The sequence below is a fragment of the Lactuca serriola genome, chromosome 8 (assembly GCF_051521515.1).
Source record: "Lactuca serriola cultivar US96UC23 chromosome 8, Lser_US96UC23_V15, whole genome shotgun sequence".
Taxonomy (NCBI): Eukaryota; Viridiplantae; Streptophyta; class Magnoliopsida; order Asterales; family Asteraceae; genus Lactuca; species Lactuca serriola.
In genome coordinates, this window is record NC_136415.1 from 126,713,425 (window position 1) to 126,785,513 (window position 72,089).

The 72,089-nt window shown below is 38.2% G+C and overlaps 1 protein-coding gene across 1 annotated transcript; it reads right to left on the reverse strand.

Moving 5' to 3' along the window:
• Positions 1-25,907: 25,907 nt before the first annotated feature.
• LOC145065652 (delta-1-pyrroline-5-carboxylate synthase-like) lies at positions 25,908-31,585 on the reverse strand. The gene is made up of 20 exons (XM_079012685.1): positions 31,314-31,585; positions 30,244-30,315; positions 29,890-29,993; positions 29,702-29,804; positions 29,477-29,638; positions 29,114-29,391; positions 28,863-29,013; positions 28,536-28,700; positions 28,357-28,434; positions 28,174-28,263; positions 27,995-28,081; positions 27,813-27,899; positions 27,614-27,710; positions 27,436-27,539; positions 27,260-27,332; positions 27,046-27,196; positions 26,865-26,933; positions 26,525-26,591; positions 26,257-26,327; positions 25,908-26,169 (listed from the first exon to the last, which is right to left on the reverse strand). The coding sequence occupies exons 1-20, from the start codon at positions 31,362-31,364 to the stop codon at positions 26,076-26,078; spliced, it is 2,154 nt and encodes a 717-aa protein (XP_078868811.1). The 5' UTR covers positions 31,365-31,585; the 3' UTR covers positions 25,908-26,075.
• Positions 31,586-72,089: the final 40,504 nt, after the last annotated feature.

The window sequence follows — 72,089 nt, forward strand, 5'->3', positions numbered from 1 at the left end:
TATTTTCTAATTTTGAAGTACTTGTTTTTCTTAAGATATATTAATCTTTCATTAATTTTAATATTTTATTAATAATCTATGGTCTCCGATTTATCCCCGGCAAGACCGACTAATTCATTAACTCAAGTCGACCGTCAATATATATATATATATATATATATATATATATATATATATATATATATATATATATATATATATTCAAATGAGAACATTTCTTATATCAAGAACAATTTTTAGACATTCTTTCTATCTCTCTCCATATATATATATATATATATATATATATATATATATATATATATATATATATATATATATATATATCTTGTTTCTCTATCTACATATCTCTCGAGGCACAATCACCATCAATGAACCTCCACTGGAACCGCCGTAATGATGTCGGAACCACCCTAATGTTGTCGAAATCACCGTAATAACACTGGAACCACCCTAACGTCGTCGAAATCACCGGAAAGTTGACTCTTCACTCTCTGTAGATGTCTTTAGTGTCTCGATCTCGAATCAGAGTCTCCGACTGTCGCCTCCGGAACCACTGCACCACCTCCTCTTCCCTCCCTCTATCTAGTGTCACCAGATCTGAAAAAGAAGAAAAAGGTAGTATGATGATGGCAGTCCGATAAATGTGGTGGATCGTTAAAGATGACGATGTGCAGTTCAAAAAAAATGATTTTTCCACTGTGAGATCTCAACGATTGAAAAAGTAATACATCAAAAGCTTATAGTGGCTAGAGATTTGAAAGGACATTTCTAAATTTCTAATGATAAAAAGTTCTATATGACATGTCAAGTACTACTGGTAAATGTATATTAATATTTTATACCTTAAATTATGCTAATTGTTTATAAAATTGGGATATGCTTACTAGTTTACCATTTCTTTATAATGGGAAAGACAAACAAAGACATAAAAAATTTTGAGTTGTTAGTAATGTTGGTTAATTAAAAGGATGGTTTTTAGAGAAATAAGATTAACTTCAGTTTCATTTTATCTTCATAGATGAACTCTATGACAAATTGTATCTAAACTAATAATATTAGTATTTTTATTGGAATAATAATATTTGTACTTTTAATGGATAAGATGTGATTAATCGTTGTTTACTTTTTTTATAAAGGGAATAACATATTAATTGTTGTTTGCCTTTTTTTATAAAGGGAATAACATATTAACAGGTTTTAATCATATATGATCAAATACATATAATCATATCTGACTGAATACATGAGACTAACTATTAAATCAAAAAAATGAAATTATATATATATATATATATATATATATATATATATATATATATATATAAGCACATTTGATTAAATACACCAGAACTATCGTATTGATAACGCCAAAACACATCGTCTCCAAATAAATCATCGTATGTGATTAAATATGCATAATCACGTGTGATTAAGTACACGACAACAACTATTGAATTGAGAACACAAAAACAAATCGTGTATGCATTCTGGTTGAATATTTTTTCTCATGTATATAATCACATGTGATTATAAGTATTTAATCACTTAAGATTTATGTGCACAAAATTCATTTGCGGGTTCTTGATTCAATAGTTGTTCTTTGTCCATAATAATCATACATGATTAAATACATTTAATGTATTTAATCACATATGGTTATATGTACAAAGTTACGTATAATTTTATTTGGAAAAAATTGAATCTTGTCTATATAAATCATATCTGATTAGATACATATAATCACATATGATTATATATACAGGAGAGCAACTATTGAATCATGGAGGTGAAAATAAATCTTGTCCACATAAATCATATGTGATTAAATATATATAATCATATGTGCATAAATACATAAGATCAATTATTGAATTGAAACCGTGAAAATAACTATTGTCCACAAAAATCATATCTAATTAAATACCTATAATCACATATGATTATATGTATCAATCACATATGATTTATGTGGACAAGATTCATTATCATGTTATCGATTTAATATGAATTTTGTCCACATAAATCATATATGATTATATATGCATCTAATCACATATGATTTATGTGGACAATTTTCATTTTCATGGTCTGGATTCAATAGTTGTTGTATTTAATCACATGTGATTATATGTATCTAACCACATATGATTTATGTGGATAAGTTTCATTTTCTCTTTTTGGATTCAATAGTTGGTGTATTTAATCACATGTGATTATATGTATAATGTATCTACTAATAGAGAAGAATTATTGAATGGAAAACATGAAATTTAATCATGTCTATATAAATCATATGTGATTATATATATATATATATATATATATATATATATATATATATAATCATATGTAATTTATGTATTTAATCACATGTAATCTATGTAACTAAATACATATAATCAAACATGATTTATATGATTATATGCATTCTATCACATTTGGTTGCAGATAGTAGGTGGTGGTGATATGGTGGATATAGGTGGTGGTGAAGGTCGGGGAGGGTGGTGAAGGTGGTCGTGAGGGGTAGTGGTGGTAGGTGGTGGTGGTTGTGGTAGTGGATGGTGGGTGGGGGTGGTGGGGGTGACAAGTAGTGGGAGGGTAGATGGTGGTGGTGATGTAGGATGGTGGTTGCATATGGTAATGTTGGTCGTAGTTGATGGTGGTGGTGGTAGGTGGTGAGTGGTAGTGGTGGTAGGTGGTGATGATGTTTGTGGGTGGTAGTGGGGATGGTGGTGAAGGGTGGTTAGTTGTGGTAGTGTGTGGTGGAGTTGGGTGGTGTTGTTGTTGGGTGGTGGCGGGTGGTAGTTGGTAGTAGTAGCGGGTGGTGGTGGTGATAGGGTGTAGTGATGATGGGGGGTGGTGGTGGGTAGGCGATGGTGTTGGTGGTGGTGATGGGTGGCAGGGGGTGTTAAAGATAGGTGGTAGTGGCGAGTGGTGGTGGTGATGGTGATGGGTGGTGATGCTTGGTGATGGTGGTGAGGGTGGTGGGGTGGTGGTGGTTGGTGGTGGTGGCGGGTGGTGGTGGTGATGGTGTGGTTGGTGGTGATGGGTGTGTGGTGGTGGTGGTGGTGGGCGGTGGTGATAGCAGATGATGGTGGTGGTGATGGGTGGTGGAAGTGGGTGGTGGCGGTGTTGGGTGTTGGTAGTCGATTGTAGGTTGTAGTGATGGGTGGTTAGTAGTGGTGGCGGGTAAAGGTGATGATGGTCGGTTGGGATGGTGGTGGTGGTCGATGGGGATGGGTGGTGGTGCGCGGTGGTGGTTGGGGTTGGTGGTAGCTGGTGGTGATGGTGGTGGTTTTCGTGGGTGGTGGATGGGGGTGGTAGTGATTGGTGGCGGTGAGGGGTGGTGGTGGATGGTGTTGTTTGGGTGGTGAATGGTGTTGGTTAGTAGGTTTTTTAATTTTTTAATTTATTTTTTATTTATATGAGTATTATTTTATGATTTTATTTTAGAAAAATTGTGTGGTACAAGTATATTATCAAATGTTCTCGCAATAAAAAAATGTTCTCGATTGAACTCTCTCATATATATATATATATATATATATATATATATATATATATATATATATATATATATATATACACACACACACACACACACACGTAATATTACTACACCTATTAGTTTTACCGACTATCTACTAACTATTACGATTTAAGGTAGTGTACTTTCTCGCAAATAATATAGCACTAATAGTCGGGTATCGAACACAATGAACGGATTTAATTAACTAATTTAACTACTAAAAATTAACCTAAAACAAGCAAAAGTTTGATTGGTTTTTATCTGATTTTACAAGTTCAGACAAACTTAAACACTTAACTAACGATTTCAATCAATTAATAAAAACACTTCCGTTTAGTTCGAATCCACTTCTCCTCTATGGTTAGCTACTAATTATGGATTATTAAAGATGGTTATCAAATATTTTGTAATTAGCAATTCAAGTCCAAATTTACTAATATTTTCACTAATTCATGTAAAACTATGTATGGTCATACACTAGCAAGCACAGAATCAATTATAGGATATAGATAATCTATGTAAGATTAATCTAAATAAGCACAACTATGGTCATAGTTTATGTTCTCCAGTGCAGCTAAATTAGTTACTTTTATCACTTATTTAAGATTTGGTCGATCCTAGCTCTAGTAATTTAATAGTCACTAAACTACTTGGTAACAAGTTCATATAATTTAATGGCCACTACGCTACAAAGAACCTGAATTCAATCAATCAAAGTATCAAATATTAACATGCTAGGTAGTGATAATCAAACACAAGCTCAAAACCAACTATTAAAATCCACAATTTGATAAACGAAACCATAGAGTTAAAGCTTCATCTAGCTAAACGAAAGCAACTAAATTCAGCTACTCATGGCTGAAAACACAAACACAAATCCAATTAAAATCGACATGATAAAAGTTTACCAAACCAATGTAATGAATATGTTCTTCAATCTATCGATCTGCAAGCAATTCTCCTTCAAACAGATGTTTTTCGCACTTTTCTGACCTTCAAACTTAATTATCTCTCTAGAATACGTCTCCGCCAACCTATAAAAATCGTAAAAGTGAAGGAGTATCTATACTTTTGGAAATACGTTGCTCACATCGTGAGCTTCGATGTCTCACGTCGTGATTTGGGTAGTTATCCGTATTTAACACGGATTCTGACTTCATGTATGTTAATATTCTAAAACTTGATACTCACGTCATGAGCTTGGCTTTTCAGCAAGAATTTCCTTCTTTAATCTTCAATCCTCCAAAGTTTGAATTCTCGTCAATTATGGTCCTTTATCTTCAAAAGTGTTCCTTTTTGCTGCAAAAATCAATTTAATCTCATAAGTATCATATATATCTTTGCATTTAACCAAAATATTAATAAAAATGTATTAAAATATTTCCTAAAATGTGTATAAATATGGCAATAACAAATACCCCACACTTATCATATGCTTGCCCTCAAGCAAAACTAACTTATTTTTAGGTCAATCTTTCATCGCCAACATCACATAAGACAACCCATTTTGAACTAATCCATTAGACCAAGACCTCAATGCATATCTCTGTGTCTAAAATCCTAACAACTTCCTAATCCTAAATACACACAATCCTTATGAACCTTGACCCCTTAGTTTATATGACATTCATTTCTACAACCCTCTGAATCCATCCTCAAAAATATTTCTTAACCTCAAGGTATTTTTGGTGAAGCTACCTAAGCATACATAATCCAGAAAAATTACAACTTTTGATACCACAATGGAGCTTTTGGAATCCTTCACTTCTTTGAATACTTAATCTTTGATTTCTTTGAATTCACCAGCTTTTTGTTTGATTTTTGGTATCTTCAAATTTTTGATTCTTTAGAATTTTGATTTTTTGATCTTCATACTTTGAAAGCTCCAAAATTCTTACAACTATTTGGTAATTTCTCTCTTTTTTTATATATCTCACTTTTTTCGCTCAAATCCTACATGCTTGCATGGGAGCTTAACTTCAACCTTTATTAGTTAAAGGTATTAGTCTAAGTGCAATGACTACATAAGCTCTCCTAGATAGATTTCAGGTACAGACTACAAAACTTTTTATGCCATATAAACTACCAAATTACCTTTTATATCTCATGGTTTTTCACTAAGACTTGGGAATCCGCAAATATACTATAACATATGTTTGCTCAATTAAACATTTGAGCTCGCATTGAATCATCCCACATAACCCCAGCAACTTAAGTTTTAACTATTACTAGATTCAGTTTTTGGATTATTATTTCAAAATATAATAATTAAAAATTTCAAATTCCTAGAAATTTACTTTTTTGACCCCTTACCCCACACTTCTTACAAACAATGCCCTCATTGTATGCATAAAATAATTTAAAATTAATAAAAGGGAGAAAAGCAACAGACTCCCTTGGGGTAGTAGTGGCGAGATCAATTATGAATGCGTGTGGAAAACTTGAACATCTTGATTATATGATTGGAACTTGGATCTTCAAAGATGTGTAATTGGGCCGGCAAAATGTGAATCAGAAACATGCATCTTCAACAAGTGTGGTGCATAGGATCTTCAAATTATAGCATCTCAATGTGGTAAAGCATACACCACATTGCAAAGTTGGAAAAGGAAAATAAAAATGCCATTTTTTTTTGCTAACCATGATGTGGTAAGAGGAATCACATCATGGTGTTGTAGTAAATCGTATTCTGAAACTTGATGGCATCGAGCTCACGACGTGAGGAGTGAAGGCTCACGTCGTAAGAACTGGATCTTCACAGAATGCATTTGTGCAATAATCTTCTATCCAAGTGAAACACAATTGAACGTGTAAATGCATTAAGACCCTTTTAAGACCTTATTTTTTTACTCTTTCCTCTTCTCTAGTCTCTTTTCATTCACGAAATTAACCCCACACGTATTTAAAAATTATGGGCTTCGACTCATAACGCTAAATGTCACGGCTTTACTCGTACGCTCTTATCTCTATTCTCTTAAGTTTCTCTCACGATAGCCTACCAAATCTACAATAAAGCAAACAAATTGTAGAAAGAAGAAAATCATGCATCACGTAGTTTGGTTACAGTTTTAAACAAACTAGATAAAACTTAAAAACTAAAACAAAACACACTACAAATAACAAAGAAAATAAAAATGATTTGAAAATAAAAGGATAGATAGTCATTCTTCATCATCTTCCTCTCGTACTCCAATTGTCCTGGCTCCGTCTCCTTGTCGCGACCAATACTCGCTCCATGATGGGCAAATCGGGTATTGATTTCCCAAAGTAGGTGGTTGATTAATGTTGAAGTGTTGAAACATGTTTTCCATTGTTCTTGTAACATCCTGAAAACATGACCCAAAATTTTCATTTTTGATTCAAGTTAAAACAACATTCCAAAACATTGTTCATACAACCCAATAAAATAAGTATGTCAAACATCATAAAAATCAGAGTGTGTCCCGTAAATAGAATCCATATGGTGTGTGCGATGCAATCAACTCAAGCTATTCCCCTTGGAACCGGAAGTACCTAAACATAAACTAAAAACCGTAAGCACAAAGCTTAGTGAGTTCCCCAAAATATGGCATACCCAACATACATAGCATATAACGGGCCCCACCCAATGAGTATAGCGGGCCCCGCCCTAACTCACATAACGGGCCCCGACCAATAAGTATAACGGGCCCCGCTTTAACTCGCATAACAGGCCCCGCCCAATGAGTATAACAAGACCCACCCTAACTCGCAATACGGGCCCCGCCCACATACAAATTATATAACAACTATTAGTATACAAGATAACAATCAGGTCCCGCCTAGAAATCATACAAATACATACATATACTAGAGTCACACAGACAATGAGTATTCTAACAAGTCATATCATGAGTCGAAATTGGTGTCTTCAACCCGCTCTACATGGTGAGGAAAACTCACCTCGAATGTTGAATCTCAGTGAAGATCCATGGTTGCTATCCTAACGACTCCCTGAGCTATCAGTACAAAATAACACCCAATTAACACTTGGGTTCCAATCTATTTGGGTGGCATAGGGTAGCTCGATGTTATCATAGATCAATGGAGCGTGTGTGGTTAACCGGCACATTAATTAGGTGATAAATGACATCGAGAGTACCAAGCTAATTTGCATGGTTATTCACACCTTGTTTGTGATCAGCGGCATCCCAGTCACAAACTTGAAAGGCACAATCGAGATTTAAACATGTCATTGAAAAGTTCAATGAATCTCAAAGGATCTAGGAATTTCAATTCATTTAAAACTTAATAATCAATTTCGTTTTTCATGGTGGAAATTGGTAAATCGTCATTTACATACCTTCAAATAATTTGGAATTGGATTACGGCATCCCTCTTCCGAATTGTAAATTATTATGTTGGGGTCTAGCCTTAGTATTTCATTTGTGTGTTATATTAAGGACTTAAATCAGCTAACTTGAATTTCTCCCTTATAGATGTCCAGTTCTAACAACTATGGTCTTCCTCATCCTTTTGGAAAAAGTTTTCTTTATAAAGATGATATTCCACAAGACGATCGAGGTGAAAGATTAATCCCTTCTTTGTGCTGTAGTGGAACTTCACTTCTTCCACCTCCTCCAACAATTCTCCTTGACCCATGAGTTCAAAGACTTGAAAAGTTCAAGGTCACTCACGCCTTATTGGCTAGCGAACACCAAGATGGAAGGTCTGTGTGTGCACATGTCTTGGAGATGAAGTCACACATTGACAGGTTGGGAATTTTAGGAGTCGATGTCTCAAGGAAGTTGGTTGTTGACTTGGTGCTTCAGTCACTCCCTGAGTCGTATAGTGAGTTCATTAAGGACTACTATATGACAGATCACGACATGACCCTTATCAATCTTGCCTATGTGCTTGTTGCTGCTGAATCAGCAATGATTTGGTGCACTGGTAATGCAAATTTGATTGGAAGATCTACTCCCCAAACTTCCATGGACATTGACAATGGAAATATTCGAAATCCAGAAAAGATTTCTCTTTCAAAGGGAAAGGGAAAGGCTTAGTATGTGATTGTCTCGTGTACCGTTCCCAAAGAGTCCATATGTTTCTATTACCAAGAGAAGGGAAACTAGTTGTGAAGCTGCCATATTTACCTGAAAGATCGCAAAGATGGTAAAGTCAAAAGTTTGACTATACTTCAGGTAAAATCCACTAACTCTATTAAGTTCCCAATTAGAGATTCTTAATACATGATGTAATGTAATTACATTTTGATGTTTTGTAGAATCAAAGAAAAGAAAGGAAGCTTAAAGGAAGAGTAAGCTGATTTTGATCGTGAAGAGATGGATTTCGATCGCATGGTTCGATGATCAAAATTTTGAGCTGGTGCTTAAGAGTTATCATAGATTGCTTAGGAAAAGATAACAACATAGTTTTCATATGTATTTGCATTGTAAGGATAAGGTTTCCGCAATTTTTTTAAATAAAGAAATTTTTTTGAAATTTATCTTATTTTAAGTTTCCATACAATGGCATTTGTGAAAATTGTTGCTTATATGTTTCCATTGATATAAATATTGGAAAATGGATTTGATTCTTTCGTTTGTGGTAGTGTCATAATTTACCAAATAAAGAAAGATTCTCATCACCCAAGTTTCAGTTGGATAGAAACTTAGAATCATGCAAATTATATTGTGTGATGAATGAGAACTTCATCTTTAGGAAATTAAGACTAATTCCTTGTTCACATGTATATGTGAGTCAAGTGAAGGACTGGGGGATCGGGTACATTTGGTTGTGCGCTGGTCAGGTCTACCACAAAGAACATAAGACTATTCGTTATGATTTACTAACGTTTAGTAAATATGGTTATACTTACAAGATTAAGTGTAATTCTACACCATTGGAAAAGTTTCAATGTATAGCAGATCAAATACGAAGAATCAAATTAGGCAGAAAGATAAAAGTTTCTCCAAATCTGAAAAGAAGGGAGAGTACTTGAGTATCATGTTTTATGATTAGCTTAATGATTATGAAACCATATCACAATTGATTCTCTAAGGACATCTTAGTGCATTTGTATGTGTCACACCCCAAACCGGAACGATGGAAACGCTCGGGGGTGGATGACGTCATGTTTAGCATCACAACCATTGTACAATAGCAATCATAGTAACACAACCATTACAATGAATATATATATATATATATACACACACACACATATATATATATATATATATATATATATATATATATATATATATATATGAAAAGTGTTTACATCAGTTTGGAACTTGTTTTAAATACACCAAAAGTATGTGTAATATAAAAAAAAAACATGACTCTTAATCCTCCGGCCCCTCTAACTCCAAGAAGTATCTGTCTACTGATTTACTGAGAATGCAAGCAATTTGAAAGAGTATCAGCATAAAGCTGATGAGTTCATAAGCATTTAGTTTTTGTGGAAAATGTTTCTTTGATCCTTCTAAAAAGTGTTCCTCAAGAAAATCCTATATTTTCTTATGAAAAGTGCGTTTGAAAATCCATTCTTTCCATGACTTCCAGATTCATACAAGGTATGCACAATCTAAGGCGTCATGGAATGAATATGAACATCTGTTAGTTACTTGTTAAACAATTCGTTTATGAAAGGCCGAGTTATTTCAGGAAAATCCTATACTTTCCATAAAAGTAGGTTGTTGGTTATCCATTCTAGAATGAAGTGTACAAGTATCTACCATACTTATATCGTTAAACGTAGTTTCCTTGAAAAAAAAAACCATGGTTACTCCCAGTGAAGTTTATTAGCCTTATTACATAAATAATATTAATAAATACGTGGTGAACTAAATCCTGAAGGAATTATTAATACCCTCTAGTAACCAAATCGGTTATTACTTTGAGGTTAGTTCACTTGATTCATTATTACAAAAGTAAATCTCTGCTATCTGGGTTGTGAGTTTTATAACCATACATTAACTTGATATGGCACGTATTGGGGCTAGTATCCTTTATGACTTTGTCACCCGTAGACCTGTCGGCCCCACTGTAGCTAGCAGTGAGGTTCGGGATAGTCAGTCTCGTATAGATCTATACATAATAGTCACGCTCTCCCTACAAGAGATTATGGTTACAAGTGCTAGTCCTACACTCTGATTTTGTAGGAGTGTTACCAAGGACGTGTATCCAACTTAGACTAACAAATTTACAAGTAATAATACTGAAAATCTTGTTTATGATTTGCATGAATCCTTTATAAAATAATACATTTTACTACATGATTCTCAAGTTCGTTACCCTAGTTTTGAAAACTGTTTCTACGAGTTGATATCTTAATCGTTTGGTAAAAAACTGTTTTCCATGTTAAAAGCATACTGAAAATATAATTATCTAAAACAAAATAATATATTTTGAGCACAAGTTTCCTTGTACTTTTGCTTGTATTCCCCCTGAAAACAAGAAAACTCGGAAAAACATAGGGGTATGAACTCACTGTTTGACGTGTGATTCAAATGTAAGATCGTTAGGGATGTTGAGTGTCAAGTGCAGCCTCGAGCACAAAACGGACCCTATTTCACATATAACGATACATGTATGGACATAATTAGTGTATAATACAACTAATCATGATAAGTGACATCCTACGGGACTAGGAAACACTTGGGACAAGTGTTACAATCCCATATGATTATATGAAGGGAGTGTAAGGCCACACAAAGGAGCGTGCGGTCAACTTTAAGGTGAATCAAGGCTCAAATCAAGAAGTCTTTCAATTATAGCAAGCTAAAAGGATGGAATACTTACGTTTTTGAAGCCTTAGAAGTGTTTGTGGTGATAAAAGTAGAGAGAGAGAGAGAGAGGTGTGCGGTTGAGGAGAGGGGAAATGAAGTGAAAATGAGCATCATTTATAGATAGATAATGGGTGTGCAGCCACACACTCGTGTGTGCAGCCACACACTTATGTGTGTGGCCACACACTCATGTGTGCGGCCACACACTCCTCTTGATTGAGTGTTTGGCCTTTTTGCAACCCTAAATCTTAAACCAACCCATCCCTAATTCAAATTTGGTTGTACAAGGCTTTAGATCATCCAAACATGCTCAAAACAATGCTAACAGATAGCTAAAACGAGTTTAACATTGATAGTATTGAATAGTTGAACAAGGTAGAAGTTTCGGGGTGTCACAGTATGGCTAAGAAGAGGAATCGTGAATTGTGAAATGGTTAAATCAAAAGGATGAATCCTACTTCGTCCCAAAATCGAGTCTTAGACTAACACTCCAAGATCGAGCCTTGAGTGACATAATCTTAAGAAAGGTTTATAACACTTATCAAATGTAGAGTAAAATGTTTTCTACTCTTGTACATTTGAAATTGGTAAGTTGTGATGTTTTAGATAAAACAAATACCAACTAAGACCAATTGTGTGAAATGTTTGTCTTGATAAGAAACTGCACTAACTCTTGAATATTTGTTTGTCAAGTAATGCTCCTTGACAAAGAGAGTCTTATATGTCAAGAGGAAAGTGGGAGTCTTAAAGATCTTGAAGAGTCTCAAGAACTAATCAAGAGTAAACCAATTGTTTTAATCACTAGCACACGACTTGACGTTTGTAACCTATCGTGTTGACATATTCTTGTTTATGGTCCCATTCCAATTAAAGTTAACTATGCATGTGAGTTCTATGAGTACTCAGTTGTTTACATAACAACTTGGAAGCAATGGTAGGCCCTTGTGTTTCCAGGTGGCAAGAAATTAAGATTGAACAAGTTTAGTCCATATGAGTTTGGATTTGTTACTAACCTTGTCTTGTGATTATGTTTTTGACAAATTCACATGGATAGGAACACATACACTATAAAAAATCTAACTGTCATAAGGTTTCTCTCTAGTTCATGAAAATGATTGTGAGGAAACGCTTTCAATAAGTAGATTTTAAGGAGATAGCAATTGTGATATTTGCATTCTCAAATCCAATTATGATTACAGAATCCCTCTTCATAGTTCAAATTATGAGAAATGGAAAAGGTCTAAACATCTGAGACTTACTGCTGTTCGTTCTAAAATTGTTTAGACACACATGTGAGCTATCTAAGAAAAGGTCTATGAGTTTGAGAAGCCTAGATAAATTCTTATCAAAGCATCTCGTATCAGAAATCTGAACTTTGGTAAGAAAGTCAATAAGTATTGATTTCTAGAAGTCCAGTTGATATATTGGTACATGTCAAAGCTAGTGGGAGCATAAGTGTTATGCTAATAAGAATGTAATCATTATGCTAGTGGGAGCACAATTATTACGTTAAGAGTTGCGAGTTAGCAATGTTAATTATAGAAAACAAAAGTTTCAATTTGCAAAGATGTAGGGTTTGAAAAGTTGTTTTGCAATAGTTAAGGGAGAGAAATTCATACTTCATTTCGAATCTAAAAGCTTAGATTGAGATTTTAATCGAATTTAGTCGTGGACATATGTGAATGTTATGTTGAAATGATTCAACATAAGGAAAATCTACATGTGGAAATATTTTAGCGAGAGACTGGTAAAGTATCATGTCTTTATGTAAACCATTATGAATCGTATTCCATATGCTTCGGATATAGGATCGATTACATATGCTATAATATTAATATGTTCTAATTTTTCCAAATGCCTTGGGTATTAAGAGGGAAAAGGGACTAGAATGACATATGACTAAAATGGTTAAGCAATTGTCGAGGACAATATGAGGTTTACCAAAGATTGGTTGCTTATGGACAATTGGAAGTATATTGTAAATTTTGTAAACGACCATATGGACATACTTTAAGAAGAGGTAACTCTTGTTCAGGAGAGATAGTCAAAATGGGAATATGGAAATGTTTCCATAAGTGGAAGTTATTCTTTAAATCTGTGTAAGATTAGGAAACTTAATGCAAGAAGGATGTTCAAAGGAATCTACTTTGAATGTGAGACTTCGTTTCCATGGAATTGCTCTCAATTGAAATACTTTGTAATGTCTGTTGCCAAGTCTCTGTGACTTTTATGCATAGTCATTACAAGAGGATCATTGCATATAACTTTAAAATCTAAGAGATTATAGCGAATGGAAAGAATTTGGTATTCTTACATTTACGTTAATGATTTGGAATTGTGAAATGAATGTCATTGGAAATGCTTACAATTGGTCTATTTCACAAAGTAAGGACCATATGTAAACATAGTGTGCATGCTTGGAGCATGGGAGAATTATTGTTTTAATTCAAGTATTAAATTGATTAATCGAAACATTATACAATGAATAACGCGTAATCAATATGGTGATTGAATAAAAGGTGTTTTATTTATATTCATAGGTTCTGAGACCATATTATATTTGATTATTCTTGTGTTTCACTTTGCATGTTTTGACTTCCCGAATAACTAGGTTATTTAAAATATCCACAGTCAATCATACTTTGGAAGTAGGTATTGAGGCAAGACTGTCATGAATCTGACTGTAGATTGTCTAGGTGTTTTAGACATAGCACAAGTTTGCTGTAGTGTTCATGAGTACTCCTAGAATAAGATTCGAGTATTGGATTAAACCCACGTTCATCTGAGTCTCTTCATGGATTTTATCACGAGTGATGGTGAGACGATAATATCTTATATTCTTGAAACCAAGACATGTGAGTTGTAATTTACAAGTCGGTTGCACATTGACATATGTAAACGCACCAGTAACTTGGTATTATAAAGCATATTGTTGTGTGTGATTTGATGAGTAAGTACAAGCAAGCATTTGAGTCGAAATTTATCCATTCCTTTTTCCCTTAGAGGGATAAAAGCGATATCTATAGGCCCCTCGATGATTTAGTGATGACAACCCTAAGCGCTTGGCTAAGCCTGGACTGATTTGATTTGTTCAATTAGTCAGTCGTCATAAATCGGAAATTGGGGAACAACAGATGGACAAAGAGAATGATTATAATCCATGTCTCAGTCCATATGATATCTTGTAGAATGGAGGAATATATGATGCCTTATCTAATGGACGCGTCATTGACTAGGTCAGAGTTTGACAACAGATTTTAAGAGCTACGATTGCTAGTTGGGTTGTGGAGTCGTACTTGCAATAATAGTTATTAGACTTATCCAAGTGGGAGACTGTTAGATTAGGTGTCTAAGCCCATAACTATAATTGGTATGTACTTGACCCGAGAGTAGCATGGTCCATTTGGGTTGCCTTCAGTACGGCAATTTGATAGGATGGACCTTTGAGAAGAGGTTATTTATGATTTATTAATATATTATAAGTTCTAATATATTAATATGAAATCATATTATTTAATTAGTATTGATCAAGAAATAATTTGGAATTAATTTAGTGATCAAAAGAGGCTAATTAAATTAATGGGGACTAATTATGGTAATTAGTGAAACATATGGATTGGGCTATTGATCCATGTTGGACTAAGTTTATATAAAGAGTACATAAAGAGGTAGCCCACATGAACCATGGATCATAAACCCATGTGTATGGATTAGGGTTCACCCATGACCTTTGGAATCCTACACTATATATATATATATATATATATATATATATATATATATATGTTACTCCATACCCTAGAATCGGTGACCAGTTATCTTGGAGGTCATTGGAGCCAATTTTTGAAGCTAGTATACACTCTCTCAGTTCCTCCTTTGTTCATGGTGTTTGTGAACCATTTGAGGAATCACACTTGAGGTGCTAAGTTCTTAAAGGCCAAAACCACAATCTACAACAATAGGTAATTCTATAATTCATTTTTTATGTTGTTTATGTCAATTGTATGCTAGTTGTAGGCTTAATGCTTTTGGAAACAATATTGCATGTATAATTAGAGAAAACATAGATCCAAAGCATTTAGGGTTGTATGTTCATCATATGATGTTGTAGTATACTAAAACCCAACCCTTTGGTAAAGCGAAAGATTGGTGGAGGTTGGTTACTAGTTCATACACCCAAGACCAGCGAGTTGTAGTTTTTTGGGAGCAGTTCTCTGATATGTTCTGCTCGAGATATGTTCCATGGGTTTGATGTAGGGGACTGATTCGGTGACGGAGATCACCAAGATGTTTACAGATAGAGCCATGTTTTACCCTGAGTTTGCTACTTTCGAGCAAGCTCAGATGACTCGCTACTTGATCATGCTCTAGACAGACATCCGTCAATTTATGTCTACGTAACTCTATGGTTCACTGGTGGATTTGTAAGAGTATGCTAGGCGGTGGGAGATCAAGATGGAACTCCATACGAGGGAGTGTTGGCAAGCCACGACGCAGTCGCAACCTGCACCGAAGCGGTTCAAGGTCGCCAATGTTAGATCTGGGAGTCGAAGGGGCCACATTTGTGGAAAGTGCAGTAGGGTTCATGATGGTGCATGTCGATCTTCTTTCTGATGCCACAATTGTGGCAGGCAGGTCCATGTTGCGAGGTATTGTCGTCAGCAGGCTCCAATACTGATTTGCTACCACTGTGACCCAGTTGGACATGTGAAGGCCAACTGTCCCTTGCTTGCTGTTAGACCGGTGCGGTCGCTAGCGCCAACTACTTTGAGATCACAGATCGGATCTAGGGCAGGGCAGAGCACTCAAGGGCTTGAGTTTGCGCTTTCCAGCTCACGACAGAGGAGGCCAAGGTGGCACCAAACGTCGTGACTGGTATGTTTCTATTTATCATTATGTTGGTTATATTTTTATGGTATGCTCATTTTATGCTTCTAATAGGTATGTTCTTAGTGAACTCTTTGCCTGCTCTTGTGTTATTTGACTAGGGCACGAGTCGGTCCTTTGTGTCTCAATCTTTTAGTATGGATTTTGGTATACCCCTTAGTGAGTTGGAGTGTCCGTTGTAGGTTTCTATCGCCAACGAAACGAGGTATTTGCATCTAGAGTGTATCAGGGTTGTGTATTGGATATCTTCGGGGTGCCTTATCTGATTGATCTGATCCCTATACCCATAGAGGAAGTATGCGTGATAGTGGGTATGGATTGGTTGAGCAGGTTTCGTGTCGTGATCGATGGTGAAGGCCAGCGAGTAGTAGTTTGAACCCCAAGTGGGGGGGGGGGGGGAACTGGTTATCTATGGAGAGCGTACCAGGGTTGGTTTAGGGTTTTGTTCGTTAGCCAAGGCTTTGCAGTATATTTAGCATGGGTGTGTGGGTTATCTAGCTTATGTGGTTGATACTCGGGTTGGGGATTAGAATTTAGTTTCAGAGGTGCCAGTTGTTACGGAGTCTGTCGATGTATTCCCAGAGGAGTTACCCAGTGTGCCTCCCGAGAAGCAGGTTGAGTTCAGGATTGATCTAGTGCCAGGTGCGGCTCTGATTTCCAAGTCGTCATACCGCTTGGCACCGCCTGAGATGCAGGAGTTGTCCCCTCAGCTACAGGAGCTGTTAGGCAATCAGTTCATCGTGCAGAGCATTGATACTGTTCATCAAGAAGAAGGATGTTTCATACCAGATGAGAATTTATTACCGAGAGTTAAACAAGTTAACGGTGAAGAACCTTTATCGCCTTCCATGGATTGATGACCTCTTTGATCAGTTTCAAGGTGCATCTTGGTTCTCCAAGATCGATATGAGGTCCGGGTATCATCAGGTGAGAGTGAGAGAGGAGGACATCAAGAAGACCGTGTTCCGGACTCGTTATGGGCATTAAGAGTTTGTGGTGATGCCATTTAGGCTCACCAATTTGTCTGTTTTATTTATGGATTTGATGAATCGGGTGTGCAGGCTAATGCTCGACCGATCTGTTATAGTGTTCATTAATGATATCATGGTGTATTCCTAGACTAGGGAGTAGCACGAGGATCACTTATGAGAGCTTTTTGGAAGTTCTGAGGCGGGAACGGTTGTATGCCATGTTCTCGAAGTGTGAGTTTTGGTCAATCCGACCAAGATCGAGGCTGTGATGAAGTGGGAGATTCCAAAATCTCTCTCACATATCAGGAGTTTCTTAGGTTTGGTGGGATACTAGCAGAGATTTATTCAGGATTTCTCCAAGATCGTGGTACCCCTCACTCATCTGACAAGGAAGGGAGTGGATTTCGGATAGGGCCCTGAGCAGTAGACGGCATTTGAGACTCTATGGCGGAGGTTATGTGAGGTCCCGGTATTGACCCTGCCAGAGGGTGTTGAGGATTTTGTGGTATTTATGATGCATCCATAACTAGTTTGGGGGCGGTCCTTATGCAGAGAGGACGAGTGTTTGCTTATGCTCCACGGAAACTGAAGCCGCATGAGACGCGATATCCTACTCATGACCTGGAGTTGGGAGCTATGGTGTTTTCCCTCAAGATTTGGAGACATTATCTTTATGGGTCTGTTGTATTGTGTACACAGATCATAAGATTTTAAGATATCTTATGGACCAGCCAAACCTGAACATGAGGTAGCACAGGTGGCTGGACGTAGTCAAGGATTATGACTACGAGGTCCTTTACCATCCAGGTAAAGCGAATGTGGTGGCGGATGCATTGAGCTGCAATTCGGATGGATCTTCGGTTGAAAGGATGTGTGTGAGGATATCCGTTGATTCTCTGCTTTTGGGTTTGATCAGAGAGGTGCAGGAAAAGGGAGTTAGGAAGGAGAACTGGAAGCAGGAAAGGATCAGGGGCGATATCGACGGGTTTGTCACTGATAGTCAGGGGTTTTTGACTCAGTGCGGTCGGGTTTGGGTTCTAGTTTCTGGTGGGATCAAGCAGATAGTATTGGAGGAGGCTCATAATTCTCATTGTTCCATATACTTGGGAGCCACCAAGATGTATCAAGATTTTAGATTGAGTTATTGGTGGTCATGTACGAAGAGGGAGATAGCCTGGTACGTTAAGAGGTGCTTGACATGTAGGATGATCAAGGCCGAGCATCAGAGGCCGCATGGGAAGCTGCAGCCTCCGTAGGTTCCCATGTGGAAGTAAGAACAAATCATCATGGATTTTATCACTAAGTTGTCGAAGACGGCAAAGGGTTTTGAAGCTATATGGTTCATCGTGGATCGATCGATCAAGAGTGCTCATTTTTTGGCCATCCGGGAGAGCTCATTGTCCGAAAAGTTGGTCGATGTGTATGTCTGGGAGATTGTTGCTCATCATGGGGTTTTGGTCTCCATTTTTTTAGACCGATATGTTCGGTTCACCTCCCGTTTCAGGAAGAATTTCAACGAGGAACTGGGCACGAGACTACATTTCAGTACTGCTTATCATCTGCAGACCAAAGGTCAGAGTGAGCGGGCCATCCAGACCCTTGAGGATATGTTGCGGGCCTGTGTCATAGATTTTGGTGGGAGTTAGGATTCCTTCCTACCTCTTGCGGAGTTTTCCTACAACAACAGTTATTACTCCAGCATTGGTACCCCACCTTTTGAGTCTTGTATGGTCGGAGATGTCCTATCCCGTTATGTTGGCGAGAGGTTGATCATAGGGTCATGGGAAGGACCGAAGTTGTCCATCAAACCACAAAGCTTATTCAGCAGATCCTGCAGAGACTGCAGACCACTCAGAGTCGATAGAATAGTTATATTGATCGACGCCGATTAGAGTTGGAGTTTTAGGTCGGTGATATGGTCCTCCTGAAGGTCTCGCCCTGGAAGGGTGTGATACGCTTCGGGAAGAGGGGGACAATTGGGTCCCTAAGATATTGTACATTTTTGTGTGATCGCCAGGGTATGCAGGTTGGCCTACCAGTTGGATTTTCTGAGTGAGCTCAGTCATGTCCACAACACTTTCCATATCTCTCAGTTGTGGAAATGTGTGTTGGACAGTGAGACGGTGGTTCCTTTGGATGATATTCATCTCGATGAGCGTCTGAATTATATTGGGAGACTGGTGGCTATTTTGGAAAGAAATATGAAGGTCCTGTGTAACAAGGAGATACCTTTGGTAAAGTTTCAGTGGCAACATCAGAGAGGCTCCAAGTGGACTTGGAAGCTGAAGGCTGAGATGCGGGAGCATTATCCAGGGTTATTCGCCTCAGCCTACTTCAAGGACGAAGTCTAGTTCAAGTGGGGGAGATTTGTAACATCCCAATAATGAGGTACTTCTAATGTTGACCCCATAATTGAATTATTTTTCATTTTGGTCCCTAAGTAAGAGAAAGAGTGTGAAAGTCCCCATAGTGGCATTTTGATTATATCGGACTTTAGGGAGTACGTTGAGCATACATGTGTACGTTAAGCATACTAGGCCGCACCTTACTACGATGGGCATACACCTCGTATACTGGGAGTACGTGAAGACCATGCAAACCCTAATTTTTAGGTTTTGGCTCATATTTAAACCTCATTATAGCCTTACATCTCATTCTTATTCAACCTTCCTCTGTGAAATCAACCCCCCCCCCCAGTAAACCCTGAGTGTAAGAGAGAATTTTAGAGCTTTTAGAGTGATTTGTGTTCTTTAAGAAGAAGAGAGTGGCATGGAGAGCTTGGCGTTTGGGAAACACTTTGGATCTGAGATTTCCTCCTTGTTAGCAAGCTCCAGAAGGTAAAAAGCTTGCATCTTGATCACCACCTCTAGTAGATCTAGACTTTTGTTTTTTTAAGACACTTTTTGGTCCCAAAATGGTGATTCTTGAGCATGGCATGTTCTTGACCCAATAAGTCGTCCTTTCAGGCCTTAGGGAGGATCCTGAGTCATAAAAATGTGGTTTGGATGGTTAGTTTTGCTCCATACTTTCTTTAGAAGGTCTTAATGCATTAAGATGTTGTACTTTGGGGTATTGGGCACTTAATGGTCATACAAAGCCATAAAGTTTTAAGACACTTTTTGGTCCCAAAATGGTGATTCTTGAGCATGGCATGTTCTTGACCCAATAAGTCGTCCTTTCAGGCCTTAGGGAGGATCCTGAGTCATAAAAATGTGGTTTGGATGGTTAGTTTTGCTCCATACTTTCTTTAGAAGGTCTTAATGCATTAAGATGTTGTACTTTGGGGTATTGGGCACTTAATGGTCAAACAAAGCCATAAAGTTTTAACCTTTATGACTCTCTATGGTATTTTAGCATTAGATCTGGAAGTTGGACGTGAGAGCTGAATGCATTAAGCTATTAATGTGTTTTTGGGAAGATTGCTGCTTATGGTTGTTATCTGTTATATGTCGACATATTGGGTTAGGTTGAGGTTAAACTGCTTTGTGTTGTAGCCAACAAACCCAGGAGCATTCTAGATATGAGCTGAGGACCGGTTGGCATACAAAACTCATACTGAGGGCTTAGGAGCATTCTAGATACGAGCTGAGGGTCGGTTGGCATGCCATACTCGTACTGAGGGCCTGAAGGTATTCCAGTCCGATGACTGATTGGGCCAGGGGTAATCCAGATCGATGGTTTGGACCCGGGGGTATTCCAGTCCGATGACTGAGTGGACCCAGCATGTATGTTCTTTTATGTTATATGTGCTATGTGCTAGTACTTTAGGGTAACTCACTAAGCTTTGGCTTACAATTTTTAGTTGTTGTTTCAGGTACCTCCGATGATTGCGGGAAGACGAAGTCATGATCATACACATCCTCTGTTTATGGCCTTATGATTTTGGGATACTCTAATATAGATAAACAATTTGGAAACAATGATTTTGTAAACATTTTATGACTATGAGTTGTTTTTAAAAGTTTAAATTTGTTTTGATTTTTGAGTCGTTACAGATGTAATCCATATATAATAATCAAGTATGGTCTTGATTAACCTTCCTCCAAGTGGCAAGGCTAGAAGAAGTAAGTGATTCTTCTAGAAAGAATACATTACATAGATAACTATACAAATCTAAGGCAAGACTTGTTATAAAAGGGTATTCTCATACTCATATCATTGACTATGGTCCTTATCATACTCATGACATTGACTATGATCATACCTTTTTCACAAGTAGCTATGATTAGATCAATAAGGATATTATTTATAATAAGTTTATATTCTCAATATGAGATATAGCAAATAGATTTTAAGAAAGACCGTTTTTCTTAATAGACATCTACTAGAAGATATCTATATAGATTAGTCTGGAGATTTTCTTAATCCGTATTATCCTAACAAAATGTGTAAAGCTTGAGATCCACTTGTGGATATAAAGCAAACATCTCAATCTTGCAATCATCATTTTAATGTAAAACCACAAGGTATGCTTTTATATCAAAATGAATAAAACATGTGTGTTTACTAATAACTAGTGGGAGCATAGTGACGTTCCTAATCTTGTATGAGTGAGACATACTTAATCATAAGAAATTACATTCTAACCATGCCATGCCTTTTCACCTTGACTAGGAATATATTTCTAAAGTGAAAGACTTAGGAAGGACAAGATACATTCTTGGAACGTAAAATCTATAGAGATGGATAAAATGAATGTTAAAAGTTTTATATCTGTATCCGTATATGGACAATATCTTGAAAGGGATCAAGATAAAAAATTCCTTTAGAGGAATCTTGGTATTGTCACATGGCACTAAGTTTGAGCCAACATCAAAAGGACCTAGCTCATAGGTTTGAACGAGCTGAAATGATTTATATTCGATTTTCTTGAAAAATGAATTTATCATTTGTGCCATATTATGCATAAGACTTGGTATATGATCATGCTATGAGCATATCATAATATACCAATTAGATACATGGTTAAGTCATCGGATGACTATAGGAACATTCTAAGACAACTTTAGAGGAACTAAGAGAACGTATATGAGACAATTAGTTTAGAATAAAATCTTCATGTAAAGAGCTACATAAGATTCTGATTTATAAGTAAATAGAGATAAATATGAATTATAATTTGATTATGACTTCATTGTGGGATGAAGAGTAAGTTTGGTTGGAATGAGGTCCAAGCACCAAAAAATGACACAATCTACTGTAAAATAATAATACACTACTTTAGAAGTTGAAATCTGATATGATTGGATAGATGGGTTCATTGAAAAACTATATCGATTTCTGCCTCTCAAGGATCAAATAGAAATCTTTGTGACTTCGAGAGTATACTTAATCAAGCTAAGAGACTCTGTCATGAAAGAACACCAATCATATACTCCAAGATATTTAACTATACCTAGAGCAAAGTCAAATATGGAGATGATAGTATTCACATAATTCACACAAATTAAGTTTATTCGAACCCATTAATAAAGTCCTTCTTCTAAGCTAAGTATGAATGGTCACACTTCATCTGTAAGAATTTACTATTGTAGAAATGGGATTTTGATTTGGATTTAGTATTTGGATATTGGAACATTGTAACAACAACTATTATATATTGTTTTGATATACTAGGATATGATCATAACATCAATACTTGTTGTGTTCTATATTAACATGTTTAATCCATGAATAATCTTATTATTCTAAAAGATCATAGTCGGTTATAACTGTGGGAGCAATCATGAAATAAGACTAATATGAATTGGATTGGTTGATTTTCAGTGGATGAAGGTAGGCAATGGGTTGTAACCAAGTCTCATAGGTACTTGTCAGAGAAATGGTATTGAACTGAACCACATCAAGATCATCTCATGGATTGTTGTCATGAATCATAATTGATTAAAATGTGCTATCTTTGTATCCTTAACATTTGATATACATAGTGGGACTTAACTGTAAGGAGTATTGTGCTTAGATATGGTCAAACGCTGGTCCTTAACCGAGCAATTATAAAAGTCATTTTTAGGTATGGTGTGTACTATGCGAGAGGCTTATGTATTCAAGATTGGATTTGTACCTTATACACTAGTTGTAGCTTGGAGCTTTTTAGGAATTGCGCGTTGATAGAATGACACAAAGTCATATGTTATTAGGAGCAGTAAAATGTTGCTAGACGTACACCACTATCTATATCAATCTAATATGAATCTTGTGCAAGTGGGAGATTGAAGGATCATGTATGCTCAAGAATCATATTAAAGTGATATTGCTAATTAACATATGATACTATTAGGCCACACTAACAACAACTTGATATAATTTGATTATTTATTAGAAATTGATTTTAATAAATAATCAATAAACTCTTATAATTAATTGGAAATTATTTATTTCTAAGAAATAATAATTTTCATTAGCAAATATCATATTATTTTATATGGTATGAATTAATAAGTCATTTACAACCTTTTGGACTAGTTGAATCTTTTTGTCTTTTACCTAAACACAAAGTTTATATTTTATAAACTTTGAGTTTATAAAATTCAAACAATTCTTCTTCCTTTTAAGGAATGGGCCAAAAATTGATAAAGAAAGAACGGAATGGGTTTTTCAATTCTTTAATTGAAAGAAATCAAGATAGTAAAACATGTTGGGACATTCTCGTGACATAGGGACATGGGTGCTCTAAAAGTGCTAAGACCTTGTGGTTATTAACTCTACTTTAAGCATTAAGAAGGGGCTTGCATTTTGGATTCATTCTAGCTATGAAAACCGTAACATGCATGCACTCTCTCACTCTCTCTTCTTTTGCTTTCAAACTTGAAGAATACTTGCTCATCTTATGCTCTCTTGAAGTTCATATTGGTTGTCAACTTCAAGCTTAAGAGATTAAGAGTTTTATACAAAAGAACTAGCATTCTACATCAAGTTGAGTCATTGTTGGTGTCTCTTAAATTCATCATTCTTCATCAACTTCTAAGCTTCCCAAAATGACTCAAAGAACTACAAAAGTTTTTATTTTTTTTCATCTCTTATTTGGTTGTTGATTTAATCTTTCTACAACTTGCAAGATGATCATTGGTGGGTTTAACTTGTTTATGTTATTTAAATTAAAAGTCTTCCTTTGCCTATATATATATATATATAGGGAAATGATCAAATGAGAACACTTAAAAGGTTAAGAACGCGAGAACATGTATATTCATTTGTGATTTCATGTATTCATTTATGGAGAAATATTAAATTTTTACGCACAATCAACATGAATATGATTTTTTCTTCGATTGAAATTAAAGGCGTAAAAATTTATCATTTCTCCACAAATGAATACATGAAATCACAAATAAATATACTTTGTTCTCACGTTCTCAAGCATTTTGGTGTTCTCGTTTGATCCTACTCCTATATATATATATATATATATATATATATATATATATATATATATATATATATATATATATATATATATATATATATATATATGTATGTGTGTGTGTGTGTGTGTGTCAGGATGTTTTGCAAACATATATGTTCCTGCGAACCACTTTTAAAGTGCGAACTTTTTTGTGTGAGATTTTTTTTTTCAAATAAAGTGACGTAAAGCACCAAATCGGTCTTATAGAAGCATATTCGCAAATGAAAAAATTGATAAAATAAAAAATTGAAAAAAAATATATTTATATATAGCAAGTGCATATGTGCACAAACGCCGAATTCTTAAAATTCGTAAAAAATACACATATGAACCAGTCGTGTGTGCTCCACCGGCACCAATGGCCAAAGGTTAATGTCAATAAAAGTCAAAATTGAATGGTTAAAGACGATAAGAGAGATAATCAAGATACTTTGAAGTAATCCTAAAATCAAAAACTATTCAAAAATATACCTACCCAAATTGTATTATAGGGATGGTATAGGATGAAAATGTGCATATCCAAGAAGCATGTCACTCTTTCTCATGGTAGTAGTCAAAATGTAATGACCTAAATGTACTCACCAACAAATTGGCTATAAATACGACACACACTCCAAAATTGACTCACCAACAACATCTAACACGTTAACCATTCGAGCTTGAAGTTTGATTCAGAGAAGAAGACAGGAAATGGACAGAGAGAATTTACGGATAAAGTAAATGGGGAACAGATAGAAGTGGTGGTGGAGGATGTCAAGGTTCTTACAAAGAGAGAAGATGACAAGGGCGTTTGGAATTGCAGGCGTCAGAGAGCAACTAAATGGTCAAGGGGTCTATTGGCCTTTTCACATGCATTTAACGGAATAAACAAACATGGTTAAGTCTCAGGGACCATGAATGATACCAAAACCCTTCACATGGACCACTCATAAGTCATAACAAAATCCCAATACTAGGACCAAAATTTACTCTATCTTTTATTACATACAATGTCAGTTACATTTGACACTCGCAATTGTACACTATAAGAGACTATCAAGCTAGTTTACTACATACGTCATCATAAAATCTAACACAAAATAACATAGAACCAACGTTACCAGGACCAGTTCTAGTTCTAAAATTTTGTAATCAATTGTAACCGATTCCAGATCTCATTTTTATATATAGAAAAGAAAGTGTAAATTTTCTAATCTGTATATAATGTTTCTATGACTTGTAAAAAGCAAACTTGACTTTGAAAACGTGAATAGCTTGAGATATGTTTACTTAAATAAGTTTGAGATAGATAAAAAAATAAAAAAAATAAAAAAAAAAATCATAATTCTGCTAATTAATAGAACAAGTTACCGAACTACCAATGCCTAACAAATACATGTTATACCAATATCCGATAACATGACAAAAATTTAATAAAAATGTTTAATACATTACCAAATATCCAATCAAACTGCCATATTACATTATTAAAATAGTGTCCTTCAGATCCTAATTAAACATAATTACCATACCAGAAGAAGGGTAAAAATCTAGAAGCCATTGCTAGTAGCTTTTAGAAGGTCTTTATGGGTGTAAACGACCCCTTTGTCACCCTCCACCACTTGCCCTTGACCTCTCAGTACCCTGTAGTACAAATATCCTTTTTCATTAGGTTGGGTGCGTGAAAGTACAAAAATGCCCCTCATATGATATTTAAAGATTCATGCTTACCATCGGGTTGTTAGGAGTCCCTCTACTCCAACCGGACCTCGTGCATGGATTTTGCTTGTACTGATTCCAACCTGTTAAGGAGAAAGATTAAAGAATTCCAAAAATGAAGTGAGAATATATGATATTATAGTTCGAAGAATACCCATTAAAATAAAGGGTATTTTTTAAAGTAAACGTTCTAGTTGCTTAACTTCTTATAGTGCCTTTTTTTTAAAACAATTGTGCTTGAATTATATTTAACCAACAATATAAATTTAAGATATCATACCTCTGCTCCTAGTCCAAACCGTGCACCATCACAAAATCGTGTGCTTGCATTGTGGAAAACTGCAGCACTGATAAAATGAAAAAAAAAAAAAAGCATAATCAATACAATATTTATTTTTTATTTAAATAATCTAAGAGTAAACTGCAAAAAAATGGTCCCGTGGTTTGCAATTTTCTTTGGTTTTGGATACGAAAGGAATCTTTTATCCCATTTTTGGTCCTTATTTCTGGCTTTTGTTTTGTAATGGTCCTTGAGTCGTTAACTTCAACAGCCAAGCTGTTGATATGTGAAAATGACCAATTTGCCCTCGCTTTTATTATTTGTAGTACAAAATACACACCTGTCAACTCGACTTAGAAAATGTTCAGCAACTTTGTGATCCTCTGTGACAATGCACTCGGTGTGGGAACTGAAATGGAAAAAGAAAGTTACCAAATATCCAAAAAAAAAAAAGAAAGAAAAAATTCAACAATTTAATTTATTATTCACTTTGAACAAGATAAATCCTTTTAATATGTTACCTTCCATAACTGTGTATATGTTCAATGGCCTCATCAACATTGTTCACTACTTCAATTGTGCAAGCCTTAGAGTTATACTCATAATGAAATGTATTTGCCTTTGTGAAGTTAACCAAACCATTCACTCGTGGTCCAGAAAATAGTGTAACACCTGTTAGGAGATAAAATTACATTTTTAACCCTGAAAACATATTTTATGAAGTCGATGTTGTACCTTCTTGTTCAAGTTCTTTAACAAGCTCTTGAAGCCCACCATTAGTCAAGTCCTTGTGCACAAGTAGTGTTTCCTAATATAAAAAAAAAAAATAGATTTTCATGAATAAAGTTAATAGAAAAAGTACTTATAAATATGTGAAATTAATTAAAAATATAAACCGGTATTAAATTTACCATAGCGTTACAGGCTGCTGGATAATCTGTTTTTGCATCCAAAACAATCTTTTTCGCCATTTCCAAATTAGCTGCCTTATCGACGTATACATGGCAAATTCCATCTGAAATTAGAAAAATTATAATTTTAATTTCATTTATTATTTGATTTGTGTCATTGTGAAAGTTTTAATATTACCAGAATGACCAAGAACAGGGATTTTCGTCGAGTTCTTAATTTGGGAAACAAGTTTATTGCTTCCTCTTGGGATCACAAGATCTATCACATCATCAAGCTGTTTAAAAATGAGGGGTAAAAAAGGAAAAAAAATATATTAGCAAAAAGAAATTGAAAATATATTGTAATCAGTAACAAGCATGCAACGTTTTCCACAAACCTTTAACAAGTCTGGGATTTCTTCCCTTGATGTCAAAAGTCCAATTAGTTTTGTTCCAACAGTTTCTGGGAGGGCAGAAGTGATTACCTATGTTTTTATTTTAAAAAAAAAAAAAAAAAAAAAAAAAGTCGGATTTATAAATAAAATAATGTAGGATTTTTAATAAAAAGGATTTTGAAAACCTTGTGTAGTATTGCATTTGATCTTTTAGCTTCTTTCCCTCCTTTCAGTAACAAACCATTCCCACTACGGATTGCCAATGAAGCAATCTGTGAATTCATTTCAGAAAAACTAGAGATCAATATGTGAAAATATGCAACATCAAAAGAAAAAAGAAAAAAGAAAAATATATTCTTGTTACCTGAACTAATGCATCAGGGCGTGATTCAAAGACAATAAGTAGCACACCTAAAGGACATGATTTCTTCTCTAAGATGAGCCCTTCAGCAAGCTGGAAGTAAATATTATTTATTTTTATTTTTTTAAAATGATAGATCTCAGATTTTTATTCAATACAGTAGCCTTCAGGTTTAATTTATCTCACCTCTGTTCTTTTCAAAACTCTGCCAATGGGTTCTTCCATTTCTGCTAGTTTACGCACAGATTCTGCAAGAGCACGTATCTGAAGACAATAATCGCATTAATTAAAAGTTTTCAAAAAAAAAAGATATATAATTTCAAAAAAATACTCTAAGATTTATAGAATTACAAGAGATATTTTACCTTGCTAGGCTTCAAAGCTAAACGAGCTACCAAAGCTTCATCATAACCTGCATCACGTGCTATTTCCACATCAGCATCATTTTCAAGCATGATAAACTGTTCATTTGCCTCCAATGCAGCAGCTACATCCAACAAAATCTTCTTTCTTTCTTTGCTTGATAATGCCTATAATACCCAATAGAAGAATAAGTAACGAATCTATACAAATCTAATACTTATATATGTTTGTTTCTACAAGTAAATATGTGCGTATGTATTTATTGTTGGGAAATGGTCTAAAAAAATTTCCAACCAAAAAATTTACTGTAAGCATGAGATTAATTAAACCTGAAGGCGTCGAGAGGCTTCACGAGCTGAAACTGCCATTTCATGTGGACCGATTTCAGTAATTGGAATCCACATATGCGCATCTTTATGAAAAAGAGTACCCACACGTTCTCCATTTAGAACCTTTATGATGTTATTAGCAGCATAACCACTACAATCATGAAAACGATAGCAAATTTATTCAGTATATAAAATATTAAGTAAAACAGAGAAAGAAACCAAGATCAAGTATTGTATGTAGAATATGATACCTTGCAATAACAACAGGTGTGCCAGAATAAGCTGCATTGGATGCAGCTTTGACTTTTGCATCCATTCCACCTCTTCCCATTCTTGACTTATCTCCAAAACTGATTGCCTTTTGATGTTTTTGTTTCACATATGTATGGATCAGCTTTGACCTTGGATCACTGGGAGGACCACTATAAAGTCCATCAACATCGCTCAACAACACAAGAAGATCCGCCTTTAACTCCATAGCCAGAAGAGCTGCCAGACTGTCGTTATCCCAAAAAATACCAGATGAATCCTGAAATGAAACACACAGTTTTCCTCAAATTATAACTGCGACGACACGTATATATCTAGTTATACAATGACGTTCCATTATATACCTCATAAGGAGCTCTTCTTGTACTGATTGCATCATTTTCATTGAAAATTGGGATGCTCCTTAGATCTAGCAATGAGTCAACTGTTTGAGAAAGTTGAACCCTGAAATCTGCATTCTTGAAATCATTATCTGTGACTAGGAGTTGAGAGGATGTCACATCCAACTGCAAAACAGCATTGTGTTAGAAATGACCAAAATACCCATGTATTTAAGCTAACAGTTTTACCTGGCTGAATAAAGTGTCGTACAATGCCATTAAACCATTTTGACCAACAGCTGCACAAGCCTTTCCATCAAGTTCAACTTGTGGTTTTTGGAGGTCAGCAAAACTACAGTAAAATAAATTTTCAGAAAAGTTGACAAATATACCCCTGGAGTCAACACTTATGAAAGACAGTCAGAAAGACAAAGGACCTGCTGTTGATCATTTTTCTGTATTTAAGCCTTTGGCGCCCTGCTCCAACAGCTCCTGAAGTAACTAAAATTATTTCAAAGCCTCTGGAGTTCAACTTTTCAAGCTGCAACCAAATCGTTTGTTATATGAGTTAAACAAAAACATGATTGGAACAAAGTACTCAGCATGCTGAAATCATATTCAACAGCAATGATGTGAAAGGGTAAAAATGTCATTTTCTATTCCTTCTTTCACATACGAAAGCAATGAAGGTGAAGGAAAGCTAAAGTCATACGTAATGTGAGTTCACTTGGAAAATTCAGTAATTAGTGAGTTACTATATATGAAATTTATGCATGAGCTTAATGAAATACCTGTTCAAATATAGCTCCAAGTCGGCCTACAGCTAATCTCCCATCATCTCGGGTAACCACAGCTGTTCCTACCTAAAGTCATAAAGGTAACATGGTTAGACAGAGGGTAAAAATGTCATCTTTAACCTCAAGTTCACTTCCATAAAATCTTGCTTTTAGATGACATTTGGCATTATCTCATTATTGGACAAGCTTTGGTTCAAGATAATAGTAAAAACCTTTTTTTTATAATAAGCAGTAATCATCACAAAAAGCTATAGGTTCTTAATAATAAAAAGATAAAGTTTTTCCTAACAAAACAAAAGGACAAAAGCAAGGGCCCCTAGGATTCAATCAATAACCACATTTTAATATATTATACACATGGTGCTCATAGAGTTTTTATTTTAGCTCTGTTCAAAATTACATAAACAAGAGGTCTACAAGTTCCATTTGTATTTCTAATCTTTTAGGGAATACCCAAATTCATTGTTTTTTCTATTGATTTGTAAAACTATGTATCAATTTTTTGCCTTTTCCATAAGTATATCAAGCATATAAACATATTTTCATTATTTTGTTACTTTTTAGGGCAAATTATATGCCAAAGCAAGAGATCCAATCGCAGTGAATAAACATCTATAACTCTTAATAAATAATTTGTTAATTAACAAATATTAAAATATCAACTACTTTGTCTTTTATAATCAAATATGTGGACATCATAATCTGAGAAGAAGATAGACAAACAAATCGTGTTGCCACATGAAACCATTAAAAGGCTAAGTGAAACGGAATCTGGCGTTATCAGATATGAATGCATATGCGATCCAAATTGTCGTTATCGTGTGCATGGCAAAGGTTGACAAGTGTCTTTCATCCATACACCAAACCGTACATAAAAGGTAATAATAATAAACAACAAAAATCTGTTGATAATCGCGATCTGAAAAAACAGAGATGGATAATCGAACTCGATCAAGCAAATCCACTTAAACCACAGATAAACATCAAACATGAAACAAAGAAAGAAAAAATTTATAGGATACAAACAAAACGCTGTTAATGAAAATGCAAATAAGATGGTAGACCTTGACGACTACACGCTTGACATTCTTGACAAAAGCTCGAGTAGGATCCATGGCGTAAATCGATTGAATGCTAGCGGGGTTTTTCGATGGTAAAACCCCAGAATCAAGGAGTGAGAGAGAGAGAGAGAAAAGAAACGCAGTGAACGTATGTTTTGAGATAGGGAGAGAATAGTAGTGTGTGTGTGGTTTTGTAGGTGTTCTGATTAGTGAAAATGGTGATAGAGAGAAGGGTATAGGTTGAGAGAGAGGGGTGGGGCTGCGGAGAGGCGAGGTGAACGTGACGACAATATACGGCTCCAACAGATGGCGCCTGCCGTATGGCTTGGAGTTGTATATTAGTATTTTATATGGTATTATATTATATACTTTGTTAAAATCAAATAGAACCTCAAATATATCAAATAAGAACTCAAATATACCTCAGAGATCTTTAAATGTATTCGTTTTATTTAGACAAAGTTACTTAAATGGTCCCTATGATTTAGCGGAATAGACACGTACAATTTAATTTCAAAAAATAGACGGACTTGGTCCTTATTTTTGTCGATATTGCGGAAATGGTTCTTCCGACATAGGCGTCAAAAACATGTCATTAAAATTCTGTAAAATAACATTTTTACACTTTCTTTTTTCTTTTTCAAACTTTTGTATTTTATTGTTACTTCTCTAAACTGCATGGACCATGTATGTAATTTTAAAAATACTATTGTATTCTTGGTAACAAAGAACATTCAACCACCATCATCTTAGATCTTCAAAAACCATTCAAACCATCTTCATCTTCAAATTTTCAAAAAATCAAAAGCTTCTTATTCAAATCAATGAAAATAATGGAACATAAACATTAAAACCATCTTTATCTTCAAACTTAAATCCTCTTAACATCCACCAACCTTAAAATCTCTTAAAATCGAACAATACCAAAACTGTGGAAAAGAATTTGAAGTTAGATTGAATTTGAAATCGAACCCAGATTTGTGTTTTTGGAGAAAAAATCCTAAAAATCCTCCATATAAAATAATTTAATCTGTTATGAAAATAAAACAATAGGCCCACCAAAAACCTAACCCAACTTACACATCTCTATTAGTCATTTTCTCCTCCGGCTCAACTTTTTCCCCTCTTCTCACTCCCACCACCACACTTTTCCACATATGTTGTTGTAAAGTAACCTTAAAATTACTCTCTTCCTCCTCATAACCTCGTTTCGATTGGAGCTCACCTAAGTTCTTCATCTATTTTAGCAATGAATCTCTTTACAAATCTTCAAACTTTCATTCTCCTGCGAAGCCCAAATCCCAGAAACCTATTTACAAACTTTGATAAGAGAAACCAAAAAGTAATCGCGCTGTCGTCGCCGCCTTTTACTTCGGTTACGATCATGGTAGCAACTCGTTTGATTGTTCCGATGTCCTATGGAGGGAGAATGGTGTAAGAACCCTCAACGATGCTTTCTGAAGTCGATGAAGCTACCTCCATGGAAGATCGCAATCAAATGAAGAAGCCAAAAAAAGAATTTGTGAACTTGGTATTAGATTGTGAGAAAATCGGTAACCTTTTCTTTGAGATGTCATGGGATACTTCTTCCGTCAATGCTTTCCTCAACGGAGATTCAGCAACTCAGTATTTTGAAAACATCATGGATCTATCAAGCCTCGACGACCTCCTTGTCATGATGAACAAAGTTTTCTAATTCAAAGATCAAAGGTTTCATTTCGCATGTCTGTAAATAAGGCTTTAGATGTCAATAAATTTTATGTGTTTCATTAACTAGTGTCTAATTGTGTAATCAGTTGTGTGAAACTCTATTAATGTCTAATGAACATCAATTTTGAGTTTTTAATATTCTATCTCAAAACAGAAACCCCAAGTAAGGAATATGAAAATGTACAATATCAAAAGCAAGAAAAGCCAATCTACAACCACATTGGTTTAGGGCTCGCTGGCAAAATGTAACACCAATTATCCAGAATGTGTTAGTTGAAGCCTTGGAGGGATCAAATGTAAATTTTTTGGGAATACCAGACATCGTGAATGGAGCACCACGACGTGGCATGCCAAATTCATGAAACACATATCTGATGGCCGCCATGACGTGGCAAAAGGAATGTCACGATATAGCAGAAGCTGCAACTCAATCCCATGATCTTTTAAGGTTTCTTCAATATTTAAGCATTTAATCTCAAGGATTAGGGCATCATCTTCAACCTCCAACCCTTACATATGAAACCCTAGCCTCTATGCTTGTTTGAGGGCTTGATTTCTTGATTTGGAGCTTATTCTTTGGATTTTGGTAAAGCTTAGGGAAATGAAAGGTTCATATTGGTGCAAGGGAATAAGGATCAAGGCTGGATCCAACATTCTCTTCAGATTTATAAGTTATTAGAGGTATAAAGTTCATATGTTGGTACTTCTTCTTCTAGATTCAAGTTTGAGATCATGAATGGGTGGTTTTGGTCCCTTTTATGGATGCTCTTGAAGTTGGAGGAACTCCAGAGCCTGGTATGGCTCCTTTATGGTCAATGTGTTATGTAGAATGAGAAACTGGAATAATCTTAGAGGCCCCTTGTGTCCATGCATGGCCCCATTAGGGACTTAATGGACTTAGGTTTGTAGATATAGCCTTATAATGGAGTCCTAATGGATAAAGTTGGAAACTTTATCCATTAAGTCATTGAAAAGAAGTAGATATGAGGTTATGGTTTTAGATCCGTAAGGGTCAAGCACTTGATGAAGATTTTGACATTCTGTCAGAAACCACGACATGGCTAAGGGCTTTCCGTGACGTGGTGGAGCTTAGATGTTTGACTGTTTTGTCTTTAGTTGGCCACGAAATGGCCAATAGCTTGCCATGTCGTAAGGTTCATGGACCTATTAATTGTTGATTTTTGTTGACTATTGACTATTTAATTTTGACCAACTTGAACTTGGGTTTAACTTATAGATTTGGTTTGTTGGCCAAGTTGTGCCCTTTGATTGAGCGGTAGTCAGTTCGTAGGTTTGTCTAGTGAAAGGAATTGTGAGTGTTGTAATATTATCTAGTTTTTCATTTCAGGTGAGTTTCCTCACTACACTACGTTTTACAATGTATATCCTTGTATGTTAGGATAAAAGAGTAGTGGTATGCTAGCTAGAGTACTTGTATGTTAGGATATATAAGTAGTGGTATGCTAGATAGAGTACCAGTAGGTCGATAATCGTCTAGTGGGGTGCCCTGGGGGGTATATGTATTCACGTAGGATAGCCTGAGAACTCTTGATCTAGGCTTTTTTGCTTGTTCTTTGTTTGGTTGTAGCTCTAAAGTGGGATCACCTGTTCGCATGTCTATCTCACCTCTAATTACATATAGTTAAGCATTCCTTAGAGTTCTGTTGGTTGTGGAATAGGGTACTGTATGATACTCTATATGTTGCAATTGGCTATTAGACTAGTAAACTAGTGTAGATAGTTGTCTGTGTTTATGTTCTTGTTTGTTTGCTTGTTTGATCTATATGCCAACATATCGGGTGGTAGGTTGAGGCGATCCTACTTTCTGTGGTAGGCCAAGATACCCGGACGGATCAACGGTGTGTTTTAAGCCAAGTACGAACGAGTTGTATGATGTAGGTGTGGGAAGGGGACTAGTCATGGAATGGAGGCCAAGGAGAGCAATCTAGGTGTACTGTAGGCATCACAATGCGGTTCAGTCAGATTGAAGTGTCGTGTGTGTGTACATGCACTGTATGTGTATTGTGGTGTGGTATTTTAGGGGAGCTCACAAATTTTTGGCTTGCAGTTGTGGATTAAATGTTTTTTCGGTACTATTGGTGATCGTGGGAAGGCAAAGGCGTGACTATACACACTTATCAGCAACATTAGAGATTCCGCATTTATTACATTGCCCTGATTTTCAAACAATTGTGTTTTGGAACAAATGATTTTTCTTAACTTGGTTTTTATGAAATCGTTGTTTTACGTTAATTGAAAATGAAAATTTTGTTTGTGAAAATGGGACGTTTCACAAAAGGGCGGGTCAGAGGAGGTGGTGTTGGCAAAGGATGGCTACGTTGGATGTGGGTGTTGCTCAGATGATGGTCCAGGCGGCAGAAATAATCATTTAAATGGTGGTTTAGGATAAGAGGAACGAGGGTAAGGAAGAAAAGGGGTAAGTTACATAAATGATCCTTGTAGTTGGAAAGATATAATAGAAAAATAGAAAATTATAAAAAGGGAAAAAGAAAGGATAAACATGTCATTTTATAGAATTTTAACGGCATGGTATCCTAGCATAACTGATTATGGGTCAACATTGGTGTCTTAGACCCGCTAAACATGGTGAGGAAACTCACATCGCACTGTTGAATCTCATAGATAAATCTCTGGCTGTTGGACCACTAAAATCCCCGCGCTATCAATCACAAAATAACGTCCAATTAATAATTGGATCCCAACTCACACTAAGAGTCCAAACTATGGTAAAATACCTTTTTACCCTATCCCTAACTTGCCCCAAGTCCAAGGCCCAATCTAATTGTCCAAAAGCCCAAAATAATCACCCAAAGCCCAAATATGGCCCAATTTTCCAAATTGGGCCCAAACCCCTTTCATGGGCCTTTAACCAAAAGAGTCCAATAAAACATCAACGAACCAACAAGAGAATTCTTATAGCCCAATAAGGCCCAAGACAACAAACATCCAATGTGGCCCAATACCGAGAAGCCCACATATCTGAAGCCCATTGTCGGGTACACAGGTCGTACTCAGCTCGTACGCTTAGCGTACTCACTTTAGGGCTTGTACGTGCAACATGCCTGCTTGTACGCCCAACTTACTCTACCAAATTGGCCGACTTTCCCATTCATCTCTTAAACGGTTAAGACTTCACTCCAACACTTAGATATGACTTCCTTAAGGTGGTTTATCAAATAAAGTTGCCAACTTTACGTGCATGCATGGCTTAATGAGGCTCTTAGAGCTTAAAAATGACTTAACACGTGCATGAGACCATAAATACCATAAAGCTTGCATTTTTATGGACAAAGGGACCTAATAAACCATAGATCTACCATCAATCACTTGTGGAGTGAATCAAGAGGCTCAACAACCAAACCATGGATTTAAAAAGCACAAAATGGCACCAAAATAGATCTAGCATCATGGATTATCAAGGTGGAAGCTTTTTAAGTCACAAGGAAATCAAATGAAGAACAAATATCAGATCTTCATGCTCCAAGCACCAATCCAAATAGTTCACTTCTTCTTCTCCTGCACAAAGCACCAACAATCACACTTTAAGGCTCAAACTCTCAAGATCTCACTTAGGGTTTGATTTTCTAGACAAAAGGAGATGGAGACTGTCTAAACATGACCTAGTGAGGCTATCACAAAGTTTAAATAGGATGCAACACCTTAAAATTAGGGTTTTATATCGGTTCACGTATGCTGAGTGTACTCCATATAAGCCTAACGTAGGTGGGTGAGGTCTACGGCCAAACCTCAACTAGTACGCCAAGCATACACTATGGTACGCCCCACGTACAAACTAAAGGGACCAAAATTCCATGCTTTTTAATATGATGGGCTAAACATGAAACTTACAAATCCAAGTGTTACAGCATGCATGGCCATTATAAGCCCTATAAATAGTTGACAAGAGTTCATTCCTTCCCTACATCCCCCAAATCTTATCTCTCGAACCTCCATTTTCATAACTCGGATTTCTCTTAGTAGTTAGGGTATTTTGGCTAGCTCAAAAGTCCGTAGAATCCCAACATCTAGTAGCTATTAGGTCGAAGTCTTGCAAGCTCAATTTCCCGGTTTTTGTTAAAACCTCCGTAAGTTAAGTTGCACTCCTTTTCTTTCAGTGTAACTTATATTTATAGTCATAATTAGTTATTATGAACCTATAAATAAGATTTATCAGTAATTCCAACTCAAAATACTAATTGATCTACTTACAGGAGAAGTGTCTAGAATTGTTATATTGGTTTGGTTGTTGGATTTCAGAAAGGCTACACGCCGAAATGGTCCTGTGATGTGTGTAAAACCCACTAGTTTTAAACCTACTTTTAATTATCAAATAACACACAAAAGACAGTGAACCTATCAATTGTGGTATAGTTCAAGCAAGTAGGGTATCGAACACAGGGAACGGCAAATTAAATAGTAAAAACTAATTTATCTAATTTAACTAATAAGTAGGGGTTTTCTCTAGTTTTACAAGACTAGAAACTTACTAATGATTACTTGTTAAACTAGAAAAACGAAGACTTTGACTAGATTCAATAACGGAAAAGTACTTCTATTTAGTTCAACTTAATTGATCCTATGGTTGATTTCAAGGTAAAAGTGCAATGGATTAATTCTTTTGCTAGTTACCGATTCAATTGATTAGTTCCGTATTCACTTCATTAATCCTTAGCAAATAAATCAATTTAAACAATGGCCAGTTGTCTATTTCAATTAAATTTACTAGATATAATATTCGGGTTAAGTTAGACTTGCAATAGCTAATTAATTTATCTTTTAATTAACTTCTTGTTTAATGATCATCTCACAAGCTTGCACATAAATTTACTTGATTTTCTTATTAATCCTAGTTTCATGTTCATTACACTAGACATATGACAAAAAGTATTCACTAAGCATATGAGATTGATAACTAATAGATGTTCATGCTAATTAATTATCTCCCTATTAACAGAAAATCAATTATCATTCATACACAAGGTTCTTTAGCAAGCTAAAATAACTAAATTAACCAACATAGAATTAATCCTACCAAGAATCAAACCATATTACCAATTTCGTATCCCCAAATAGAAGTTTAAAGAATTTAGTTCATAATTAAGGTAAATAACAGCAAACAAATAAGTTCAAGTTGCTTAATCATGTTGACAAAACAAAAGAAATAAGTAGAATGGTGGAATTATGCCTTAATTACTCCCGGAATTGGATTCTAGCTTCCTTGGTCGACTTCTAGGGTTCTTCTGGCTTCTTATTCGCAGCTAAGCACTTCTGAATCGTCCCAGAACTTCTGGTTTTCGATCTGTGGAATTATCTTTAAATAAGCGGTCCGACTCGTCGAGTCAAGTGGTGACTCGTCGAGTTCCTCTCACATTCTACGTATTGCGATAACTATCTGGGATCCCGAGTCATTATCCTTCTGATTCCTCGACCGGACTCGTCGAGTAGATATATGACTCGACGAGTAAAAGCTTCTTTTTCAGTGTTTTCCTTCTTCATTCCACTCTCAATCTTCTAACCGCTTCTCTTGCTTCCTTTTACTTCCGAGCTTCATCTTTGGACTGAAAAACATAATTTAACACTTTTAAGTACCTTTTGTCCATAATATGCGATAATTTAGCCAATATATGAATAAAAAAAACTATACTAAATACACACTAAATATGCACATATCATCCTGCCTCCGAACTGTCCTCCGTAACGACCCAAAAATAGTGCTAAAACTTTTTAATTTAAAAACCATTAATTTTATTTATTGATTGTACGAAAAGCCATCAATCATTATAGTATTCCAAAACATCCGAGTACAAATACGTCAAGTGCGGAAATCATATGGGGATGATGTTGTGACATCACGCCGAGCCCTTCCCTTTTTGAGCTGGAAGTACCTGAAACCATAAATATAAATTGTAAGAATAAAGCTTAGTGAGCTTTCCAAAATACCACACACAACATGCATATAATATAACAACATGTGGCTGTGTCAGGTCCATATCAACCCCCGGGTCCGAATCAACCCAAAATAATAGCAAGTAGCTATGTCGGGTCCGAATCAACCCCTAGGTCCATATCAACCCGAAGTTCATAAGGACTCCGAGCCCAATTAGCTCAACACATAAATCATACAATCACATCATAAAAATCATACGATAGCATATGGTTTTTATTCATACAATATAGTGGGTCGGCTTTGGTGCCTTCGGCCCACTAAAGGTGGTAAGAAACACTCACCTCACAAATAAACACAAAGCTGAAATGACACACTGCTCTGAAACCCACGCTACTGGTCACCATTACGAATAACAGTAACCAAAACACAGACTACCATTCAAATACCTAAAAATACACCTAGGTCAAACCCTAGTCAAAATCCAGGCCAAAGTCAACCAGGTTGACTCAGTTAGTACGCGGGGCGTACTCCTCGTGTACATAGGGCGTACTTTACAGTTGACCGAGGATCTGGGAGCTGACCTCGTACGCACAACATACCCCTCGGGATGCCCAATGTACGCGGATGCTCACCATCCCTCTTATTAAGTGCTTAATGTCTTAAGCACTTACGTCTAAACTTTAGATCTGAGCAACAAATGATGTTCTTAAGCATAAATTTTCCAAATTTATGGTTTAGCATGGCTGCTAAGACCTTAACTCCATAAACCCTAGTCTCTTAAGTCATCAAGATCATCTAGCACTTTCATAGAGGGAAGCTAGTGACCAACAACCTAAATTTATGACATATCACCCCTCAAAAACTCAAATATCTTGGAGTACCTTCTATTCACAAATGTCACACCCACAAACCAGAACGGCGAAAACGTTCGGGTGTGGATGACGTCATGTATAGTATCATAACAATTGAGTAATAGTAAAGAAAGCAACATAACCATCATAAATATAATTGAAAGAGTTACATCATTATAAGTGTTACATGCTTCAAAAGTCAATTACAATATGATGACAAAAGATTTGTTTGACGCTTAAACGTACCATCCTCAAAAGATGGAGGTTGCCTGTTTTAATGATTCCCTGAGAATACAAGTTGTTTGAAAAAGTGTCAAAATTTTAGTTGGTGAGTTCATAAGCCTTTTGTATGAGAAAATGTGTCTTTTTTCCTTGTGAAGTGATAGAGTGTATTTTCCATAAAATCCGATATTTCCTTTAAGATGAGTTGTAGCCTTGGAATCGTCAAGACTGATATGTATAAGTTTTTGGTGCTTAAATTTTGTAATACTTAGTTTTACTTTACATGAAACCGTTTAAATATATGTTTCTTGAAATGTCCGATATATTGTACTAGAGAATAGCGTAATGTAGTTTTATAAAATTAAACCATTTAAATGTTTGTTAGCCCCCGTATACCAAAATATATTGTTAATACCCCATGTAAGTTATTATAATCATACTAGTGACTAGTTGGCTTGTGACAACGTTCTTCAAGTATCAGAATGTTATGACTTTTTTCACCCAAGATTTGCCGGTCTAACTGTAGCTAATAATTTAAGTGTGGGAATGTCAGTTTCATATAGATCTATACACAAGTATCACGCTCTCCTTATAAGAGATTCTGGTTTATAATATAGGACTTAAGTTATGTACTTAATAGTACAGTGAATCCAAATGTCTCACAAAATTTGTATCAACAGGTTTATGTATGAAAAATCATTTTTTCTTGTAAATGTATGTATTACCCTTTTATAGTGTATATATAATGTAAAAATAATTATATTTTTATGTAATTATTTATTTGTCCCAAAAGGGTAAAATGGCGAGAATGTTCCACAAACTATACATATTATAGTTTATAAATGTATGATCCATCGAAATGAAAACCTTTGTCTTTTAACAACTTGCATGTAAAACGTTTATAATTTGGTAGTAACATTATTTTACGTATTTAACATTTTTACGTAGGATGTATATAAAATATAAGAAAACGTAAGTAACGGTTTGTATTTTAGCACAAGTTTTCTAGTTTTTCACTTATACCCCCCCCCCCTGAAATACAGAAAAAGACGTGAAAAATGTAGGGGTATGAACTCACCTTATATGACTTTGTGGTTTGGTAACGAAGTGATGACGATGATCTTCAAGTTACGAACACATGAAAATGATTGAATCCTAAGAGTTTTTAACACATACTAATGTGTGAATAAAATGGACTAACATGGAAATGTTTGCATAAACACTAGATGATATAAGAAATACTTACAATAATCCTAAGGAACAATGTTGATTAAAAGGCTTCTTGGGAATGACTTGTTGATGTTCTTGGAAGGTTTGCAGAGTGGAGAGAAAACTCAAAGTGTGAATGTTTTAACTGAATGGGTTTTGAGAATGGTCTCTAATTCATGTATTATATAGGATAATAAAAGATAAGAGGTGACAATGAGTTGATGTTTACATTGGTAAGAGTAAAATCACATTAGGAAGGTAATTTCAACCAATCAAGTGGCACCATATCAAGATATTTATGGAGATTTCGACCCTAATGAGGGTGATTTAGGTCAAGGCATGACTGAAATCCCCTTATACACACTTACAAATGAAGATTTCGGTCCTAATGAGCCTCAAGCAAGAGATTTCGGTCCTAGCATGTGGAGTTTTCAGCCTTAGTGGGCTTTTATCATTAGTTTTGGGTCTTGTGGCTGATCTTTGAAGGGGGGTTTCGGTCATACACAACCGAAATCACAAAGGTATGGGGCCTTACAACCGAAAACTCATGGCATGGCACATGAACATGCTTTTATGTTAAAACCATTTGATTTTTGTTGACCCCTTTGACTCCTTAATGTCTTGTTGACTTTATTTGACTTTCAATGGTTCATTCCAACATGGTTTTCCAAGTATTATATATATATATATATATATATATATATATATATATATATATATATATATATGGGTGTGTGTGTGTGTTAACTTAATATAAACATGCCCTTTGGCTTTCAAAGTTCTATTGCATCAAAGTTACGTTGTGAATTTACTTGTGCACAGTTGACACTTAAACCTTGTTTGTTCTAGAATTTTTCCGGTTGTCACATCATCCACCCCTTTATAGGGAATTTTTTCCTGAAATTAGTTCTAAAGTGGTTACTTACTAACTAGGGAAGAGATGTGGGTACTACTGTATCATCTGGTCTTCTCGTTCCCAGGTGAATTCAGGTCCTCGCTTGGTATTCCAGCGGTCCTTCACTATGGGTATACGACTCTATTTCATTCTCTTGATCTCATTGTCCATGATTTCCACAGGTTCTTCTATGAAGTGTAGACTCCCATTTATCTCGACTTCATCGAGTGGGATTACAAGAGTGTCTTCGGGCAGACATTTCTTTAGATCGGACACGTGGAAAGGTGGGGTGTATGTTACTAAGTTCTTGTGGTAGTTGGAGTTTGTAAGCTACCGGGCCGATTCTAGCAAGAATCTCGAATGGCCCGATGTACCTTGGATTTAGTTTCCCACATTTTCCAAAACGTATCATTCCCTTCTAGGTTGAGACCTTTAACAGAACGCCGTCACCAACCTAGAATTCCAAGGGTCTGCGTCGCTTATCTGCATAGCTCTTTTGTCGATCTCGAGATGCTTTCAGTCTTTCTTGTATTTAGAAGATCTTCTCTGTTGTCTCCTTTATAATCTCAGGGTCGGTGAGAGTGCTGTCAGGAACTTTCCCCTTTGCTAGTTGCGTGTCTCCCACTTTGGTCCAACATAGAGGTGATCTACACTTGCGGCCATAGAGAGCTTCGAATGGAGCAACTCTGATGCTAGTGTGATAGTTATTGTTGTATGAGAACTCGACGAGTGGTAAATGGGTATCCCAAGCTTTACCAAAGTCTATCATGCAAGCTCTCAACATATCCTCCTATGTTTGGATAGTTCTTTCGCTTTGCCCGTCGGTCTGTGGGTGGTAGGCCGTACTTATGTCGAGTTTAGTTCCCAAGGATTTTTGTAGTGACTGCCAGAACCGTGAGGTGAATCTACTATCCCGATCAAAGATGATGGATATTAGTACACCATGAAGTCATACAATCTCTTTAATTTATGTTCTGGTCAGTTTCTCCATCTTGTCTATCTCTTTTATTGGTAAGAATTGTGCAGATTTGGTCAAGCTGTCAACGATCACCCAGATGGTGTCAAGTCCACCCGTCGTCTTGGGTAATTTGGTTATGAAGTCCATGGTTATCCGCTCCCACTTCCACTCGGTTATTTCTGGTTGTTTCAAGAAACCTGAGGGCTTCTGGTATTCTACCTTGACCTTGGCGTAAGTCAGACACTTGCCCACATAGGTAGCAATTTCGGCTTTCATGTTTAGCCACCAATAAAGTTTCTTGAGGTCCAGGTACATCTTGTCTGAACTGGGATGAATGGATTATCGAGTCTTGTGAGCTTCGTTCATGAGAACATCTCTGAATCCAACTAATTTCGGTCTCCAGATCCGATTCATGAGATAATGAACTCTGTCACCCTTGACTTCTAGATTTTTATCCATTCCTCTTAAGGATTCACCTACGACATTTCCGGGTTTCAAGGCTTCTAGTTGATCCTCTTTGATCTGCATGTATAGGTGTGAATGGATATTCATGGTTAATTATTTTACCCAGCGGCCCGCGTATTCATTTCGGCTGAGGGCATCTGCTACTACATTGGCCTTTCCGGGGTGATAACAAATCTCGAATTCGTAGTCATTTATTATTTCTACCCATCGTTCTTTCCTCAAGTTAAGTTCTTTTTGGTTGAGGATATGCTGGAGACTCTTATGGTCCGTGAAGATTGTGCATTTCATACCATAAAGGTAAGTGCCTCTAGATCTTCAAGGCAAACACCGTTGCTCCCAGTTCGAGGTCATGAGTGGTGTAGTTGACCTCATGAGTCTTAAGTTGTATGGAGGTGTAGACAATGACTTTTCCCCGTTGTATGAGCACACACCCAAGGCCCTGGTTTGATGCATCACAGTAAACCGCAAAGTCTTCTATTCCTTCTAGAAGGGACAAGATAGGAGCGTTGCCTAAATATTGTTTCAGTGTTTGGAAATCAACCTCTTATTTATCCCCTTAGATGAAGGTCACTCCTTTCTGAGTCAAGGTAGTGAGTGGTTTAGAGATCTTGGAGAAGTTTTGTATGAACCTTCGGTAGTAGCCAACAAGGCCTAAGAATTGACGGATATCTGTTGGTGTTCTTGGTGCGGACCAGTTCTCAATTGCCTTAATTTTGGAGGGGTCCACATCCCATCCATGCTAACCACATGACCCAAGAAGTTTACTTCTCAGATCCAGAATTCACATTTGCAAAACTTGGCATATAGCTTTTCCGTCCTCAATGTCTCCAGGACTTGTCGTAGATGTTGACTATGTTCTTCCTTACTTCGTGAATAGATCAATATGTCATTGATGAACACTATCAAAATTTTATCTAAGTAAGGTCGACATACTCGATTCATCAGGTCCATGAATACACATGGTGCATTTGTCAATCCGAAGGGCATCACCACGAACTCGTAGTGACCGTAGCGTGTTCTGAATGCAATTTTTAGAACATCTTCCTCCTAGACTCGTAGTTGGTGGTACCCCAACCTTAGATTGACTTTTGAAAAATAGTTTGCTCCCCAAAGTTGGTTGAATAGATCGTTACTTCGTGGTAGGGGATATCTGTTCTTGATGGTGAGTTTAATTAGTTCCCGGTAATCAATGCACATTCGAAATGATCCATCCTTCTTCTTTACAAATAGGACCGGTGCTCCCCAAGGTGAGAAGCTTGGTTTGATGAATCCTTTGCTTAGTAGTTTGTTCAGCTGGCTGGACAACTCCTGTATTTCTGTCGGTGCTAGACGGTATAGTGATTTGGCTGCGGGGGTAGCTCCAGGAATTAGGTCGATTCGGAATTTGACTTGTCGTGTAGTTGGTACTCCTGGAAGGTCTTCTGGGAATATGTCAGGAAAGTTACAGACTTCGGGAATATCCTTGATATCTTTTATCTCTTGTTTCTTATCTACCACGTGAGCTAAAAAGGCTTGGTATTCCTTGTGTAGATACTTTTGGGCCTTGACGCAAGAAATGATTTGTAGATTTGTGTCGGGTTTTCCGCCATAAATGATGAGGGTTTCGTTACTTGGTAGGTTAAGGCGAACGGCCTATTCGTAACACATGATATCGGCGCGGTAAAGACTTAACCAATCCATGCCAATAAAGACATCAAAGTTTCTTATTGTGATCGACATTAGATCGATTTGGAAGGAGTGTTTGTTTAGGGTTAGAGTGCATCCTATGTACATATCTTTAGTGCTTTCAGTTTTACTATTTTCCATTTCTACTGTGAACATTTCGTTAAGTGATTGTGGTTTTTGATTGAGTATGTGTTTAAATCTGTGACTTACGAAACTCCTATCCACTCCACTATCAAAAAGTATGCATGCATAAAAGTTATTGAAGAGAAATGTATCGGTAACCACCGTGGGTTCTTCAACTGCTTCTTTGTGCTTTATGGCCAAAACTCTTCCCACACCGCCAGTATTAGTGTTTCTTTCCTTTGGGCACTCTCGTTTGAAATGCCCGGTCTCCCCACAGCCGTAGCAAGCTCGGCTTACCCCGGTATTGGCGGACTGAGTGGTTTATTGGGCTGGCACTTTACAGAAACGGACGGTATGCCCCTTCCTGTTGCAGTTGTTGCAGTGCATTTCTCGACAAGCGCCTGTATGGTGAAAGTTGCACTTGTTGCATTTAGGTAGGTTCCCAGCATATTGTCTTAATGGCGTTGGAGCGTCAGGGGTAGTGGCAGCGTGAATAGCAACAATTTGTTGTTTCTTGGCGGGGTCCTGTGCTAGCTAGTTCTTCTTTTTGCTCCAAAACTTCCTTTATTGTTTCCCCCTTTCACTTGCTCGGGGACGGGGGTGATTATGCCTTGGTGGACTCCATGATTGATGAGTCTCTGGGCCAAGCATTGGACATGTCAAAAGTAATCAAGTTTGAAGCTAAAACATTCCCTTGAATCTGGGGGGATAGTCCCCCAATATATTTCTCCACCTTTTTACTCTCCGAGGTGACCATCCCGGGACATAATAATGCTAGATCACTAAATCTGACAGTATAGGCTGCAATGTTAGAGTCTGTCATCTTGAGGTTCCAATGTTCATGTTCCAACTTTTGCACTTCCGCCCTTGGGCAATATTTTTCCAGCATTAAAATCTTTAAGTCCTCCTAGTTCATCGAATTAGCCACTGGGAGGGTTAATGACTTGACTGTTGGATTAGTGTCTAAGCCCGTAACTATACTTGGTATGTACTTGACCCGGTTATGCATGGTCCTTTTGGGTTGCCTTCACTAAATCAACTTGATAGGATGATTTATGGAGAAAGAGGATTAATTATGATTTATTAATATGTTATATGAATAATATATTAAAGGAGAAATCATATTGCTTAATTAATATTAGTCAAGAATTAATTGATAATTAGTTTTGTGACTAAAAGACATTAATTAAACATAGGGGTCTGGAATTGTAATTATAAGGTAATTACAATTGGGCTATGGATCACCTTGGAACATAGGTTTGACGAATTCTATGAAGCCCATAAGGAATTCGTCCAAGGGCGGTTCTAAAGGGAGTCCATGGGCTGCTTAGGGCCTAAGCAGTCAAATTAGGGTTTCCTAGCTGATAGCCATAATTGCCTCACTATATAAAGACCCTTAGACGTTTTTGGTGCTCCTCCTCCTTCTCATAAGTCATTCTCTTGCTCTTGGTGTTTGTAAGCCATTAGAGGAGTAACACTTGTGACTCTAAGCTCCGAAGACAAGAAGATTCAAGCCACTGAAGAAGAGGTAATCATCTAGATCTGTATTCTTATGTCTATTTTGAAATACATATGCTAGATTAGGGTTCTTGAGTCTTGGATGAATTGCATGTACAATAAAGAAACCTAGATCCAAACATTAGGGTTTGCATGAGCACAGAGGATGTTCTTTTGTATAAAACTCATCAATAGTATCAGATCCTTGATTGGTTTCTGTTGTATGTGATGTAATGCTTGTTTATCTGCTGAAAATCGAGTTTCTGGCCTCTGCCCGACCCGACTCGGCAAGTCAGTATCTGGACTCGGCGAGTCAACCCAACTCGTCGAGTTCGGTAGTCAGGCAAAGGATATTTCGGGATTTATTGTTGTTTGCCTGTAGGATAATTGCTAGAATCATTTTTACATGATAACATCCAAATTTTATTGTTTCTATGAGATTATCCTTACAAAATTAAAAGATAATTACTATTTGTTTGAATAATAAATTAATTATAAGATAATCCTTGATTATTTAATTTATTTGGTGAATTATATTTTAAATAATCTTGATTAGGTCAAATTTAGATAATTATTAAATTAATTGTTTAATTTATAATTATTTGCTATTTGATCCTTTGTGTTTTAGAATTTAAATTTTTGATTAAAAAGCTTAATTTTAAAATATTTAAATTCTAAACCCTTATGTTTTGAAATGTTTCAAAACTTGCCCTCAGATTTTGGAATTTAAATTTTAATTAAAAGTTTAATTTTAAAATGTTAAATTCTAAAACCCTAATTTTTTGAAAAAGTTCAAATTGCACCCTTATGGCTTTATTAAATTAATTAAATTTATATTTAAAGGGAGTTAATAAATCCATAGTGATATGGTTTACATTTAATTAAATACAAAATTTAATTTATTAAATTAGACAACCTAGTATTTTAAAAGTGTAAAATACACCCTTATACTATATATAACATTAAAAGTCTAATATTATATATGTATAACTTAAATGTTAGTCTTATCGTTAATAGGCCTCATTTACGAAGCTGATCTATAAGGGGGGTATAAGGTTATGGCCTATAAAATGGTTGTTTAATGGGTGTCCACTCTCACCCACCGCTTCCTTGATTGGTGGAGGGTCGTTAGTCGAACGGGTAGGATAGGGAAAACCATTTCCATTAAAAGTATAATGAATTATAAAGTAACTAAAAATTCTCAATCTTAGTTACTTTAGGCAAAAGTGAATTTGATGCAATTCCATGAAATTACACTTTGTACCCTTGCTAAGACGTTAGTGGAGGGTGACTCGATGTTTGTCATAATTCGGTGGAGCGTATGTGGTTAACCGGCACATTAAATAGGTGACTGTAACATTGGGGGCACCATGTAAGTTTGCATGGTTATTCACACCCTGTTTTGTGGTCCTTGGCATCCCAGTCACAAATCGAGGGGCATATCGAGATTTAAACATGCCATTGAAAAGTTCAATGAATCTCAAAGGTTCTAGCAGTTTTCAATACATTTAAAACTTAATCTCTTTTCGTTTTTCATGGTGGAAAATTAGTGAATCGTCATTCACTTACCTTCAAATGATCTGCAATTTGGGTTACGGCATCGCTTTCCCAAGTTGTAGAGTATTGTGTTGGATCATAGCCTTAATATCTCATTTAGGTGTTTTATTAAGGACTTAATCAGTCAACTAACTTGAATTTTCTCCCATTTTGTAAATGTCAAAGTCTGAAAACTATGGTCTTCCTGAATCCGTTGGAAAAAGTTTTCTACATGAAGATGATGTTCCACAATTGGATTGTGGAAATGGAAATCATGTTTCACTTCCTCCACCTCCTCCGATAATTCTCCTTGACCCACAAGTTCAAAGGCTTGAAAAGTTCAAGCTCACTCAAGCCCTTTTGGCAAGTAAACATGAAGAAGGAAAGTCAGTGTGTGCACACGTCTTAGAGATGAAGTCACACATTGATGGGTTAAGAACGTTGGGAGTCGTTGTCTGTGAGAAGCTAGCTGTTAATTGGGTTCTTCAGTCGCTTCCTGACTCATATAGTGAGTTCGTAAGAAAGTACTATATGATAGACCATGACATGAACCTCATCGATCTCGCCTATTTGCTTATTGCTGCTGAATCAACAATGATTTGGCGCACTAGAGAAGAAAAGTTGATTAGTGGATCTGCCTTCCTAACCTCTATGGACATAGGCAATAGCAACGAAAGGTATGTCATGGTCAAAAAGTTTGATCATAAGAGAAAAGCAAAGTCTGAAGTAGTTCCGTGTGCTGTTCCAAAAGAGTCAATTTGCTTTATTGCCAAGAGAAGGGGCATTGGAGACGAAGCTTCCCTGCCTACCTGAGAGATCTAAGAGATGGGAGAGTCAAGATGTTTGGCTCTACTTCAGGTAATATCCACTATCTAACTGATGCGATTAAAACAACCTTTTAATCTATGAAGATCGATTAGATCTTGAACAAGTATGTAAATATAAAACTGTAAGAACGCAATAATAAGAACAAGACAAGATTGAATCAAACGAGTCAAATGATTAAACAAAATCCTCAGAAGAGCTCGATTACGAACATCAACTGTAGAGGATTGGTAGGTTACAAGAACGATTAAAGAAACCTGTTATGCTCTAGATGAATCGCTATTTCGTTAATCTCTAAAATCGTTCTTCTAATATGCATGCAAGCATTAACTTATATACAAAACATAAAAGGCTCTCGGTTGGACATGCCCAAAACGGAATACAAAATAACTTATACTATCGAGCCCAAAAGACGCAATCTTCAAAGTAATCTTCAGCCCAACAATCTCCCCCTTTGCGTCAATTTGGAGCGAGACCTTCACTTGTTACTTGGGCCAGCAGCTGAAGCAGGTACCTTCTTCTTCACGGTGCTAAACAGACATTTGGTGATGGAGAGAATGGTCTGTCTAAACCGGATGTACCAATTGATCATGTCGTTGAAGTACTTGATGTCATCAGTCGAGTTCTCTTTACACCGTTTGATAATCGATAACACATGCTCCAAACAAGCTGTGGTGTAAAGGTGTTTGTCAGCTAAAGCGAAGAGACATTTCTGTCCTTCCGCTCTAGTGAACATAACCGAGTTGCGTCTCGGGTCGATCTTGCCCATTTTCATTTGGTTGAGATCACTGGCCGATCCCACAGGAGCTATCTTCGGTTTCTTCTTGAAGACTGTGGCGACCTCCTGATCCATTAGGGCAACCTCCATGATGTAGCAGGCTAACATCCTTTTGACATGGTCTATAATGGGACCATATTCGGCTTCATCAGTTAAAAGGATATTATACAGGACAATCCAATCATGAGGATTTAGATTCGGTAGATCCGCCAGGGAGATAAGATGAGCAGTTCTTGCTGATCCTCGAATGAGCTTGAACTTAACATTTGTGAATCTCCCTACGGCGTAAGGCTTCAGCACCCGAACGTTCACAATCTTCTGGGCGCTCCAGGTAAGGTATTGAGGACGAGCAGCCGCCAGATAGAAGTCAATGAGCTCCCTGTCAAGCTCATCGTTCGGATGTGGGACTTCAAAGATGTTAGAGAAGGCGTGGAAGATGAACGCCTTTCGAGTCAGCGGCATATCAAACTGCAAATCGACAGTGTTGTTACAGTCGAATGATATAACCGGATCGAGCCATAATATGCTGGGAGTTTCTATGGCCTCTTTAATCATACGCTCCCTGGTCCAGGCAGGGAAGAGAGTCTTTCGACTCTCAAGGAGATCGTGGGCTTCCTTTTGCTTGCGTTCGGCTTCTTCAGCCTCTCGCGCCACACGACTGGCATCATCGTCAGCATTGCGACTGTTCTTTCGTTTCAACAAGTCAGCAATGGTCTCCTTGTCTTCATCTTCATCTTCATCTTCTTCCTCAGCTATGTTTTTACCCTTGTTCTTCAGACCCGAACCCGAAGCATGACCAGTCGGAGGTGGTTCGGTTGTGTGAGTAGCTTTGGAGGAAGGAGGTGGTTTCGATCCAGTCTTCTCATCTCCCCCTTGTTTCGGAATGGACACGAAACTCGGTAGGCCTTCGATTTTGCTGAGAAGGTCCATGGCCGGAGAGAGCTTTTCAGCGAGGGTACGCCTCACCGAATGGTTAAGAATGGGATCGTGTGCTTCGAGGATGTTGGATAATGCTGCGTGGACATCCGAAACACACGTTTTGATCACCTCCCTTTCGGATCGAAGAGCTTCCAATTATTGTTGGGAGTTGGAAAGTTGCGTGCTCTTGACCTTGAGGGCGGTTGTTTTGCTCGCCAGGACGTCCATCAAAGAATTCTCAGCTGCAAGATCCTCTTGTAGCTTAGCTAGGCGGGCATCGATGGAGGCACGAAGTGCCGAGTTGTCGTCGCTTATGTTTTGGCGTAGGGTAGCGAACGAAGTCAACTCCGTTGAGACGAACTTGGCCAATTGCTGAACAATTGGTTCCAAAGTTGTCTTGACGGCGTCAGCGCTTTCCTGCAAGGACTTCAGCAGGATGGAAGCGTCGGAGAATAGTTTATCGACTTTTTCGGTCGCGGCCTCACAGGATCTGGTGGAGGCATCAATCGCAGCAGTTGCTGAGGCCACCGAATCATGTTGAGCCCTGGAGAAGGTGTCAACAATTTTCTGAAGGGCAGCTTCAGAAAGAGAGGACTGCTGGTTGGAAGAGGAGGCGAGAAGTAGATCAACCTTCTCGTTAAGCTCTTTGAGATGCTTCTTCGTCACTGGAGCATCATCCTCCTCATCACTCTGAACTTGAAACGGACTATAGTAGACCGAATCAAAGTTCATGTGTTCACCACCATGGTAAGGGTTGTCGCCATCAGAGGCATTTTCTGGAGATGGAGGGGGTGGTGAAGCTGGGGGTGTTGTGGTTGGGGTATTTTGAGGTGGATTATGGGGTGGGGTAGTTTGGGGTGGTGGTTGAGTTTGGGTTTCGGTTTGTGGTGTTTCGGTTACGGGAGGGGTTTCGGTAACTGGTGGTGTTTCGGTTGATGTGGTGAAAATGGGTGGTGGTATAGGGAAAGATGTTGGTGGAATAGTAGGGTTTATGGTCGGAATGGAAGTAGGAATAGTTGGTGGAGGTGAAGGAACTGGGGAATTATGAAGTTCCATCTTTGGGGTAGGGGACCGAGGTGGTGTGTTGCCTCGTTGAGGAGATTCGTCTCCTTGAGAGCCGTCAGAACCCGAACTCTCACCCTCAGAGTCACTGGAAGAAGAGGGAATTACAAGCTTTCGCTTTTGTTGAGTCTTCCTCCTCTTCGGCTGTGGGGACTGTGCAGCCTTCGGTTGTTTCCTCTTTTTGGGAGAAGGTCCCTTTGGAGCTTTGGACGCTTGCTTCCCTTTTTCAGCCTTTTTGCCCCTGTTGGTCGGTTTGTCTGCATCATGGATAGACCTGAGCATATCCGGTGTCAGTTCCCTAGGACCAGTTGGCCTAAACTCCTTGATCGTCCGAATTAATCTGCTGTCAGATGGCACGTCACCATACATTGTCTCCGGGATGGTGCCAATGAAAGAAAATTTCGATGCATCTGAGACGATGATCTTCTTGGTATGGAACGTACCAACAGAAGACATCGATGCACCGTCAGCAGTGGGAACATTGAACTTATCCATGGCCCATCTTGTAATCAGAATCCAGAACCGTGCCAACGACACCTCAGAGTGTCGGGATGATGAAGAAAGGCTCTGGATGAGCTGTTGCCATAGGACCAACCCATAGTCCAGGTTAATCCCGTTGTAAACCCCGTACATTATTGACAGAAAGAGACGACTTGCACCGTCGGACCCTGAGCTCCTTTCCGACAAGCCCTTGAAAACGACTGTAAATAGGCCATTCCACTGTGGCGGCATGCAAGACTTTTTAAACTTGGCGACAGAGGTGAGAACCTCTGTGTATCCCATGTTGTAAAACATGTTATATAGATGGCCCACCGGAATTGTCTCCGGATTGATTCTTGAAGGGTCAACGGCAAACCCCAGCATGGTGCAGAAACGTTGGCGTGAAACTGAGGTCTTGTGTTCTGCAAGGTCGAAAAACACCCGTTCTACGGCCTTGTCGTAGTAAGCAGTCGCATAAACCTGCGATAGGGCCACCATTGGCACAGTTTCAATTCTTGAGAGTGCTGGAGCAAGTTGGGAGTACTTCAAACATTGTATGACCGGCAACATGTAGGAGTCGTACGCCAGTGGGTTGAGATCAATCACCAGACATTGCTGAGGACGGATGGGGAGGATCTGTGAAGTGGCATGAACGGAAGAGGATTCAGCCATTTTAGCAGGTATGAAGAAGATGATGAACAGGAAACGGTTTGGGAGTATTTGCTCTTTGGAAATTTTGGAGGCAGTAAAGGGGTAAAAGGTGGTGTAGACGGCTTTTTATAGTGGGTGATAGGAGAGAGAAAAATCGTTTCAAATCTCTTATGGAAATACGAAACGGGTTCTTGAGTGACAGATGGATGACAGTTGAGGCGTGCGATGATCACGTAGGAGAGAGAGTGTCAGTTTCCTAGGATCACGCCGCCCAACAAGCGCCGTTTCAGAGAGAAAATCGTTTCCATTTCCACACGCGCCTTTTGTGCCAGAGTGATGACGCTTGGATTTCGCACACGCGTCCCCAAGTGTCAGTAAAAGCGCGACCGTTTCAAATTCACACGCGCCTCCTTTTTACCGTCGTTTGAATTTCAATCCCTTTAACTCCCGCCGAGTCAGCAACCTTTCGTCTTATCCCTTTTAAACGGCATTATTGAATTAATGACCCACGTGGATTGTTTTTTACCACAACTTCATAATTAACCACCGAGTAATAATACAGCCTGTAAATAATTAGCAACGGAATTTGGGAAAATCAATGATTTTCGTGCAAAGAGTGTAAAAGAAAAAGAAATAAAGCAACTCTTTTAAGGATATTCTGTGATGTCAATAATGACACGAAACTGATGATCCCGGGCACGAATCTCTTCCTTCAAGGTCAAGAGAGACCTCAAAGTGCTAGTGTGGAATCCCGTTGAATTACGATCAAACACTTATTAATAAATGTTGAAAGGCTTCTTTTAATTAGGCTAATTAAGGGTGGCTTCGCTTTGATTCATCAATTCTATTCTTGATATAAGAAAGAAAGTGAACAAAGTACTTGTGAGACCGGTGTAGCCTGTTGAACAAGTAGGTAGGAATTTATTTTGTATTGGCTTGGAATAATATAAAATCTCAGATAAGAATTTAAAATTGGATCCCTTGGGAAGAAATGTTATGGTGTGTAACAATTTCATAGGAATCACGCAAAAGAAAATTTGAGATTTCATGAAGGTACTTTCGTCAATTCTTTGGTGAAAACTTGAGCAAATTAATTGTTCACCGTCAATTCATTAGGTGTTGAATTTAGGGTTTCACTCAGCTCGTAGTGACACGAAACTAAGATCATAAACACGGATGTTGTGTAACCATAAACCTCAGTGGTAATCTCTGAGAGTCTCAAGGGTTACGTTGATGAAACGAATGTAGTGGAGAAGAATTATGGAGATGGTGTAAGAAGATATAGTACCTCTGCTGCGAAAATAAGGACCAAGCAGGAAACTCTTAACTCATGTGAGAAAAGGTTGAGGTAGCTCACGATTAGAATAAATGTGTTAGCCTTATTGGGAAGACAAGGTTTGTGTACACCAGGTCATGAAGGCTATTATTCAAAATCTTATGAGGCTTGGGACACATACAACAGCATGCTTCTTGGGACACTTAAGTAATTCATCAAATATATCCCCATAAACGAACGAACACACAAGAAAATAAGAAGAAAGAAAAAAAATAAAAAATATTTTTGGAGTTTTTGAGATAAAAAATAAAAGAAAAGAAAAAAAAATAAAAAAATAAGTAAGAAGAAAAAAAATAAGACTTTTTTTTTTTTTTAAAAAAAAAAACTTTGGAAAGAATATGAAAAACCGAACCCGAACGTTCGGTTGGTTTCGGTTGGGAAAAAGTTGAAAAACCGAACCCGAGCGTTCGGTTGGTTTCGGTTTAGGAAAATTTTGAAAAACCGAACCCGAGCGTTCGATTGGTTTCGGTTTAGGAAAATTTTGAAAAACCAAACCCGAACCTTCGGTTGGTTTCGGTTTAGGAAAATTTTGAAAAACCAAACCCGAGCGTTCGGTTGGTTTCGGTTTAGGAAAATTTTGAGAAACCAAGGAATTTAGACATGTAAGGGAAAAATATTTTTAACACAAAGAAAAACAAAATTGTACAAGAAATATACAACAGAGAAAAACTACCTTTGAAGTAATGAGTGAGTCAGATGGTTGAACCGAACCCGAACGTTCGGTTGGTTTCGCTTCTTACGTTTGAGGTTGAGAGGTAGTGCGAGGTACTGACTCTGATTCCATCATACCTAGCCCTTGCAATATTTTATTGAATGATGCTTCAGGAAAGCTTTGGTAAAGACGTCAGCCAGTTGATCAGTGGTTCTTACGAAGTGAACTTCGACGTTTCCGTCTTCCACGTGATCTTTGATGAAGTGATACCTCAGTGCTATGTGTTTGGTTTTAGAGTGTTGCACTGGGTTATGACAGATCCTAATTGCAATTTCAGAGTCACAATATAGTGGGATCTTCTTCATATTGAGTCCATTGTCACGAAGTTGACTCTGGATCCAAATCACTTGTGATGTGCAGGATGCAGCGGCAATGTATTCCGCTTCGGCAGTAGATAACGACACACACGTTTGTTTCTTGGATTGCCAGCTGACCAACTTCCCGTCAAGGAATTGACGGCCACCAGTTGTGCTTTTTCTGTCGAGTCCACATCCTCCAAGGTCAGCATCAGAATACGCTTGGACGAAGAAGCCTGAGTTGGATGGATACCATAGACCTAAGGAGGTGGTTCGCTTGAGATAGCGTAAGATGTTCTTCACTGCAAGCATGTGAGGTTTGCGTGGGTTTGCCTGAAATCGAGCACAATAACACACAGAAAACATGATATCAGGTCTGCTAGCAGTTAGATACATCAGTGAGCCTATCATTTGACGATAGAGCGTGATATCGACAGCCGGTTTGTCTAGAGAAGGGGTAAGCTTGGTGCCGAATGCCATTGGGACTTTGACTTTTGAGTCTCCCATCATGCCAAACTTTGCTAGGAGAGTCTTTGTGTAAGCTTCCTGATTAATAAAGATGCCTTCGGGTCCCTGTCTTATGTTTAAACCAAGGAAAAAGTTAATAGGACCCATTGAGCTCATTTCAAACTTAGTCTCCATCAGCTTTCTGAATTCAGCTGTTAAGCTGGGATTCGTGGAGCCAAAGATGATGTCATCGACATAAATTTGAACTATCATAAGGTGGTTACCTTCCTTTTTGCGAAAGAAGGTTGGGTCAACCGAACCTTGTTTAAATTTAGACATCTTTAAAAATTTTGTAAGCGTTTCATACCAGGCTCTCGGAGCTTGTTTGAGGCCATACACAGCTTTATCCAGAATATAGCAATGATTTGGATACTTTTCGTTCACGAACCCAGGAGGTTGCTCCACATACACAGTTTCTTCGAGTTCTCCATTGAGAAATGCACACTTGACGTCTATTTGGAAAACCTCAAAGTTTTTGTGAGCAGCATAAGCCAGAAATATTCTAACAGATTCTAGCCTAGCTACTGGAGCGAAAGTCTCTTCATAGTCTATCCCTTCCTCCTGACAGTATCCCTTTACCACCAGACGAACCTTGTTCCTTATAACATTACCTTCCTTGTCCATTTTGTTCCTAAAAACCCATTTGAGACCAACAACCGAAGCATCTGGAGGAGTTGGAATGAGGCGCCAGACTTTGTTCCTTTCAAATTCGTTCAGTTCGTCTTGCATTGCTTGAACCCAATCAGAGTGATCGAGGGCAGTGTTAACTGTCTTCGGTTCAACTTTTGATACGAATGAGTTAAACATACAAAACTCAACCTTTGAAAATAAGGATGTCTGTTTTGCCTTCAGTTGAGATCGGGTCAGAACCTTTTCAGATACATCACCAACTACTTGAGAGATAGGATGATCTCTGGTCCATTTGGTAAGAGGAGGGTAATCCGGATCAAAGGTTGGGTCTAGTTCAGCATTGATCATTTCTTCTGGCTCAGATTGGCTATCGTAATCAAGCGTCATATCATCATGCTCCCCCTCAATTGATGAGCTTTGAGAAACATGAGGTTCAGGGGTTTCTTGAGGTACTGAGCTTCCAGGCGTTGAAGCACCTTCGATTTGAGAGGTATCTTCGGTTGGAGAAGCACCTTCAGTTGGTGAAGGACCTTCGATTGAAGTTGTAGAATTTGGCTCCCCCTGGATTTGTGAGCTTGACTCCCCCTCGTCATGAGAACTTGGCTCCCCCTCGACTGAAGCATTGTTGGATGGAGAGTCATCAGTGGGCGATTCTCCTTCATGCATTCTTCTTGCAGCATCTTCGACAATCCGCTTCATATGATCAACTTTGTTGTCAGCTGCACCTGCTTCTGAGAGAGAAGCTTTTTCCGGTTCGTCAAAGAGTTCCAGAAATTTCTCGTATAGATTGGCGATAGAGACTGTGACTTGGCCAGTTTGAGGAAAGATTTCCCCAGCGGTGTCTTCTTTGGCCTGTAGCTTTTTGACATAGTTATCGTCAAAGGTCACGTAGTATGTCTCTTCAATCCTTCTTGAACGCTTGTTTAGGACCCTGTACGCCTTGGATGTGAGTGAGTAACCCAGAAAAATTCCCTCGTCGGCTTTGACATCAAACTTGTTGCGGTGTTCTTTAGAGTTAAAGATGAAACACCTTGAGCCGAACACATGGAAAAATTTCACATTGGGCTTTCTGTTGTTTAGTATCTCATATGGTGTGAGCGTAAATCGCTTGTTGAGATAGGACCTGTTCTGTGTAAAACAAGCAGCAGAAATAGCGTCAGCCCAAAAATAAAGAGGTAAGGAAGCGAAACTTAGCATAGTTCGGGTAGCTTCACACAAAGATCGGTTTCGTCTTTCGACTATTCCGTTCTGTTGTGGTGTATAGGGAGCTGAGAAATTGTGACTAATTCCCTTTTCTGCAAGAAACTCTTCAAACTCCCTGTTCTTGAATTCAAGACCATTGTCGCTCCTGATGTTGCGAACAACCTCCTTGAGCTGTACTTCAATTTGCTTGATAAACACTTTCAGCTTTTGAGTCGCTTCAGATTTGAGCTTTAGAAAGAACACCCATGTAAATCGTGAAAAGTCATCAACAATAACAAGAATATACTTGCTACCACCGATGCTTTCGATAGATGAAGGACCACACAAATCGATATGAAGTAATTCGAGTGGTTCAACAACTTTTGTGTTGATTACAGATGGGTGACTTTGACGACTCTGCTTCCCCATTTCGCATGCAACACATAAATGCTCTCTGTCAAACTTGAGCAATGGAAGACCCCTAACATGACCTCCAGTGACAAGTCGGTTGATATCTTTAAAGTTGAGATGAGAGAGTCTTCGGTGCCACAACCAGCTTTCGTCGGATTGAGCTTTTGATAACAGGCATATGGCTGGGTTTCCTTTGATGGGTTTCATGTTCAGAGGAAACATTTCACCCTTTCACTCTGACTTGAGAATCACTTTCTTTGTCTTTTTCTCTATGATTTCAGAACCTTCATCATCGAATGAGACTTTGAGACCTGTACCTCCAACAAGCTGAGATACACTGATGAGGTTGTGTTGGAGTCCTTCCACATAAGCCACCTTCCTTATAGTAAAGTCCCCATTTGTTATCATTTCGTATCCCTTTATGGTGCCGAAAGAGTTATTTCCAAACTTGACGTTGCCACCATTTTCAAGAGACCTGTATCCCCTAAGCTCCTCTTTCCTCCCTGTCATGTGACGCGAGCAGCCACTATCGATGTACCATTCTTCGTCAAACTGCTCGTCACTTATAACCTGCAAAAATTAAGCAGATTTAGGAACCCAAAGTTTCTTGGGTCCACGTGAGCTTTTCATGGGAACGGGAACAGTAAGAGAGATATCAACTAGATATGTTCGTTTTATTAGAGTTGTTTCATCTTTCTTTTTAATGGTAAAAACTTTTATTTTGTTAGGATTGGGTGTGTTTGGTTTGGACTCTGGTTTGGATTCATTGACCTTCTGCTTTCCCTTTTGTTCAGCTGACGAATGAGATTTTTGAGAACAAACAGAATTAGCTTTAGAGCAAGATGGAGATGAATTGGTGGTAGTAGAAGAGTTAGAAGAACGAGAAGAATTAGAATGAGAGGGTTTGGATTGAGAGGACTTCCTGGTTGGAGACTCTAGATGACCCTTTTGCTTTTGATCATTGGAGGGACTGACCTTAGAGTCTTGTTCTCTTTTGACTTCAGAACCGAACCTTTGCGTTCGGTTGGAGTTGTTCTTGGAACCGAACCTTTGGTTTCGGTTGAAGTCTTTTTCAGAACCGAACCTTTGCCTTCGGTTGGTATTTTCTTGTGAACCGAACCTCGACTTTCGGTTGTTGTGACTTTCAGGTTTTCCTACAGGATTGTTTTCATACTTCAAGTTCTTGTCTTGATGTGAGAAGTATGCATTCTGGGATTGCCAGAATTGTTTCCTTTCCGAAAGGTTCTTCCTGTATCTTTGGTTTCTTTCTCTCTTCCTATTCCTCATCTGCTTAGGTTGATGATGAATATTCGCTTTCGTTTTCGGTGTCTCCTTGGTTGGTTCCTTTTGAACTGTAGGAGTTATACTTTGAGCTGAGGAAGTAGAGGGAATGTCTGAAGGAGTTTCACTTTGAGCTGAGGGATCGTCTTCTTTTGCTGATCTTTCATCCACCTGAGGAATATCTTTCGTACCACTGGTGCTTGGCTCATTGAAATTATCCGGCTTGTTCAAGGGTTCAGGTATGTATCTTCCTTTACTCATCCAGGAGGTTCTTTCAGATAAGCCAACGGTTTCGTTTGCATTATCTATTAGAGCTTCCCAGAAGTACTCATCACAGCCATCAGCATTATCTTCGTTTACAATAGCTGTAAGTTCAGCTGTTTGATGTTCGGTTACTCCAGTCACCTTGTATACTTGATTCAGAGTGGTCCTGACCTTTTGATACACAACTGCTTTCTCAACTAATATCGGGGACTTTTGTTGGGACAATCGAGCAAACTCCACTGAATTTTCAGAAATAAGATTCTTGTGGTTTTCAGGTTCGCTTTTAATAAATTCTGAGCAGTCAACCGTGTCCTCTACAGAAATTTCACTCATGTTATCGTCCTCGTTAAGCTCAGATGCATTTTCAACATCAATTTTGTTTTCTGAGCTTACGTTGGCGTTTAAAGAGTCAATTTTTTGCATGGTTTCGGTTCTCAGTTTAAGTCTGTCATTTTCATCCAAAAGATTTTTAAGCATGTCCTTGTGGTCCTTGGATTTAATGAAGGACTCAATTTTGTCCAGTCCATACATGTAGGTCGGATTGACATCATCAGACGATATCACACTCTCACAATTGTAGGCTTCAACATCGATTTCATCCTCCTTAAACTCTAGGAAGGGTAAAATCATGCGATGGATCTTTTGGCCTATTTCACAATCCAAGTGAAGCTGAGTAATATTAGAATATAAACGTTTAACAATTAAACAAAAAACATTCCGCTGTTTTAACAATTTTAAATTGTCTCTTTGCAAATAAATGTTTTCGTCTTTAACTTTAACTAATTCCGACTCCTTTAACTTGATCCACATTCTCCGCTCCTCACTCTTCGACGCCACCCTGCTTAATTGATCAGTTAGGTTAGAATTGGTGACCCGAGTTTGAGTTAAGCTACTATCTAGATGAGAAATTCTTGTATTAACGTTTTTTAGTTCTTTCTCATATGAGGATGGTGGTACTTTAGATGAAATAAAAACAGATTGTACCTTCTTTATCAGTTCATCGAGCTCATTGAACTGCTGGCTGAGTGGTTTGGCCGTAAAGCACATGTCCTCCTGCACCTTCGGTCCATCGCTTCCACCATCGGTGTTGTATCCCCTCATTTGAGATACGTCAGTCACCATGAAGCATCTTCCTCCACTGCTTTCCTCCTTAGCCACATAAGCCTTTCCATGGGTAGGCTTCCTCATTTCATCGTCTTCTGAGTCGGTAGATCAAACTTCCGTGCTACCGAACTCGTCATCATTAACCGAACCCTGCACAATAAGAGCATTAATAGAAGGGTTAGCGGTAGACTTCTTCTTTCTCAACTCATCCAGTCTCTTCTGCAACACAGCTTCCTCATCATTTCCATCATCCTTTTCAGCCATTTTCTTAAGAACACAGTCCTTAGCATAGTGGTTTTTCCCACCACAGTAGAAACAACTTACTCCGGAATCGCCATCCACCTTCGGTTCCTTCTTGGGCTCCTCAGCTTTCGGTTCAGTGTTCACCTTTTCAGAGCTGTAACTCCCCTGCCAGTTTCGGTTTTTTTTTGCTGGGGAATCTCTTCTTTATGAACCTCTTGGGATTGGACACCATCATGGCATAATCCTCGGACGTGAGGTCATATTCCTCCAAGTTGAGGTCTTCATCCTCCATCACAGCTTTACTTTTAGATAGGAGGGCCAACGAACCAAGACTCGAAACGACGTTCTTCTCTTGTAGAACAATCTTCTCTTGGGACTTGAGAATACCCACCAGTTTCGCCAAAGAGTATGATTTAAACTGCTCATGAGCTTTGACTGTCGAAACCACTGCTCTCCATTCAGACCTTAGTCCATTCAAGAAAGTAACCTTCTGTTCGATAAGCTTCCTTTCAATATCGTGTTTGATCATCTTGCTAAGAAGATGATTGAAGCGATCAAACGTCTGGGTCACTGTTTCTTCGGCCCCTTGCCTGAATTCTCCAAACTCAGATAAAAGCAAAGTTTGGATAGAATGTTCAAGATCCTCGTCTGTAGAATACAGTTCACGAAGTCTATCCCAAACTTCCTTTGCCGTCGTGCATGAGCTGACCAATCTGAATGTGTCGGACTGAAGGGCGAATCTGATCAACCTTAACGCCTTAATATTGCACTGGAATTTGTCCTTTTCATCTTGTGCAATATCCTTCACGTCCTTTAGCAGATCATTGTACTCCTTTTGTGTCTTAATGATTCTGGACGTTGCAGAATGAGAAAACGGTCCATTGATGATGGCTTCCCATATGAGGTACCCATTATCCTCCGATCCAATCACGTAGTCTTCAAAGTGATGCGCCCATACTTCATAGTAATGGGTGTATAAGATTGGAATCTTTGTCGTCGAACCGATGCTGTTGGAAATATTAATAGGGTTTGATTGCGTCGCGTCCATTATGATCGTAAAAACCTGTTCAAAGATCAGACTTGTAATAAAGCAGATTAGGGCAAAACAATAAATATCAAGATACGTCAATAATGAGATGAAGGCTCAATAAATATCGATAGTTGCGGAAAAACCCTAATGGAAATCTTTTTCACAGAAAAGATGTGTATCGATTACACAGCCTCCTGCTCTGATACCAATTGATGCGATTAAAACAACCTTTTAATCTATGAAGATCGATTAGATCTTGAACAAGTATGTAAATATAAAACTGTAAGAACACAATAATAAGAACAAGACAAGATTGAATCAAACGAGTCGAATGATTAAACAAAATCCTCAGAAGAGCTCGATTAAGAACATCAACTGTAGAGGATTGGTAGGTTACAAGAACGATTAAAGAAACCTGTTATGCTCTAGATGAATCGCTATTTCGTTAATCTCTAAAATCGTTCTTCTAATATGCATGCAAGCATTAACTTATATACAAAACATAAAAGGCTCTCGGTTGGACAGGCCCAAACCGGAATACAAAATAACTTATACTATCGAGCCTAAAAGACGCAATCTTCAAAGTAATCTTCAGCCCAACACTAACTCTATTAAGTTCCTACTCATTGATCCTTAATACATAATGTGATAAGATTACAGTTGAATATTTTGTGGGATCAGAGAAAAGAGAGGAAGCTTGATGGAAGAACAAGATGAGTTTGATCACGAAGAAATGGATCACGATCGCATGGGTTCGAAGATCAGATTTTGAGCTTAGAAAGTTATGATAGATTTGTTAGGAATATATGATTACATAGTTTTTCAGTTGATTTCCCATTATAAGGACATGTTTTCCGCTGCTTTTATGAATAAATAATTTTTTTGGTTTGTCTTATTTATATATCCTTGCAATGAAATCGTTGTGAAAAATTGATGTTTGTGTGTTTCTATATATGGATGTGATTTTGGTGTTCTAGCCCCATTCTCGTGTGCATGCACGTAAAGTTTGAAACTTTACGTGTAAAACCAGCCCTAGAAGCCTAGATCTATGAATTGGATGCAATGGAATTGACTAAAATCGACTGTATAGTAATGGCATGCATGGAACTCGATGAGTTGTTCTTACAACTCGTCGAGTCACAGTCTGGTCGTGTTCATATGTTGAAGGAGAACTCGACGAGTTTTTCATCCAACTCGGCGAGTCGGATGAAGTTAGATTGGATGTTAGTATGGAAGAAGAACTCGTCGAGTTTTTGCCCAACTCGACGAGTTGAAGCGGGTAGAGGATTAGAAAAGGTGTTAGGGACTCGATGAGTTGGCGGCCCAACTCGGTGAGTCCGGTCAACTGAGAGTTGAATTTGACCAGGTAGTTGACTTTGACCATGAGGTTGACTTTGGCCAGGGGTAAAATAGTCATTTTACCCTTAGAATAGTTACCAGTATCTGATTTAGTGTTTATGGGATTTGTAGCCGGGGAGTTCCGGAGCAGCAGTTAGCCAGTTTCAGATTTAGCATCTCAACAGCAGGCGTTACGAAGTGAGTCTTCCTTCCAGTAGGAACGGGTCTACAACCACAATGCCGGCTCGTTTAGTCAGCAATAGTTCCAGACGTTAGTCCGATGTAGTAGTTCAGTGTGCTTGATGTCTTTGTGATTCAAGCATGTCTTTGTGTTATGTGTTCCGGACTTCGGTCCGATGCAGTATGCAATATATGTGTTATGTTAGTAGCTATGATTATGCTATGATATGTTCAGTCAGTTTCCGGACTTCGGTCCGATGCAGAGGGCAAGGCCCTGGTTAGTTCCGGACTTCAGTCCGATGTAGAGGGCAAGACCCTTGTCAGTTCTGGACTTCGGTCCGATGTAGTTTCCGGACCTCGGTCCGATGCAGAGGGCAAGGCCCTGGTTAGTTTCCGTACTTTGGTATGATGCAATTTTTGGACTTCGCTCCGATGCAGTTTCTGAATTTCGGTCTGATGCAGTGGGCAAGGCCCAGTATGGGCTTTATGTGTTATTGTATGGTATGTGGTAGTTTGGGGGAGCTCACTAAGTTTCGTGCTTACAGTTTTCAATTTGGGTTTTAGGTACTTCCACTAGCAAGGGGAAGAGCTCGGGATGATGGCATGGCACACACCACAGTTATAGTTTTATCCTGGGAGTTTTATTCAGACATTTTTATATGATATTGACTTCAGTTTGATTTGATACATTTATTATGGCCTTTTGAGACATGTGATGCATGGTTTTATTATATAACATTTGATGTGGTGGTTTTTTTAGTAATATTAAAATAAAAAATTTTGGGTTGTATTTTTGGGATGTTACAAGTTGGTATCAGAGCCTTGGTTTGAGGGATTCAGGCACACTTTCGGGTATGACTGGACTCAAACTAAGGAAATGGTAGAAGGTTTTCAAAAGAAAAATGTTTTCGAATGAATTATTGAAAAAGAAAAAAAAAAGAAAAGAGTTTTTGAGAAAGAGAATAGGGTGTGGTGCATGCGATCAACCGAGCTCAAGTAAGTACTCCTAAATTACTCATAGAACTTTATCTTTTGATTATCAGTTTCAGTTTCAGTAGAACAACATGCTAGAATAGGACTAAGGATCTAGGAAGATGCCTTATGTGCCTGCTATATGTGTTTCAGCTTTATGAGAATTTCATGCTAGTATTGAGTAGACAGTAGTAGGATAGCCTGTTTAGTTTATGCCTGATAGTATGAGCTTAGCATTATATGCTAGTACAGTTTCTCGTCATGAGGATAGATTTGCTTGAGTAGTTTCCTGTGTCCGAATGTTGCTTGCTTTGTGCTTTGTGGGACTCTGAGTGATGGGAGTTAGCCATTAGGTGAATACGTCATGTCACATGTGATCAGGGTTGAATAATCTCAGAGTGCTAGATTTGGCCCTATTGCGCAGCTCTTGTCTGAGTCTAACCATTGTAGGGACGTGTCTTTTACTCGAAGGATTATTTGAGCCTCGTCACATGTGATGGTTTTCAGGTGATGGCTAATTGGCATTACAAGGAGGCCTTCAGCAGCTGAGAACTGGTTTGGGTGGAGTCAGAGATTTCCCTAAGGCAAGCCTAGGATGAGAGTAGCAGAGATCAGTAGCAGTAGTAGTGACTTGGTGGAGTCGAGGCAGTTCTTGAGGAAAGTACGGATAGATGTGGAAGGTAGTATGGGCCCGTACTACTGAAAGCAGAGGATCCGTACTCGAACCAAGGAAGGCTGAAATGAGACTAGGAAACTTGTAGTAGTAGCGATCCCTCGAGATATATCAGTGTTTCTGACATTTATCATGGTGTGTTTTCAGAATTGTGGTTTTACGCCCTAGGCCAGCAGTCGGCAGTTCAGGAGCCGGCGAGGGATCAGGATCAGGCTGGGGGTCCGAGCATCTAGATGAGCAGACCAGAGAGTTACTCACCTCAGAGGTTACTCACACCATACTTGAGCAGACTCCTGTGATCTTCGGTTCGATCGAAGAGGGTATTCTAGAGCTGATGGACGAGAGGTTGAGCACATTCTGTGCTGCGGTGGCGGCCATGATGGGGTTGCGCACACTCACCTTCAGGGAGTTCCGGGCTAGTGGAGCTCTAGACTACCATGGGGTGCGGGACCCCATAGAGAGTACTAGGTGGTTGGCAGATGTCGCCAATGCAATCCACACTAGCAGATGTCCTGAGGGGGACAAGGTTAGACTAGCATCCTGTCTTATGAAGGACAGGGCACGAGATTGGTGGGAGGAGATTGGGCATGTCATCGGGGATGATGCAACACTTGATGCGATGAGTTTGGCTGATTTTACTACTAGGTTCAGAGCCGAGTTTGCATCGGTTATTGAGGTGCAGCAGTTAGCCAGGGAGTTTCAGGATCTCACCCAGACTATAGAGACAGTGGCGGAGATTACCGCCAAGTTCATGGAGAGGGCTCTTCTCGTTCCTCAGTACGCAACTGATGAAGAAATGAAGAAGGCCCGTTATCATGAGATGTTGCGGAGTGATATCTGCCAGTTTGTGAGCCGGTCCAGCTGTAAAACACTAGATGATATGATTGCGAGGGCTCGTGAGAGAGAGAGATAGATTTGGAGATGGAGAAGAAGAGGAAGCCAGAGGCGGCATCTGGCACAGGGAGTTCAGGCAAAAAGCCCAAGGTATCAGATCAAAGAACTAGAAGACAGCAGAGCCACAGTCGGTGTGGCAAGTTTGATAGATTGCACGATGGGGTTGTTCTTAGTGAACCGCATTTCAGCTACAATATTGTTTGACTCGGCGACTACCCGATCATTTGTCTCATTTGCACTTAGCAACAGGTTTAATAGAGCTCCAGGGAACTGGATTGTCCACTTGAGGTTGAGATAGCGGATGACAGGACCGTCAAGGTCGTGAGAGTACATGGGGCGTGTTCGCTGCAGTTATTTGATGAGCAGTTTTCAGTGGAGTTGGTTCATATTCCCATGCGAGGGAATAAGGTTATAGTGGGAATGGATTAGCTGATCCCCAATGGGGAAGTGATTGATTGCGAGTTGCAGTTAGTGAGGGTTCGCACTCCCGATCGGGGAGAGTTCGTGATTTAGGGCGAGAGGCCACAGCGCGGACCAGTCCTTTGTTCAGCAGTGAGGGCGAGACGTTACGTTCAGCAGGGTTACGCAAGGTACATCGCGTATGTTATAGACGCTCGGGAGAAGGGTAAGGCGACAGTTAACGATGTACCATTATGTGACATCCCTAATTTCACGCCCAAAAAATACCGATTTGTTTATGCTTTGCTTTTAAAATCAGAGTAATCGTTTAAAGAAAACTGTTGCGAAATTTGTTCCCAAAACAAAATATGATAAGAATTTATCAAAAGCATTTATTAAAGAAAATGTATTTTCATTAAATAATAAAACATCGGGATGTCATGTTCCGATACAGACCAAAAGCATAAACAATATAAAATAGACCTTACAACAGTTATTTATAACTACTGATCTATATATAATCCAAAATCTCTCTTCAAGTCCACCAACTTATACCCTTGTGCCATTACCAGTAATGAAAAGAAAACTGAGCGGGTCAGGCTTGGGAGTCTGGTTAGCACATAGGGTTTTCAACCCACAACAATATAATTATTATATTTAATCAGCAAACAATCAACCCAATTACCCATCCCCATTATCTTCTTTAGGTTTTACCCTAAGAACCAACTATCCTTCATTCATTTATTCCTAAGGATTTACCTAAGGAATTGGCACGAAGTCCATTGCTGCCAAAGTTTATTTATCAGGTACTAAATCCATAGCTATCAGGCGCTAACTCCATAGTCACCAAGGTTCACTTAACAAGCGCTAACTTCATAGTCACCAAGTTTTACTCAACAAGCGCTAACTCCATAGTCGCCAAGGTTTACTCAACGTGCGCTAACTCCATAGTCGCCAAGGTTCATCAAATAGGCACGATGTCACATCGTCACCAAGGTTTATACAATAGGCGCTAACTCCATAGTCACCAACTATCCCATCTACCCATGTTCTACCTAACATTTTCGTAGATATAAATACTTACACAGTTTAAAACATTTATCACCTGTATAAAACATCAATTCCACGCCCATCTCAAATAGACAAATAATACATAAACACATAGCACGTATTTCATAGCAAATACTTCGTATTTATGTGTTATAAGAAAGTAACTACACACTCACTTGATTAGACGATGCTCGGACGACACTACAACTTGTAGAAGTAGTATTCTTCGGTAGATCTGGAAGATCTTCACAAAAACCAGGCTCCTCGCGGGTAGAGCTTCGGCTTGGGAATTTCACTTCTCGGGATCTTCGGGGCCTCGGGACTCGCTTCGGGTCTCGGGAATGATACGGGGGCTTCGGGATATTTCTTGCATGAAAATCGAGGAAAAACAGGAGAGAGAGAAGAGAAAATGAGCAAAGGTATAAGGCAGCCTCGCACCCTTTATATAGGGGCTGAATTCACGATTTACGCTGGGCGTAAATAGAGTTACGCTGGGCGTAATGTGGATAAGGTCGGTGACTCCCCCCCTTTCGGATAATATCGAATTTATATTTAAATTAAATACTTTAATTATTTAATAAACTTCAAAAATTCATATCTTCCTCATACGAGCTCTGTTTTCGAGGTTCTTTATATCCCCGCGTAGGTCAGACTACGATCTACAACTTTCGTTTAGACTCCGTCGGCTAACTTTGATTTTATTTTTATTATTTATTTTTAGTAGGCCGAGACAGGAAAACTCCGTTATAAATTCATAACTTGTTCATCCGACGTCCGTTTTTGCTTATCTTTTTATCGTTTCACTGCTATTAACGACATCTTCGATTCTCGTTTAGATTGTTTCGGCTAAAAACCGCTCGGTCTCAAATAGAGCATTCGGGCTGCATACCGCTAAGTTGAAACTTAGAAAAATCATAACTTCCTCATACGAAGTCAGATTTGGACGTTCTTTTTATGCACGCTCACGGTTTAATGAACTCTACGACTTTCGTTTAGATTGCTAAGGCTAAATATCGCTCTAACGTAAATTCACTTTTTACGTCGCGTTGTGTTGTGCCGATTCTGTCGCGAAACTTCGATAGGTCATAACTTCTTCGTTATAACTCGAATTTCGTCGTTCTTTGTGTGTACGGAATCCTTGTAACGTATACTTCAACTTAGTTCAGATTATTCCTTCAAAATAATATTCCATCAAAAATTCATTTTTGACGCTTATTGTCCTTAAATTGACTAGCCCTAATCTACGGGCGTTACAATTATCTCCCCCTTAGGATGATTACATCCCGGAATCATCAACGAAACAGGTCTTGAATAATGATTCCATATGTTAACTTTCCATTTTAATTAATAACCGTGATGCTCAATCTTTCATCTGCTCTTCACACTATGTTGGACTTTCAATCGTAACCCTCAAATTACAAAATAAATCCTTATTGTGGACTCCTTCTTCTTCTTAGGATAAATACATTCATTTATCTATTGTAACAGAACGATGAGTCGTGTCCCGATGACCTCTCATCATAGTCGGACTTAATTTGATATGACCAGTAGGGTCGGAATAACCATCATCCTACTAGCCATTACCGAAACAAGGGTAATGACAAACTTGAATAAAACGAAATCAATTACTAGTTTCTTAGTGACCTTGTGACTTTCCCTGATCCAAGCATGAGTCCTGTGCTTCCGGTAGTATAGATCTCTACAACCATTCACACCTACTCATACTCGTCCCATGTACTGTCTCGCAGTCAACCAAGTCACCATACATAAAGCATATAATCATTCAACACATCAGATAACAAAACCAGGGTTTGTATTATTTATTGAAACGATTACACAAAGGTTCAAGTTTACCCTATACTATGCCTCTAATAGGCTACACTTCCTGATACAGACTTTATATATAGATATGAAGTCTTCATATTTTAATCCCCCCATCATTTTCTGCTTCATCGAGGAGCATGTGGAATGCCCTTGGCTGTGGAGGTGTGTTTTTCTTTGGGTAGTCTTTAGAAATATGCCATTCTTCGTTACATCTGTAGCACACCTTCTTGATAGGTGCGCACATGTTGGCGTGGTGCCCTGTCTTCCCACATTTGTAGCAAGTCATCTCCTCGCTACATTTCCCGAAGTGTTTCTTTTACACTTCTCACGCCACTTAGCTTCATCTCTTCCCCCAGATTTCGAGAATTTGCTTTCTTTGTCGATTATTGAAGATCCTTCATGTTTCATTTTCTCTCCAACTTCAGCTCTTTCCAAACCCTTTTCTCTTATTTGGGTCTCAACATTATTGGCTGCCCAGATGGCGACCTTTAGAGTGGTTTCTTGCTTAACTATCAGACCAAAGTCCGTTGGTAATCCATTGGCAAACTTCTTGACCTTGGAATGTTCAGTTGGAAATAGGTATGGAATAAGCTTCATCTTCTCCGTAAAGCTCGTAGCGTATTCAGTGACGCTCAATTTTCCCTTCTTCAGATTCTGGAACTCATTGTTGATTTCCAGAAGATCTTGCTCAGAGCAGTATTGCATTTTCAGTTGCACCACGAACTCTTCCCAAGACATCACGCTAGCTTCCCCCTTGGGCATTGAACCAGCCAGTAACTTCCACCAGCTCAGTACTCCAGATTTTAACAGAAGAATTGCAAGAGCGGTCTTCTGTCTGTTGCTACATTCGCAACTTTCAAACATTGTCTCCATTTCGGAGATCCAGTCCATGACTTGCACTGGTGTCGGGCTCCCAGAAACACATGGTGGTTTGGATGCCATGAAATCCTTGTACTTGCACCCACGTCCATCATTTCCTCCATCCTGGTTGTTTTGGCGAACTATTGGTGGGTTGGCTTGACCAACGGTTCCACTGTAGTTCCCCCCTTCCGAATGCCCTCCATTTACTTTGGGCTCTTCCACTTGAATTGACAGTTCTTCACGATTCTGTCAAAGCAACCGCCTGGTCTCCTCCATTTGACGATCCAACATCTCCTGCATCATTGCTTGTACACCAGCCATCGTCATTGGCTCAGGTGTTGTAGCTACAACAGGTATTTGCTCAATCATTGGTGGTTGATTCCTGTTCTCATTTGCGTTTCCAACTACGCTTCTAGTTCTTGCCATTCTTGATATGTACACCGAATAAGGTGATTTTAGATCCTCATTCACGATAGATACATATATCATCCTTATCACTTCGAAACGTTACATGCTAGTTCTAATATCGTGGACATACGCTTAGAATCCTAAACACATAAGGTTTCTGGACCCGGTCGGCAAGAGACCATAGATCCGAACAAATAATATCATATATGGCAAACATATAACATCTAGATCTTAAAGGCATTTTAGGCGTCTTTCCTAAAATAAACTAGTGCCTGTGTCAATTTAGGTGTACTACCTAAAATATATTGGACACACTCAACTCACAATCATCGCTTAGCATTCTAAGTTTAAGTCTAGAAATCAATCCATATTCCTAGTTCACTTAAACTAATGCTCTGATACCAACTGTGACATTCCCAATTTCATGCCCAGAAAAGACCGATTTGTTTATGCTTTGTTTTTAAAATCAGAGTAATCGTTTAAAGAAAATTGTTACGGAATTTGTTACCAAAACAAAATATGATAAGAATTTATCAAAAGCATTTAATAAAGAAAATGTATTTTCATTAAATAATAAAACCTCGGGATGTCATGTTCCGATACATACGAAAAGCATAAACAATATAAAATAGACCTTACAACAGTTATTTATAACTACTGATCTATATATAATCCAAAATCTTTCGTCAAGTCCACCAACTTATACCCTTATGCCATTACCTGTAATGAAAAGAAAACTGAGAAGCTATCCGGTATTTATGTGCGCGAGGTAGTGGCACGGCATGGAGTGCCTGTATCAGTAGTATCAGATCGAGACGGCCGGTTCACTTCCAGGTTTTGGAAGCGGTTTCATGACGAGATTGGGACTCGTCTTCACTTCAGCACCGCTTTCCACCCTCATACGGATGGGCAGAGCGAGAGGACGATTCAGACTCTCAAGGACATGCTGCGGGCATGTGTTTTAGACTTTGGTGGCAGTTGGGATACGTATCTTCCACTAGCAGAATTTTCGTATAACAACAGTTACCAGGACAGCATTGACCGCCCTCCTTTTGAGATGCTTTATGGAAGGAAGTGTAGGACCCCGATTTGTTGGGGTGAGGTCGGTCAGAGAGTCATCGGGAGTACGAAGGTGGTACTCAAGACCACAGAATTGATCCAGCAGGTCCGTAGCAGACTGCAGTGTGCAGAGTCGACAGAAGATTTACGCTGACAGGAGACGTTCATACTTGGAGTTTCAGGTGGACGATATGGTCCTCCTGAAAGTATCACCTTGGAAGGGTGTTATCAGGTTCCGGAAGAGGGGTAAGCTGGGCCACAAGTTCATTGGACCCTTTAGGGTTTTGGCCCGGGTGGGTCGGGTTGCTTATCGTTTGGATCGTCCAACAGAGCTTAGCCAGATCCACAACACTTTCCACGTTTCTCAGTTAC

Bases quoted from the DNA above. Each gene is read 5' to 3' on its own strand.
- LOC145065652 (XM_079012685.1), bottom strand. From the start codon at position 31,364: ATGGATCCTACTCGAGCTTTTGTCAAGAATGTCAAGCGTGTAGTCGTC. The intron at 29,805-29,889 runs GTCCTTTGTCTT...ATTTTACTGTAG, and splicing joins AGAAAAATGATCAACAGCAG to TTTTGCTGACCTCCAAAAAC. The intron at 28,264-28,356 runs GTGAGATAAATT...ATTTACTTCCAG, and splicing joins GAGTTTTGAAAAGAACAGAG to CTTGCTGAAGGGCTCATCTT.